The sequence below is a fragment of the Ochlerotatus camptorhynchus genome, unplaced genomic scaffold (genome assembly GCF_037179485.1).
Source record: "Ochlerotatus camptorhynchus isolate MF236.1 unplaced genomic scaffold, CSIRO-AGI_Acam_v1.1 ptg000349l, whole genome shotgun sequence".
Classification (NCBI taxonomy): Eukaryota; Metazoa; Arthropoda; class Insecta; order Diptera; family Culicidae; genus Ochlerotatus; species Ochlerotatus camptorhynchus.
The window spans coordinates 804,510-876,598 of NW_027040837.1; the positions used below are offsets into that span (position 1 = coordinate 804,510).

Here is a 72,089-nt window from a genome sequence, read left to right on the forward strand (position 1 = left end):
ATATCGTACATGAGCCCTGCAATCGGATCTGCATTCTACAATTCTCCTTACCCATACAATTGGCTCTCGGTCCGGATTATATGGCCATCTGGGGGTAACACGTATTCAAGCCTATCTTACGTGGCGTTGTGACTCTGATTAATTCGTTTGGACTTCCCCAAAAACAAAAATTCTTTCGAAACTATGAACATCTCTCAAAAGCCGTGTGGACTTTCTGTAGAGGCTCATTTCGCAAAAAGCATAAGGACATGGAGTGTCTCGTCAATTATACAATATCTTATTATTATTGAGGACCATTACGCTAGAAAATCAACAACAAAATAGCAATCCCACTGTTAAAAAAAACTTCCCAATCAAGTAAACAAAGTAGTAAACCTTAGCAACGGTTGGCAAAAGTCATTTTATATTATATTTTGTGTCATACTTGTCATGTTGTGCCATGACGTGCCGATCAGCGTGTCACGATGTGTTTCGGCACAGTGTACAGAGTTGATTATCCCTTGTCCGTCTCTGTAACTATCACAACAATCAACACAACGTAGGAATCCCACCCGTGCGCGATCAGTTGGTGATCGTAGAACTGTAAAATTGAATGGTCATGATTTTGTTCTCCCTAAAATAAGAGTATTCTGTCTTTTTTATGTTTTGGATTATGATAATTCAATTAGTCTGAGTGATCAGCGAATCCAAACACATAAAACAACCAACGATACAGATAAAACGGTTGCTACGACTACCATGACAAACTCGCTCTGTAACATAGCTAGATCCGAGTGGTAGAAGGATAATGATATATTGCTTGCCTGCTTTGTTGCAATATACACGGATGAGGACAAAGCTTGATATGAATCGAGAAAAGACATCAAAAAAAAAAATTCCCATTAACACACGTGTATCATCTTCGGGTTTACTTCGTGAAGCAGCTTGCCAACAATTTGCTCGTTTCCTTCTACCGCCCCGAGTGAGTTGTGCCGCACGGACTGCTTGTCATGAAAAAGAACGAAGAAGATTATATCATTATTGCTTTTCACTTCTGACATAGCGTTATTATTCGGTTCGTTGATCGCTTGTCATTTTGTCATTTGGAGATATTTTTGATTCCTTGTGAGTGATAAATGGATATAAGGAGGGGTATACTGTTCAAATGTCTTTTATTTCTTATATGTTTGGTGGCCTATCCTACTTAATTTTAGATTACAATTTTAAGTCCAGAAAAAAATGTACGGTTCATAAAATCATGAATACTGATTTTTTTAAGCTCATAAACGTGGGCTAATGTTTTTTTTTAACAATTGACTTTACTTTTCTTAGAGATTTCGTTTCACCCGCAAAAGAAAAGTTGCAATTCAGAGATTTGGACGATGCTTTTGGGAGTTACATTTGATAGTTCACAGTTCAGCTTAAGTCTAACTACCAACGGTTGCATGACCTAAACAAGCTTGTAAGGGGTGATTCAAATATGAAATCCACTCTTGGGGCGGAGGGGGTGCTTTAATTTGTGCCAGTACCTGTAATTGGTATGGGTAAAAGCATGTCACAGGGTGCGAGAAAAAATCAATCGAAAAACTTGTGGATGTCATATTTGAACCGCCCCTAAGGTAGAAACAAAAATGCTTCAATTATAACACACCTGAACTGCTGCAATTTATTCCGAACATTATACAACAAGTGCACGGCACCATTCGCGTATCTATTAATATACAATAAATAATAAATTAAAATCAACGCTTGATGATTTCTACTTTTCTTTGGCATACATAGGCGCCGACATAGCTTACCAACACTAATCACGATTCAACCATTCTCAACCCCGCGGATCAAACACCGCCCCGTAGAAAAGCGGTAATCTCGTGGGATCGTGCCGAACGTAAACCAGGAACGGCTGATTTACATTAAAGTAAACTGATGAGGCAGACCGGTCGATGAGAGTCATCGTCACCGCAGCCCCCTCGGTTCCATTTTCGTCCACGCTAAGATTCACCTTATGGCTGATTTGACTCACAAATAAACGGGTTTTCCCCCGAGCATTCTGGTTCAGCATCATACCGAGATCACTGCTCTGAACGTTAAAGATCGACTTTACGCCAAGTTTGCGGAATGACTTCTCCAGATTGGTGCTGCTCTCAAGTTGCGTCCGCGGGAAGGTGAGGGTTGTCGTGCGAAGTTTCATCTTGGTGATCATCGAATCAATCTGGCCGGCAGTCAGCCGGTTCTGCAGCTCACGTATCTTGACTCGCGAAGAGTTTACGGGCATCATGACATACATGGTGGTTGCGTTGTCACTATAGGGAAGTCCAATCATTTTGAAACCCAGAGACTTTTCGTAGAGATAGGGCAAACATTGAATCATAGACATCATGTCCACCTTGATAGTGGGCCGGTCCTGTCCATCAGGGTAGAAATCTTTTGGCCTGGTGATTTTCGGAATGAATTCATTTTGCCAGGTAGCTTTGAAGTACAGCGAGCTAGCGATGACCATCGAGGTGTCTGTGGAGAAGGATCCACTCAAAATTTCTCGGATCTTGCCGAAGGTCGCTTGGTTAGCCCAATTGTTGATGGTAGATATAGCGACTGGTGCATTTCGGAAGTCAATCTTCTGGGTCGTTGCACCGTAGATTTCCATAGCTGCGGATTCATATTTTGGATTTATTGGCAGATTGTTCTGCACAAAAATTGCGTTGGCGATGTTGAGGATGTTTACTCTGCAAATAGGAAACGAAATTAATGAGAAATAAGTGATTTGTTTGACTTTTTTTTTTGTGTGACTTACTTTGGAGTGGCCGGTGGTTGAGGCTCGTTATCCTCATAATCGTAATCGTAGGTATTGCAAGTATTCGTTTTCCAACCGAGCAGATCGAGTTGCTTCGGAGTTTTGGACAGGAGGTTTCTCATCATAGCACCCGCTCTTCGGTGGTATTGTTTGTAGTCAGTTTTTTCATTGAGGTTGAGGGCACCAAACAACTCTGCCCGAGTTAGTCCGTTGGAACCCATTAGGAGCATGTTCAGCACTCCCATGATGCTGACTGGTGAGAAAACCTCTGCTGGGCTGTTAGAGTCGGCAGATATCCGACCTATTTGAAGGGCCAACTCAACCACTGCACGTGACAGCTGTTCATCGTTTGCGGTGTCAATGTTTCTCACGGACGAATCAAGATCCACACTTAGCTGAGATCTTCGATTCGAAAAATTGATGGTTGTTGGAACTCTAGCTCTGGCAACTGGAGACGGTGTTGTACGGTACAGCGGTGCGAAACTCCCTGATTGCAGCCATGATTGTGCCGTAGCTTGGTTTACTACGCAGTAGCATAGCAATGCGGCGAAGGGTATGACAATTGTTTTCCTCATGACTCTAGAACGAGATGCGAGCAAATTGTCTATGGTTAATAATTCATTATTTTTGTTAACGTGGAGAACAACGTATCGATGTAGTGAAATGTGGTGGAAACCGGTTTGGTAGCTTTGATTATATTGATCGCACATGGCAAGTGATAGGATTGATTTCTGATGATAGTGGAAGTTTCCAAGGCATCTCAATCCAACAAGCGGATAGCAATTAGCAGCTTACACATCGAGGTTACGTGTGATTTGTTGAATCTGCATTTTAAACAGCAATCAAGATAGTCGTCCACTTCGATATACATTGCAGAGTTTTTGTTTAGTAATAAGCCATTCCATAGCAAAACAATATAGTGGTTCTAAAAATTTTGTAAAAATAGGTAGTTTTGTTCCTTATCTCAAAATATTAGACCCGTATTTTTTATGTCGTCAGTAGGGTGACCAGTTTCATGTTAGATTGATTCAAAAACTCGTTTGTTATCAAAAATTACATTTTTCAAAAATTTTAAAGATCAAAATATCAAATAAAAAGTTATTAAAATACTTTTTAGAAAAAAAATATAATGGTATAAAAACAATGGAATTTTGAATTGAAAAACATAGATTGTATTTGTTTTTATGGTGTTCATGGTTTGTAGACATAGGGTGCAATATGTTTTATAATTTTCCTAGAAAATTTAGGCTTTTTTACACAACATATAAAAATATCAACGATGTTCGTTTTTTAGTTAAATTTGTTTGAAGTTATCATGTTTTGGGCATTCACTCTATACTCCTATGCAACTAGACTACCATGCGTCTCCATTGATTTATAGCGACTGCTTCAAAAACCACGGTGGACTTCATAGGCCTCCCAGTGCTGAAAAACCGGACCGACACGGCGATATTGACAAAGCAGCTTGACAAGAAAATGATCTTCTGCTGTGATCAAGCATTAGTTTTTATTAGTTAGGTAGGTTCCGATTCAACACATTGTAGTTTCATTTTTATACCTGTGATCTTGACTTTTTTACCTAGGAGATGAGTACTTAAGGGGGTTAGATTTTGATAAGTTCTTTAGTGGGAATGACACTGATGAAGACTGCACATTGTAGTCGAAATACGTATCTATCATGGATACCAAAATTAATTAAGTGGAATTAAATGGAAGATAACCTTTTTTGCTGTTTTATTTAAGCATTCCGCTAACAACCCATTTTCATAACTTCACAAGATCGATGTGGGTTATAGCTCAATCTCAAGGCTGTTGTAGGAAAAAGAAAGCGACAGCCGTTGGAATACTGTCATGAGGCGAATAGATCATGTTTTTCAATGGAGGCGACCCCGGCGTAGTGGTTAGAATCCATACCTCTCACGCCAAAGTCACGAGTTCAAATCTCAACCCGGACAAGTCACGAATGACCCAAAAGCGTTAAAATGACTATAATTTAAAAAATCAAATCAATGTTTTTCACTGAGATTCAGCAACATAAAATGCTGAGCTACTCGGTGGTACCCATTTCGGCAAAAAATCTAAGTGTGTAGACCTCAGGAACAGCAAAGTGGCCCTCGGGAAGACCTGGAACATCTGTAAAAGAGGTCAATCGTAAAAAAGAATCTAGAGCTCTACGATTTTTTGAAACAACTTGTTGTTATGTTGCATGAATTTGGATTTGAGGCCAGATTGTGCACTCTGGTGGCCACCGGACTGTCCTCTGGCAGATCCAGAACATCCGTAAAGGTTGTCAATTCATAGGAAAGATCCTAACGCTCAGCGGTTGTTTCAAATCACTTATTTTGACGTTACATCAATGAATTTTGATCTGGGACCAGCATGCGCACTCTGCTAGCCACGGACTTGTCTTCTGGGAGATCTGGACCATCCGTAAAAGTAGTCAATTCGTACAAAAAGATTCTAGGAACCATCCATAAATGAAGTAACATATGTATGATCAATATTAGACCCCCTCCCCCTCGTAGAGTATTTTTCAATACATAATACATGACCGGTCCCAACTTCTGCAGAACCCCCTCCCAGAGTTGCGACCTATCACAATCACGATCGTCAAACAGCTGATGGTAGTAACGCTTAGTACATTCCTATCAATGTGCTTATCGAAGCACTCTCCATTGACGAAAGAAGTAAAAAGCAACTGGTGAATGTCGTCTTCGGTGTTGATCCATCACCGATATGGTCATTCCCGACAATCACGACACTCATTTGTGCTCGTTTTGAAACAGTTGCTGCTTTGCCTGCTTATGTGAGTGTGTTGGTGACTGAGCCCAACAGCTTCCGCTTAATTTTGCTAGCTTTGTTTGAAACTCACACAGTCACGCGTGCCGAGTCGAACGTGGAATGCGTACACTGTACACAAACATCATCCTCTGATCGAATGAAACCTCAGACCATTCAAAACAAAATACCGAAATCGCTTTTTCGAATGATAGCTGCAACCGGATGGCGGTTGTTTTGAAATCAGATGATTTTCCTCTCGAATACTGGATGAAACTTGTTACGAGAAGGGATAGGGTCTTCAGTTGAAATGCGTAATGCTCTCTGCAGAATGACTGTCATACTAAATGGAAATGCATATGGTATTGGTTCAGCCCCATAACGCAAATCATTCAAAACGATGATGTTAATAATTCTATCGAACGTCATTTGCTGATCTTAGCTGACAAACGAGGTGGAAGCATATGCATCGCTATCAGAGCTGTTACGAACAAAGGTAAAGGATGAAAACCAATGTTTGGTTAATTCGTGGTGGAGGAGGTTTTCTCCACCACGAAATTTTTTTGTATCCATGATGGAATGGCTTATTATGGCTATTCAGTATGGAATTGTACATAATCAAATTATAAATCTAATTAAAAGCACTTGCATGTCACACTATTCTTAAATGTTTGTCCTCTGAGTGCAGTATGTTTTATTGCTAATTTTCAAACGAAAATCATCCTGTATTTGGATGACAGTCATATGGATGTTCATCATCTGACGACGAATTCAACCATAAGAAAATCATCCGAAATTCGAATGCTTATTGTTAAAGGGCTAGAGCAAAGCAATAATCATTCGAAGTATTGCGGATTGTTCAGTTTAGGCAGTGTTTTCATTTTCTTCTGTCGTTTCCCTTTTTCTCATCATTGTACTGTAGAAGTCTTCACTGTATTCGTTATGCTTTTCATCATCAGCAGCGAGTGTTACGTTTTGCCTGAGAGCAGCGATTATTACTCGTGATTGTTGTTTGCCATGGCTCTACCTCTCACTGCTTGACAAAATGTTCAATCAGCGATAGTCGGTAGATGCTTTGACGAGTGTAGAGTGAGTGTCATGGTATTATGCATCTCTGCCCCCTCCCCCTTAAAATTGATCGTTTCCTTGAGCTTTTTCCAGTTTCTTCTACATGTATTCTTGAGCCGGAAAGGTTCATCTGTTTTCCAATAGAAGTTTATACCGACTTCTTTCGGAAGCTACTTTGACTTCATACGAAAGCTTCTTCCAACACCCCTCAAAAGTCTCATCAAACTTCACTTGGAAGTTTCTTCTGGCTCCTCCCTCTGGGGGCAATTTAAAAGTCAACCAATAAAGATCAATTTGCCCACGGATTCAGGTAACCACCATCCCAAGTAACAATTTGGGTTTTATAAGGGTTCTGTAGACCATGATTTAGACTTGTAGAGTGCTTTAAAACCTCAATAAATCTTGCAATGTTACCTGGGATGACAGGCCAGCACAGATCTAGAAATTTTTGCATTAAATTATCACTTTTACTGATGTTCAGGATCTTACGGAGAGCCTCCTTAACGCTAAGGCACACATTTTGGCCTTCAATCCAACAATAATATTAATGTAGGATCACAATAAAGAATCACCAGGAATTCATGGAGCTCTTGGATTTTTTTTAAAACCACTATTACGAATATTCTTAATCTTCTGGGGGAACACGTTGTGGCCAGCAAAGTGCGCACGCTGGTCCCAGATCCAAATTAATTCATGCAGCATCACAACAAGAGCATTAAAAGCAGCGGAGCCTTAGAATCTTTTTAAAGAATTGACCACTTTTACGGATATTCTGGATCTTCTGGAGGACCGTTCCTTGGCCAGCCGTTCCAAATTAATTCATAAAGCTTCACAACAAGTGATTTTAAAAAATGGCGGAGGTCTAGAACAATTTTTGCAAATTGACCACTTTTATGGATGTTACAGATCTCCCAGAGGACTGCTCTGTGGCCACTAGCATGCTGGTTTCAGATTCAAATTCATTAATGTAGCATAATAGAAAAATCGCTGAGCTATAGGATCTTTTTTTACGAATTGACAACCTGTCCGAATGTTTCGGATCTTCCGGAGGGACGTTTCTTGAACCCTTCTTCTCCTTCACATTTCTTGTTGCGTGCTCTCAATTTAGTGTTCTAGATGCACTTCCACAGTTATTAATTGAGCGCTTTCGATGCCTGTACCATTTCTGCATTAGTATAATTGTGTTGCAAGAACAATCATACTCTAGGTATGCCCAGGGAAGTCGAAATACTTTACAACCCGAAAAAAAAACCGACTGGGGCCCCATTTCTTGAACCCCTGGGTCTATTTTTTCCCTCTGTTTGGGACATAAAACCACTGCGACCAGTAATTTGATCTATTGTAGTATCTGGGTCTATAGTTTTATCTCATCCTTCAATCTTCAATCTTCACGGTTAGGAATATCAATATCATCATCGTCAATATCATCAGTTTCAGCTCAAATTTCGATAACAGGTTTAGCAACTACACTGAAAATATTTATTCGTTAATTTTTCCACGCTTATTTCGTAGAAATGGGTGTCGTACATAAAACAACTTTTTCGTTAATTGCATGTTGTTAGTTACAACGCCAACATTACGCATAATTCGTAAAATACAAGAACTGAATTTCGTATTGACGTAAACCTCGCCTACAAAAATCATTCGTGTATTCGTATACACTACGAAAAACATTCGTGCATACTATCTGTCATAGCTACGTTATTCGTAAATATTACGAAACCATTCGTTGTTGTGTTGCATGAATTTGCATTTGGTATTAATGTTTATATACAACGATAGCCTGGGCAAACAAATTTATTTGTGAGATTGTGATATTTGTGGAGAAAAGTTTTCGTGATTCATTCGGCACTATTATGTCGGACGGTAACGGTGGACTTTGATGGCTCGATCTCCGGCGTTGACGAGAATCTGCAGTTTCTGACGACTAAAAAAAAAGCGCGTCTCCAACAATGAGGATCATGAAAAAGTACAAGTGGAATTTCTCAAACGGAGAATCCCGTCACAAGAGCTGGCCGTTACCCGGCATCAGTAATCTAGATGGCGTGAGTGATTTGTCATAGTTTTAACATTTATATTGCAACTAATCGCCTCTTCATACCTTATCTCATCCACAGCCTGAAGATCTGTCCTTGACGGAAAAGCGGTCGTGTGTTTTGGCCTGTATACTGCGCTGGTGCAGTTTGTAAAGGTCAGCCAATACTACCTGGATCGCAACCTGGACTGCATCCTTTTCGTGGGCGCTGTAGACTACATGATTCCCCTAAGCCACACCATCGATTTATATTCATTATTCATTATTATTTATTTATTATTCAGGTTGGGATATTTTTTAAAGATCCTGGAACATACCACATGCTGCCGCAGCACATAGGGGTTTGGACTCCGTTGTCGTTATCAAAACTTCATGAACATGCTACGATCGCACTATAAGCCAGAGATGTGGCCTGACATGCGACTGAATTCAACTTCTTGGTTCAAGAGAAAGATGATGATTTCGACTTTTTTGCGAGTGCTCCTGTGCTAATTAATGTTATTAACGTTTTTACTTTGACTTCTGAACATTATTTATTTTTATTTTTTAAAATATTTTCATTTCCTTTTGCCTTTATTTTCGTACAATGAACGATATTGATTTGATAGTATACGAATGAAGAGCTTTGAGTGGGTTGGTTTATTTCTTTTAAATTCCGCTATAATTGCTTATCTTTTGACAGATACGCGTATTTCGTCTACTACTTGCAGACTTCATCAGTGCCAAGTACTCAACACCACTGAAGAATCCATCTTTTATCTACGAGTTATATACTAATCAATAGGTACTAAAAATCTGCCATGTCAAAATTTACCTAAACTGGTACCTAAATTCAGTCTCCAACAGGTAGAGGCATGCTACGATGTGTTGTTTTAGGTAGCATGCTAAAGAGTCTCGAGTATCCGTTTCCTTGATCTCTGTTAAGCAATGTTGATGGATTATGTTTAAATATTTCTAGACTTTCGGCTACGTCTAGTTTCCAATGTGAAAATACAGTCCGCAGGATATTAATGTTTTCCTTAGTCAAATTGTGCCCCTTTTTAATGATATGTTCTGCAACCTTGGATTTAAATTTATAATGAAGTCCTTTATCCATCTCTTTGTTAGCCTTTTTTACCTCTGCGATGTGTTCCTTAAACCTTGTTTCCAAAGTCCTTTTCGTCTGACCAATGTAGATTTTATTGCAATCTGGACAAGAGATTTTGTAGACTCCGGCTTTCCCTAAGACATTTATTGAATCTTTAGTTGATCCTAACAGTGACTTCAGCTGATTTATCCTACTGCTGAATACTAAATCTAGGCCAAAACTAGATTCTTCTGAGAACTGCTGCGTCTAGGCCGACGCAGCAGTTCTCAGAAGAACAATTGACACTTCTCAACAAGGGATTAGGATATGCGATCTCCTCAAAACCTGACGTGGAAGAGACCATCGTTGACATGGAGACTGCAATCACTCACACACTTCCTATTCTATTACACGAGACTGCCAGGAATATTATTTCAGAGACAATACAAAACGGAAAGGGACATTCACTTAGTAAAACCGAAAAAAGAGGAAATTCGAATTCTCAAAGAACTAAAAACAAAGCCGGTATTCTATACAAAAGCGGACAAAGGTAATGCAGTAGTGATTTTGGACAAAGAGGACTATGATGACGGAAAAAATACTAATGGCCCATACAGACAGTTGAGGATTGACCCCCTCCCATCTATAGTTAAACATGTGGATAAAACGTTGAAAGAGTGCAAGGCGTTTATTGGCAACAGTACGAATCAATTGAAAGTTTCAAACCCTATTCTACCTAGGATCAAAGGTTTACCAAAGATTCACAAACCAGGAAACGAAATGAGGGAGATTATCTCGGCTGAAGGATCCCCCACTCATAAGCTTGCCAAATGGCTAGTAAAGGAATTTCAAAATATGCCTAAACCCTTTTCCACTTGCTCAGTTAACAGCACACAGGAATTCGCAAGTCAACTTCAGGCATCAGGAGAGATTCGGGAAGATGAAGTCATGGTTTCATTTGATGTCACAGCACTTTTTCCGAGTGTACCAGTAAAGGAAGCCATCAGTCTTTTAGAGGACTGGCTTCTGAAGCAACGTGAGAATTCTACCTGGAAAACAAAGTTCAATCAAGAAAAAACAATTCAAGCAGTAATCGATAAAAGAACAAGGGATCATTTTAGGCGTATTTCGACAACTCTTACACCAGTAACTGAGGGTTTAAAACAAGTAGCGGTGAATTTCGACAAAAACATTACCAAACCATTGATTTCAAAGTTTAGAAGTTTTGGCCTAGATTTAGTATTCAGCAGTAGGATAAATCAGCTGAAGTCACTGTTAGCATCAACTAAAGATTCAATAAATGTCTTAGGGAAAGCCGGAGTCTACAAAATCTCTTGTCCAAATTGCAATAAAATCTACATTGGTCAGACGAAAAGGACTTTGGAAACAAGGTTTAAGGAACACATCGCAGAGGTAAAAAAGGCTAACAAAGATGGATAAAGGACTTCATTATGAATTTAAATCCAAGGTTGCAGAACATATCGTTAAAAAGGGGCACAATTTGACTAAGGAAAACATTAATATCCTGCGGACTGTATCTTCACCTTGGAAACTAGACGTAGCCGAAAGTCTAGAAATATTTAAACATAATCCATCAACATTGCTTAATAGAGATCAAGGAATCGGATAATCGAGACTCTTTAGCATGCTACCTAAAACAACACATCGTAGCATGCCGCTACCTGTTGGAGACTGAATTTAGGTACCTGTTTAGGTAAATTTTGACATGGCAGATTTTTAGTACCTATTGATTAGTATATAACTCGTAGATAAAAGATGGATTCTTCAGTGGTGTTGAGTACTTGGCACTGATGAAGTCTGCAAGTAGTAGACGAAATACGCGTATCTGTCAAAAGATAAGCAATTATAACGGAATTTAAAGGAAATAAACCAACCCACTCAAAGCTCTTCATAAGGGATTCCGTTAAGAGGTTCGACAAATTTAAAGGAGTATACGAATGCTTCGTATTATTTACAATCCATGCATTTTTTGCACGAGTAGTTCGTACCTATCTTATGAATCAATCGTAATGAGCATGACGACGCTTCGTAAAACACTCGAATATTACGAAGCAAACGATTTTGGGAATCTAAACGAAACTAGATTCTTACAAAGTACGAATCTATTTCGTTGCAGATAACAACGAATAGATTCGTAGCACAAACGAGCGCGTTCGTTATATGAACTCAATTTTATTTTCAGTGTACCGGTGCGAAAGCAAAAACATAAATTAATTATCGTAATTGTACTTGTACCCTACAAAAAATAAGACCAAAAAATGGGTAACAATTTTTCTTCTTCTTCTTCATTCCTTTATTTAACGTCGGTTTCCGTTCCGCAATCTAGTGCCATTCACCGACGGACAGCGAGTACGGCAATTGAATGTGATGGAAGGAAGGCAGCTTCCACACCTGCGTAGTATATCGCACCCATTCAACACACATGGGCCGGAACCAACTTACCCTCCGAAGGAAGCCGTGACGAAAGATTTTTATGCCACAGAAAAATCCCACCAACCTCGGCTGGGATTGAACCCAGACCCATTGGGGTGAGAATGTAGTCACCACCGGCGCCGGCTGTAAATAATTTTTCCGAAGGGTAGGCAAAATTTGACAGTTGTGATAATTTTTGCTTTGCCGATCTCACGGTAACTGAATGTTTTACCGAAATGTTTGCCGAAAGCTCGGCTGTTGGATTATCAGCACAAAGGAAAAAGTACCTAATTTGGAGTTCATTTTACCCAGGTTGGCAGTTTCGTGCGCCAACTCAATTCGAGTTCTAGTTTTTATTTGAATTTATTTGAATTATATTTGAAATGACGTTTCACATTCATCTAGTGATGTCCGATTTTCATTCGAATAATCGTTTAATCGATTAACGAACCGAAAAGTAAACTATTTATAATCGGTTAGATCATGCCGATATAAGCATTAACATCTCCACAGGATCATCACCGATCGTTTCAAACATGTGCTGCACTCTCATTGGTGGAAAAATAGCAGCACAGCGAACAAAAAATAATCGATTAGTTGTTAATCGAGTAATTAAAAAATGGGACATCTCTGATTTTGGTGTGATTGTTTTGATAAAAATGAGCGCAAAATTTCATCTCTTCCGAGGGGGCAGCAAAACCACAAAATTACCTTGAATACGGGGGGTTCTCATTGGATGAAAGGGACCGTGAAAGAAGACACTCAAATAGAAAGTTTTTCTTCCGACAGTTTCATCTTAGTATTTATCTTTGGTTATACGGTCGAAAATCTTCAAGAGGCTGTTATTTTAGTAAAAAATAAATCACTTACCGCGTATCAGGCACAGAAAAGGTACAATATTCCGAAAATGACACTTCACGCAAAAATTAAGGGAAGCCACGGCAAGAAATATGGGAGGGAAATAGTGTTGAGTGTTGTATTGGAGAACCAGTTAGGGGATTGGGTTTGTATGTGTGCTGCTTCTGGCAGTCCCAAGACAACCAAAAAGATCTTGGAAGCTGCTAAAGACCTTGCGTCACTAGTTGGGCGTAAATTTAAAGGAGGAATTCCATCGTCAGGTTGGCTGAAAGGGTAACCACCGATTTTCGAACTACCACGAAAGCGCCGAAAGAGTCTGTTAATATGAATTTACATTAAGCACTTCTCATACACCTTCTGTGTGTGAATTAACTTGAAATAAAATGTTAACAAACTAAAAATTGCTAACTGAAACTTATTTCCGGAAAAAAACTCCTAGGAGAAAAAAAAACATAAAACCGGAATTAAGTTCTGATATTCTGCTCCTAAATTCCCCGGGGGCACCCAGAACATGCCCGGAAGTGGCCAATGTGGTCCAAGGCACTCAATTTTGCTATTGATATTTTTATCGAATTTGGAAGTAATATGAAGTGTCGCATGATAGGTTTTATTCCTTCCATGTCAAAATTAGCTCCATGTTCCATATACCCTGGAAATTGTTCCGGCCATATCTCCGGAACCAGTTGACCGATTCCAAAAATATTCGATAGCTTTCAATGAGACCACAATACCTATAGTTTGACGTTAAAAAATTTCCAAATCAGATCAATGATTTCCCAGAAAATGAGCCATGATGAATAGCTAATGCGTGGAAAGTGATTTTTTTTTAAAACGAAGTTAAGCTCAAATTTCTTGATTTTTTTAAATAGCAAATTCATAAAAACTGTATAAAAAGGGTTTTTTCATGATACCAATAAGCATTAAACAAAGAATGTTATAACAGTCCACATCGTGCTCTCTTGCCGTGCGGATCTATTTGCTTTTTGCTGAAGGAAGTGTTACTATTACCTAAAGCTACAACAAATTTAAACAGCACTTTTCAGTGCTCAACCTGTAAAAAAAAAATTCTACCTTGTTCAACTCTTATTCCTCTTCGATCCTTGTTTGGACCCTACCCGAGGTAATCCTTCTTGGATATCGATTTGGAAAATTCCTCTTCGATCCTTCAGATTCTTATAGTAATCTGCTTGGAAGCCGATTTGGATAAAAATTTACTGCCGCCATGGCGCCTAAACGCAAAAGAAAGGGGCAAACTCTTGACCCCCCTTCTGATGAAATTAATTTGAGTAATCAATTTGATTTGCTCACGGATGATGAGAATGATCCATCATCCAAGAAAAATTCTAGTAAACTTTCCCGGCTTAATGCCAAGAAGGAAAAGATTCCCCCTATTGTGATAACCACTTCCGATTTCCATGCTCTTCGCATGGAACTTTTGAATTTCGTGAAAGTTAAGTTTTCACTACAAATTGCCCAAGTAACCAAAAGTTCCGCATTCAACACTTCCAAGTTCCATAAAGTTCAAATAAAGTTCCGACAGAACTTTCAAGATCCATAAAGTTCAAATAAAGTTCCGACAGAACTTTCAAGATCCATAAAGTTCAAATAAAGTTCCGACAGAACTTTCAAGTTCCATAAAGTTCAAATAAAGTTCCGACAGAACTTTCAAGCCACATGAAGCAATCCGCACAAATCTTTTTTGTAACAAAATTTAATGTACGTAAATATGAAATAATCAGTGGCCCGAATAAATCATAATTCTTATATTTATGCAACATTCTATCCAAAAATAAAAAAAAAATTAAAAAGTAATTTACTGGATTCGAACCCGTGTATACGTCATGTGATCTACGATTGCTAACCACTGCGCCACAAGTGTGATGGAATACCATGTGGGCAAACACCAATTTAAATTCATCAAGGTGTTGTGTTTCGTACTCAAGTCAGTCAGCAGGCTCAGAAAACTCCAACAATAGGCGGGACAACAGCTCACTTTAATATATTTCAGATGACGTAGTGGTTCGTGCTGAGACTCTCACGCAGAAGGACTGGGTTTAATTCTTCAAACAGCTCCATTACTAATACTTATGCTGATAAATCAATACGCCTTTAGAAATAACTTTCATAAAAGTGCGAACTAAATATAGAATTGGTGTAGAGGGCAAAAACCTTTTTTTTTAATTTATTTTCTAAAAGTTCCGTCCAAGATCCGCCAGAGGCTGCTTGGAATGCTCTTCAATTATGGTACCGGAACTTTCAAGTTCTTATAACGACTTAAAAATGAGGCTGCTTAGAATTCTATAGACCACCTTCAACTAAGGTGCTTAAGCCATAAATAGCCTTTTATCAGAACTTTTGGTTACTTGGGTGGACGTCGGGGTGAATGCCGTGTATTGGCTGAAACCTTGGACGGATTTAAATGTCTTCTCAAGTATCTTACTGAGAAGAAGCACACATTTTTTACTTACGACACCAAAACTGAACGTGTGTTCAAGGTTGTCATGAAAGGACTGCCCAGTGGTGAATCCCTGGATCAGATCAAAGATGAACTGGCAAAATTACTTGGAGTTGTGCCACTCCAAGTAATCAAAATGAAAATGAAATCCCGTCCTGGCGATTCGCGCAACGGGATTTCTAATGATTTTTATTTAGTTCACTTCAAGTCTAGTGAACTAAACAACCTTAAGGCCTTAAAAAAAGCTAGCCTTATGCTCCATGTCCGAGTGAAGTGGGAACACTTCAGGAAGACTGGAGGAAATTTCCAAAACCTCACCCAGTGCCGTAAGTGCCAGGGATGGGGTCACGGAACTGAAAATTGCTACATGCCAGCTAAATGCATGAATTGTGATGATTCCTCTCACGCAAAGGACGACTGTCCTGTGAAGGAAGATCCTAAGAAATTTAAATGTTCAAATTGTGGTGAAAACCACAAATCCAATTTTTGGGAATGTAAGACTCGCAAAGCGATCCTACAATCTCGTTCTAACCGTCAGGTAGGAAACGCTCCACGTTTCCGACCAGGTACAAATTCCTCTGCTGTTAACAACGGTCAGCGAGGAACAAATTCTACATTCGTACCCGTAGGTACAAATATCTCCCCTGCTTCAAATGTTTCATCTGTACCTACTCCCCTCGCTGCTAACAATGTTCAGCGAGTTAATGGAGCTACCTATGCTGCTATTGCAGCGGGTAGAAATCAAAATACTAACCAACGTTCTAACGGAAATTTTGACAATTTTACTGCCCCCAAAATGGAATTTTTACAGAATTCATTAATTGACATGATTTCTGATATGCTTAAATCTAACTCTTTGATGCTATTCAAACTGGAGTAAAATTTGCAAATAATATTGTCATGACTTTAAAATTCAGTAATGGATTTTAAAGCATTAAATATTGTAAATTGGAATGCTCGATCTCTTAAAGATAATGAAGACGAGCTATTTAACTTTTTGAGAGTTCATAACGTGCATATTGCCGTTATAACTGAAACGTTCCTTAAACCTGCCCATAAGGTTAAGAAGTACGCAAATTACTTGATTTATAGAAATGATCGTCTTGATGGACCCTGTGGTGGCGTTGCCATCATTATTCATAGACGAATCAAACATAAAATTCTTTCTTCATTTGAAACCAAAGTTTTTGAAACTTTGGGAGTTTCTGTTGAAACAAAATTTGGACAACTTACGTTTATAGCTGCCTATTTGCCATTCCAATGCGTAGGCCAGCAAAAGAATTTTCTCAAGGGTGACCTCCAGAAACTTACCCGTCATAGGTCTAAATTCTTCATTATTGGTGATTTTAATGCAAAACACCGCTCCTGGAATAATGCTCAAAGCAATTCCAATGGTAATATTCTGTTTGATGATTGTTCTGCAGGTTATTACACTATTCAATATCCAAACAGCCCAACATGCTTTTCTTCTGCAAGAAATCCCTCCACTATTGATTTGGTCTTAACTGATTCATGTCAACTTTGTAGCCAATTGGTTACCCATGCTGATTTCGGTTCTGATCACCTTCCAGTAACTTTTGAAATATCCCAAGAAATAATTTGTAATCCCAACAGCTCTACTTTCAATTACCATAGAGCTGATTGGGAGCAGTATCGAACATTTATGGAATATAACTTCGATCCAAACATTCCTTTGCAAACCAAAGATGAAATTAATTATGCTCTTGAATCTCTGACTACTTCTATAGTTGAAGCAAGAGCTGCCTCAGTACCAAAATGCGAGGTTAAATTCGATTCAATTATAATAGACGATGATCTTCAGCTCTTGATCCGTCTTAAAAATGTCCGTAGGAGACAATTTCAAAGAACACGCGATCCTGCCATGAAAGTTATCTGGCGGGATTTGCAAAAACAAATTAAAAAGCGATTCTCTGCCCTGAGGAACAAAACTTTTGAAAATAATATTTCTAAATTAGACCCGAGTTCCAAACCCTTTTGGAAACTCACAAAAATTTTGAAAAAACCTCAAAAGCCAATTCCAGCGCTTAAAGAAGGTGGTAAAATTTTGATCACAAATTTGGAAAAAGCTAAGAAACTTGCTAAGCAATTCGAGAGTTCCTATAATTTCAGTTTGGGTCTTACTAGTCCTATTGAGAATCAGGTTGTTCGGGATTTTCTGAATATTTTCTCTCGGGAAAATATTTTTGATGATTCCTGGGGGACTGATTTGGACGAAGTAAGGTCTATAACTAAAAATTTTCAAAATATGAAAGCTCCAGGTGATGATGGAATTTTCTATATCCTCATCAAAAAACTCCCAGAGAGTACCTTGTCTTTCTTGGTAAAATTATTTAACAGATGTTTCCATTTGGCATACTTTCCTGATAAATGGAAAAATGCAAAAGTTGTTCCAATTTTGAAGCCGGATAAAAATCCAGCTGAAGCTTCTAGCTACCGTCCAATAAGTTTGCTCTCTTCAATAAGTAAACTTTTTGAAAAGATAATTTTGAATAGATATACGAATAGGAACTCAATTTTTGCAGATGAGCAGTTTGGATTTCGCCATGGGCATTCAACTACTCATCAACTCTTAAGAGTTAACAATTTAATTCGTTCAAACAAATCTGAAGGCCACTCAACTGGAGTTGCTCTTCTAGACATAGAAAAAGCATTCGACAGTGTTTGGCATGAAGGTTTGATTGCTAAATTGAAAAAGTTTAATTTTCCACTTTATATTATGAAATTAGTTCAAAATTATTTAACTGACAGAACTCTTAAAGTAAATTATCAAAATTCCAAATCTAATCGACTACCTGTTAGAGCAGGAGTTCCTCAGGGTAGCATTCTTGGGTCTATATTGTATAACATTTTCACTTCGGACCTCCCTGAATTGCCTCAGGGTTGCCACAAATCTTTGTTCGCTGATGACACAGGCATTTCCGCTAAAGGAAGAAGTCTTCGTGTTATTTGCAGCAGACTGCAGAAAAGTTTAGATATTTTCTCTTCTTATTTACAAAAATGGAAGATTTCTCCCAACGCTTCCAAAACTCAACTTATAATATTTCCACATAAGCCTAGAGCTTCGTTTTTGAAACCATAGTCACTATGAACGGAGTTCCAATTTCCTGGTCAAACCAAGTGAAATATCTTGGATTAATACTTGACCAAAAATTAACTTTTAAAGATCACATTGAGGGCATCCAAGCCAAATGTAACAAATATATAAAATGTTGGTATCCTCTTATAAACAGGAAATCCAAACTTTGCCTGACGAATAAACTTCTAATATTTAAACAAGTTTTTAGACCGGCCATGCTTTACGCTGTGCCAATATGGTCTAGTTGCTGCACTACCAGGAAAAAAGCACTTCAAAGGATTCAGAACAAAATTCTGAAAATGATTTTGAAGTTGCCTCCCTGGTACAGTACAACCGAAGTACATAGAATTTCGAATGTTGAGACTTTAGCATAAATGTCCAACAAAATAATTAATAATTTCAGGCAAAAATCGTTGCAATCCTCAATTGCAACGATTAATTCCCTTTATACTTAGATAAGATTTAGTTTTAGTTTTTAGTTTTAAGATATCAATTGTTATACTGACATGCAGGTTAAAAAACCTGTTTAAAATACTGAATTGCCAAGACATGAACAATGTAAAAACACTTAGATATATATCATAACAATTGAGGCTGGTACGTTACTGCAGTAACTGGAGCACCTAGGTTTAAATAAAATGTAATTTATTTTGAATTTGGAACAAATAAAGAGTTAAAAAAAAAGAATGTTATAACAAATATGGGCTAAACTAGCATTTGCAAAAATAGGTTCAACCATCATTTTTTAGGTCCAACCAAGATCAGTGTAGGTCCAACCAACATCATAATTTTTTGCTGAATAAAAACGTTTTATAAAATCATTTGTTCATAATATTTAACTTTTTACGTTATTATTAGAAGCAAGAGGGGTCTAATCACGCATTTTTCATAATTATATGTTGAATTCATAAAAAAAATACGACATGAATGTTGCCGTCGTGTGAAACCGGCCTAAATAGGTCCAACCATCATCAGTTACCCTACTCAATTTTGAGTTATTGTCATTCACTCGCATGTAAACAGGATTACTTACTTTTAAGTTGTTTTCACTCAAAATTGAGTTTTACACAACATACTCAATTTTAACTTGGCGCACGGAACTGTCGAGTTGGGAGAATAGAACTCAATTTTGGGTTGCTTTGCTCTTTTCGTTTTTGTTGTTGTTAACAAGAGAGCAAGTGAGAGGCATCAACTCAAAAGTAAGTTTACTTAACTCAACCGTTGGGTAGTTTTTGTTCTCCGTGTATGACGGAAAGCTGTTGGAAAATCGATTAAAAGCAACTTTTTAATATTTTTAAAACTAATGTATAATGAAAAGCTCATCAAAATATTCGTCGTCTCATACTTGTAAAAGGACATAAAGATAGTTTTTAAAATAAAATCAATTTTTTTTTCACTTCCACCCTAACTAAATTTTGAAAGATGTCCATAGAATGCAGATGGTAGAATTTTAATTTCGAGGTATCGATTTTTATCGTGAAATTATGCGTTTTCGGTCAAGTTTACAGAACTTTACAAAATGGTTTGCAACCAACGATAGGTATTTTAGGAGAAATCCACTAGACTTGTACGACCACACAGTACCAAAAAGTCATGTAAATTTCCGTGCCCTGAGACCGACACATGCAAGCGGCCTGAATCACATAAGAATCAGTTGAAAGAAACGAGACAATAAATTCAATCAATCGTACTTTTCGTCGAGTTGCGTATGTTTCGGTTTGGGAACACTAAACTTTACATGACATGTTTGTTTAAGTTCCATAATTTACGTCAAAGATGAATTACGTCTCGGGTAAAAATAGTTATTTTTAAGTGTACAGTGCATGTGATGCATGTGGTCTCGGATATGGACAACATGACAACCATTTCGATCATAGGACAAACCTTGAAACGGATCCGATAGAACCGACTGAACGATAGCGACAACTACAGATTTTGCCGACGATGTTTTCGGTTCAGGCATTATCGATAACATCAAAACGGGTTTTGCTTCTTCATGTTTTCGTTTGTTTTTTTTTTAATCTTGAAAATTAACAAAAAAAAAAAAAACAGCCGAACCCGTCGGATCGATGTTGAAGCAAAAGCAGAATTGGAAGGCGTATTTTAATTTATTTTGCATCACCGTTTCGGTGGAGAATCGGTCTTTGGTGAATAGCTTTTCTTTTCTTTTGTAAATTAATTTATTTGTACAGGCTCAATTAAATAAGCTTTTCAGAGCCATATTATCATATGCGTTATACATAATTAATATCTTAAATCTAGAGTTGAAATGAATAGCTTTCATGGACTGCTAGCTTAAGCTGGTATCGTATGAACTAAAAGCGCCAATTTTTTTAGAATCAACTATGTCTCGAGGAGGGCGACACATCTAAATCTCAATTGATGCTCAACAAATCTCACACTAGCCAATGAATCTTCAAAAAATCTTCATTCATTTCTCGCATCTACTTGCATCGCGCATCATAATTGTGCAGGAAATCTTCAGAATTGGCATCAATCTTCTCTCTATCTACTCAGCGTGCGTGCAGCTAACCACAGCAAAACACATTTTTTCCTGCATGGTAGATAAAGTCGCTCCCCTCGCTATGTCCACTGTTACCGCCAACCGTTTTAGGGCATCAATCTTAATGACTACACGCGCCAATTCATGAAACTCAATCTCATGAACTACACCGTTCGAAAAATTCATGTAAATTTATGCGAGATATAGGGCACATAAAATTAACACTAGATTTGGCATACATTTTTCGCGGTATTTCGTGTAAATTTAAGCGCAATATCGCATAAATTAGCAATATTGTATGCAAGCTTGTAAACGATCTCGCTGTTTATGCCAAGTAGAGCTCAAAATTAAACGAAGGGAGATTTTACGCGATAGTTAAAATTCAGAATTTTTCTGTGTTTCGATCGATTTCTTGAAGTTTTAAACTGTTTCAAACCAGATCATTGAAATTGAATGCGCCATTCTTTCTCTTCTGCTTTTCGTATAAGTAGGGGAAACGGCTCTAATGTTGGCCTATGGATCTAAAGTTGGGCCCATCGCTAAAAATCTGCTATTTATCAATTTTATTTCGATGAACGCGTCATCGCGACGGTACTAATGGATATTTTTGGTCGCTATTGAAAATTTAGTCGATTGCTGAATTTATGAATGGGCCCAAATTAGGGGCATTCAGGCCGACATTACATCCATTTCCCCTATATTGGATTTTTGATTTTGATGAAGACCTAAGCAGGCGTTGGCTACCCAAAATAACGATACCGGATCGTCGATAAACATAATTCATCGATTAACAAACCTGTTTGAATGCTGTTCTTTTGGCGGAATCTCGAAGGCGGCAGTGTTTTGAAGTATTTAAGGTTAGTTTTCAGATAAAAGCTGGTGGTGAAATACGTTAACGTTATAGTTCTTCACTACTTTAACTGTGTGAAAGCTTCGCAGTAAATTCTATGTGATTTTTTTTATGTGTCTGGGTAAACTTCACATTTGAGTCTCACGATCGTCCAATATTATTGTTTGCATTCAATCTAGTTATTCCGTTCGCGGAAGCAGCCTCAGACTACCTTTATTTGACTGGAAAATACCCTCGTACACAGCCCGAGGTAGTACAAAACTATGTACTTCTGAAATTTGTTCGTCTGTGACGTACTTATTGACGTTTTTTTGTTTGACGCGTAGCTTAATATTTACTTGTTCAAAATACGAACTAATAGTCAATAGAATCCCACTCCTTGAGCACTGTTCTCATTTATCGTCAGCACTACACCGTCGTAGAATGCTTCTCCAACGACCAATTAGCATCAATTAAGTTCACATCTGTTTATTTTTTCGATACGCCACAGCTTTGCAATTAGCGAAACTTGACGACAGCTTCCACCATTTATCATTTCACCAATTTCCATCACCGTCACCATTCGCATCTGCAATGCACTTTGTCCTATGTAAGGGAATGTCTACGTCCTTTCTAATTACACTCATCATCTACTCACTTTATCGGCACGATTAGCAAATTTCCCACGCAGCAAGTCTTCAAAATGTTTTCAACACTCACTAACTGCGGAGTCGGATAAAATCGGAACCGATCACGTGTTCTTCTAGATTCTGCTTGAAAGCGAAACAAATACAGCACCCGCTTCAAGTTGCGCCGTAAAGCTGACTGAACCAGTCCGAGCCGTGTATAGTTTTATATACGAAGGCGCTGTTTATGCGATGACTCATGCAACAGTTGCTGCTATATTTCAAAGTTCAAACATGGGACATGCACAACCCCACGGGAGTTTAGTACCCTAGTAGACGTCGTAGTAGACAGTATTTACATTCTTTGGAGTGACGCTTAGAATTTTGGTGAGATATGAAACCGCAAATAATGGATAATGGCACCACGCATGCTGCTGGGGAAACCGTGTGTGGTCATTTGATCGGCTAAGTTCGTGTGATGAGCAGATCCACGCCATTTGACGAATCGACTTTGCCATTTTGTGTGCTATGATTTATTGTAAAATATCGAATACGCCTTGAAAAGTTTCTCAAGTAGCGAACAAGTCCGCTAATCGCCCTTTTTTTTTAATATAATGCTGATATAAAGTTGTAACCCTATTTTGCAAAAAAGGGCGATTTGAGTCCTGTAACCCTTCGTCTGTGCTAAAAAACATGCGTTGTCGGTGCCTTGGGGTCACCCCTCTCCCCCCTTAGAGCGTGACATAATATGTGCATCACCCCAGGATGTTGCTTCCTTCTGCAGAGATATTCAGGAATACGAGGTCTTCAAAACTATGGATAGTGTATGACAGAATATACTTACTAGATGGCGCTAAAATGAAAATGATCACTATACATAGGTTTGAAGACCTTGTAGCCTTGAATATCTTTGCAGAAGGAAGCAACATCCCAAGTAACCAAAAGTTCTAATAAAAGGCTATTTGAGGCTTAAGCAGCTTGGTTGAAGGTGGTCTATATAATTCTAAGCAGCCTCATTTTCAAGTCGTTACAAGAACTATTTCCATAATCGAATAGAATCCTAAGCAGCTTCTTGCGGAACTTTAGCGGCACTTTTAGGAAATAAGTAAAAAATGGTTTTTGTCCTCTACACCAATTTTATATTTAGTTCGCACTTTTATGAAAGTTAATTCTAAAGTCAGGTGTTTATGAATGTTATTTTGAAAGCCAGGTATGAGCGTATATTTATTGATCAGCATTAGTAGGAGTATTAGAGCAGTTTGAAGAATTAAACGCAGTCCTTCTGCGTGAGAGCCCCAGCACAAACCGCTACGTCATCTGAGATATATTACAGTGAGCTGTTGTCCCGCCTACTGTTGGAGTTTTTACGTACATGAAATTTTACTACCAATAAAGACTTGTGCGCATTGTTTCATGCGGGCGTTGACGGACCTTTTAAGAAACATTCAAGTAGCTAAGAAGTTCCACTGGGAACATGTTCCTAATTTTGTTGCGGTCATGTTTTTAGCGTAACTTGAAGTTCCTAAGAAGTGGTTATGGATGCTTTTGACGTAGGATACGCCTTTTGGCAACATATTGGGGGTGCAATTAAAAAAAAACACAAAATCGACCGCGTAACGAAAAGTGGTCAGGTTTTGACCACTTATAACTCTGTCAATAGCAGATGAATTTTAATTCTAAACAAGCCAAGCGATTGGTAATTTTTCCACAAAGCTGTTAAAATGAATCTTTTATCAATTTTTAATAGGTCACTATAGAAAATTACACAAAAATGTTCAACGGTTGCAATGGTGATCAAAATTATTACCGATTGCCTGCAAATAGTGGTTTCCCTAACATAGTCGCCAAATATTGATACCGAGCACGAGTATCTACGGTCGACTCTTGGATATAACCTCTTACTTTTTTGCAACTTTTTTTGAACTTCAAGTTGCTAAGAGTACGCATCGGAACTTTTTGGAGCCTGAAGTTCCTCGTGTGCTTTCTATAGCTTCTAAAGTAGCCAGAAAGTTCTGTTGGAACTTTATATGCACTCCATGGAACTTGAAAGTGGGTTTTATCGTGGAATGCGGAACTTTTGGCTACTTTTGAAAAAAGTTCTGTCGGAACTTTATGGAAAATGAAGGTTCTGTTGGATTTTTATTTGAAGTATGTGGAACTTAAAATTGAATTTTATCGTTGAATGCGGAACTTTTGGTTGCTTGGGATCCTATAAAGTTGGGATCTCATGGTATAAACATCTCTAACAGCAAAATATGCCACTTCATGGGTATATTTTTACAATGGTCCCTTCCTCCGAGAGATCCACCCATCCAAAAAACGTCTGATAATTTAAACAGAAATTTCACTTACTTTACTTTAGAAATTATTTGAAATTTCAGAAATCCAATGAAATTTCTTTAAGATACGGCAATTTGATTATGGGGCCAAATTGACCTCAGGGTACAGGCAATGTAAGTATTTCAATAACATGTTTCCAAGAAATAAGTTTTAAAGGTTTTTGGAGCAGCTTTCATCTTATTTTACAGAGCTCTGGTAGAAGCACTAAGCCATGAAAGAATTAGTAAAATCCATCGACAAGTTAAAAGTTACATCCTTTCAAAGTGGCCTGGGGTCAAATTGACCCCAAGGTACAGATAAAGGGTTAACGGGTTTGACGGTTACTGGGGTAATTTTTCAAGGCGTATTCGATATTCTGCAATAAATAAATAAAAAATATTCGATATTCTGTAATAAATAATCGATAATATATAAAGTTTTAGGAAACTGAAATGCCTTTTCAGAAACAAATACACACCAAAATATATTAAATTTTCGTCAAAAACGAAAAGTCGCCTAAGCGTATCTAACAGTAAAGAATCTCCTTCCAACAACATGATCGCACATGTGGTTAAAAAGACGAGCTCTCAACCAGGAAGATGCCCCAATGAGTGGGGAGAAGAGCCCGCCCTTTATCCACGAAATGCATTCCCACTCCAAATCGCTTCAATCGGGTGATTTGATGGTCCCTCTAAATCCCAGCATTGTTTGTTATTTGGTGCACAATGAAATTTGAATGTTTTATGAGCAATGAACAATACAATAAAGGAGTTATGTTTCATCTAAAAATTGAGACTACAATGTTGCTTCGTCATATTATGCTTCTAAAAAATAAAAAATTACTTTTCCCATACATGATTAGTTTAATCTGTGAATACTGCGGCCAGAGGCAAAAATATAACAGTTAATTGAGGGAGATGCAGAAGACACTACGATCCGACCTCCTATTAGTGTTACAACAATTTGTGGTAGTAAGGGGTTAAGGAACTTGCCCCGTAACGTGGGTAGATCACCTTTTCATGGTACGTTACGGGATGTAAGATCTACCACCGATTCCTAGTATTGCCTACTTCAAAGTAGGGGAACAGGTTTTTTCAGTAATCAAAGAAACACATCTCAGTCCTTGTTACTTTTGATGCCTTGTTGATAGTGATAAATCCTTGGGTTGCCTGGACCGAGGATGATCTTGAAGCAAGGAAAAAATGGATACACATACACGGTGTTGCCGATAACAATTAAGTTTTGGTGCCCTGCTTGTTTGGCCGTGTTTGCTGAAATTAAACAATGTGTGATGGTCGTGACCTCTGAGAAATATTTTAACCCTCAGTTGTCATCATGTCGCTGTATGAATGACCGAAAACGGATTAATTGGATTAAAAAGTGGGACGTCCCAATAAATGGAAAGAAGATCCCACCCTTTATGATTAGTAAAAACATGTACATTAATATAGGAAAATAAAAAAAATAACCATTTCAGACGTTCATGCTCAGGATGTAATGCTTCTGAAACGTAAAATTAATTATATCTAGATCAAATTATCAACTGATATAAGGTTATATTTTAATATTCTAGGTGTAGGATGGAAATCTGAATAAATCAATTCCTTATGCATCAGTCTTTATACCATCAACCATGTATATATAACAGTAAGTAGCTAAATTTAATGGTTTTTATAAACTTATTTGGTTAGGTTTGGTAAACTTTGTTATGATACTTTAAGCTTTCGGATCGAGGATAGAAAATAATTTTACGAAGAATACTTTTGGTGATACTCAAAATTCAGTGTTCCTTAGTACTAATGATCCTATTCTCACTTTCAACACTCCTATCTTTGGTTTCTAGGTCGGTAAGTAGCACTTTTTCGTTACTTTTTAATATAGAATACTTACGTCAAATCCAATTGAATTTTTAGTTAAACCATCGTTAAATAGATAGTTTAGTACTATTAATCGTTCTATCAAAGTGCAAAATTTCCGCACCGTAGAGCCACACTATGTGTTTTCACTGGAGATACACTTGAGAGCGCTCTCGAGTGCACCTTCAGTGAAAACACAGAGTGTGGCTCTGCTGTGCGGAAATTTTGCATTTTGATAGAGAGATTAATAGCACTGAACAATCTATTTTAAGATGGATTAACTGAAAATCCAATTTGATTTAACGTAATGCATTCTATATTAAAAAGTAATGAAAAAGTCCCAAAAGAGCGAACCATCACTGCACACATCTAATAAATGGAAATATGTAACATTTGTCATATTTATCCTAATAATCATCATATATTATCATATGGTTAATTTGCTTAATGACGTGTTCGGGGTATCATCCAAACCATTTGTGGAATAGTTCAACCATTTGGTTTATCGTCCGTTTATGATAATTTTTTATTAGGGTAATTAAAGGAGGACCACTTCCTTCACTTGAATGGACAAAATCTATCACATAATGCAAAAAAACACCATTTCTTTTAACTGATTCAAGTCAACTGTATGCGCATGTATGCGTGCCTTTTATTTGGCTCATCTTTATCTGCCGTCTAGAACTGTCAGTGGACGGGCGCATTCACGGTAGTCATCTTTTCACAACTGGGTGCTCATTTTCACCAACGGCAACCCTTTCGCAACTGGGTGCTCGCTTTTACGACGGCAACATTCTCCCGCTCGTAAACCCCGTCGCTGGTTCATTTGTGAACAGTATGGGGATAACTCTTTTCTACCTCGATCTCATAAACGGCTAGCTTCGATACTGGTCGCAGCTTTTCACCTCGGCTGGTCTGCACGGACGTGGAGCGGATTCTACCATTGCTTCCAGCAAACACTTGCGTCTCCGAGGTGTTCCGCCTTTCACCGTCAAACACAAACACAAGATCTCCGACCGACATTTTCCGATGGTCCAAGTACCTCTTGGACCCACCTCCGTAACGTATCAGCCAAATCCACCGGAAACCTCGACGGTAGACATTCGGCTGACGATCGACCACGCAGGAAGTGATTCGGTGTCAGCGCTTCTTTGTCTTTCTTCACGTTGGTTGATACGTACGTGAGTGGACGCGAGTTGACCAGGTTCTCCGCCTCTATCAGAGCAGTCTGCAGGATCTCATCCGTCACCTTCCGACTACTTGGAACTAAAAATCACGGCCAGCTATCCAGAACAAAATTTTCTCAAATATACACCGTGAACTATGGTTCACGGCTGTAGTTCACGAATATGGGAACTCTTTTTTTCCCGTGTATCCGTGAATACATGCAGTGCCTCTTTCACCGAGCGCACCATTCTCTCCCCTGCGCCTCCCATGTGTGGCGCCGAAGGTGGGTTGAACGTCCAACGAGTCCTCGCACCAGTGTGTCAGCACATGCGACGTTGATCTCCTTCAGCAGATCTCGATTGGCACCGACAATTTTCGTGTCGTTGTCCGAGAAGATCTCATTCGGACTGCCGCGCTGCTTCACAAACCTCCTAATCGCCATTTTGCACGACTCCATCGTCAGGCTGTACGCCCACTCCAAGTGCACCGCTCTGACAGTTAAGCACGTGAACACTTATTATTTGTGACATATTACCACAGACATAACATAACACTTAGAAGAAAATTCTTCAAAAAATATCGTCAAGCGTATTTTGCATGCACACTAGCACCATCTATCATCTACATTCCCAAGCAATGTTTTGCAACCGGAGCATCCCTCGTTCATGCAATTTTTTCACGAGTTACTTTTCCCTTGTTATGTCAACGCGTCAGCTGTGTTGTATGAAAACAAAACAGATGGAAGTCAGTGATGTCGGTTCTACGAAATTTTCCGTAGATCTATAGAATTGATTGTATTCTGCAGAAATACGGATCCGTAGGAAAAAATCAGAGAAGCTAAGGGATTTGTTTTTTTTTGTTTATTGTGCTTTTTCTTTTGCTGGAAACAAGTTTTTAAACAAGGTAATGCATCACTTATTAGTGCCCTTTCTAAATGTATATGTATCAATGTAATATGTATCAGTCAATAATATTAAATAATAATAATAATAATAATATTATTGAACATCAATAACTGCTAAAAATTGATAGAATATTACAGTCATCAACATGATTTGTTCTCGAATTCTGTGTACATCGTTCAATGTAATATTAGAAACGGAATGACTAATGTGCAGTAGTTTTGATGTTATATTCAACAACTTTTTTTTTTTGTATTCCGCAGATGTGGTATGTGTCTCCAGTGGGATGCCTTGACCACTTATCATTTTCAAGAGCTGACATCTACTAACTAGACGTGAAAAAGAACTGGCATCACTGATAAGTTCGAAATGTGGTGGCTTGCTCAATGCTTCAGTGGCGCCACCATGACAAATGCAAGCACATTCCCTACTAAAACATTATTTGCGATGAATGTGATTGTGAGTTTTATGTCTGTTTGTCTGTGATATTACTTTCAAAAAACGATACTTTAAAATAACCTATAAATACATATAATTTAAAACGTAAGGAAACTCCTTGCTTAGTTGGATCCTGAAATAAATATTTGGTTCAATCCACATTATCTCGATTAGGAGTAGACATGTGTTTTTCAATTATCAACTCGGTATATTCGAGATTAGTCTGGTCTGCTTCAGAATTATTAGTTTGAACTTGACCATAAAGCATATCCGCTGATTCAAGCTATTCCTAGAATAATCCAGTAGTCAACTGAAAGTGAAATTATAAAAGTAATCGTATGCTGAGATTGCATCACCTTTGCGCTATAATATTTTAGAAGGCATAAATAATTGATTTCGGCTGATGCAATATTGATTTTGCGGTGTTTTTTTTTTCAAATTACTATTATAAGTTGTATACATTTATTTTCAAGTCTTCTTTTGTGCCACGGTAGCTCCAAGCTGCAATCCTATATTAAACAGGATTATCGTTGTTATCTCTACTAGCATTAATACTAAATAAATGTCGGGGCCTTCTAATTCAAAGTAAAAGAGAAAAAGAAAAAAATATACGAAATTGACCATAAATATTATGGTTTGAAAGATACTTAAAATCAAAGTAATTTATTAGTTATGTCAATCGTGAAGTAATAATTAAAAAAAAAATCACCTATCTTAGCAAAATTAAACTTAAGACAAATAATTGTAGATGCTCCATTTTAGAATAAACTGTAATATCCTGTTTCACGATTTCCATGACGCTCGTTCTCAAGGGGAACAGTTAATCTTAACACTTACTTTACACCGACTACGAAGCCTCCGAAAAACGTGTAACAGCAAGTTTGCAATGATATAAATTAGCCATTTATTGATGAATTTCCTAAATTGTGGTACCTCTAGAATTCCTAGGCTCTGTAGATTATTTTAATTGCAGAAAGATTGAATTTTTGTCGTCTACTTTTTTCAAAAGCGAAAAGAGTAGTTACACATTTTTTTTCTAAAGGTGTGTTTGGGGTTTGCAAGTGGTTTAAGATCCATAATTTAGATTAATGGGCACAAATGGTCATAACTAGCCAGAATACAGTCATGGTTCCTATATATGGAATCTGGAGATAACGGAACGGTTATCGAACGATCCGGAACATCCGTAAAAGTGGTCTATCCATAAACCTGATCCTAGAGCTCCGTGGTTTTTTTCGAAAACATTAGGAACTGTGATATAAGAAAGAATTTGGGTTCATGACATAAACATGACCTCGGATGGCCATCGGGCCGTCCTCCGGAAGATCCGGAACATCAGTAAAAGTGTTCAATCTATGAAACTGATCCTAGAGCTCCACGGTTTTTTTTTTCGAAAATACTTGGGACTGTCATATATAAATTAATTAGGGGTCATGACATAAACATGTACCTAAAACGCCATGGAAGCCTCTGGAAGATCTGGAACATTCTTAAAAATGGTTAATCCATGAAGCTGATCCTAGAACTCCGCGGTTTTTTTGAAAGCATTAGGAACTGTGTTATAAGAAATAATTTGGGGTCATGACATATACATGAACCTGTATGTCCATAAGACCGTCCTCTGGAATATCCGAAACATCCGTAAAAGTGGTCAATTCATGAAACTGATCCTAGAGCTCCGCAGTTTTAGAAAAAAACACTAGGAACTGTGATGATAGAATGAATTTGGGGTCGTGACAAACATGAACCCTGATAGCCATGAGACTGTCCTGCGAAAGATCCGAAACATCCGTGAACATAAAACATCATCAGCTGGTCCTATAAGATTTAAGTTGACAGTAGCAGTAATAAAAATATTAAGTCCTTATCAGTAGCTCAAAAAGTGAAAAACTAAAATTAATTTGTAATTATTTCAAAGTGAGTGGAAGCAATAAAGTGGAGTTCAAACTGTGGTGTGATAAGTGAAATTTGATCTATCGATGACCAATTGACTAGTGCATGGTGAGTTCTCTCCTGAAGAGTCGGGTCCAGATCGGCCACATCCTGCCACTCCGTGAACCGTTTCCCCAACAGTGGTCAATCCACGAAATTGATCCTAGAGTTCTACGGGTTTATTTTTTCCGGAAGTGTTTGAAACTGTGATATAATAAAGAATTTGGGTTCATGACATAAACATAGACCAAGATGGCCATGGGGCCGTCCTCTGTTTTATGGATTGACCGCTTTTACAAATGTTTCGAATCATCCTGAACATGCTCCCATGGCCATCCGGGTCCGTGTTTATGTCATGAAACCAAAATCTTTCGTAAATCATAGTTCCTAATGTTTTCAAAAAAACCGCGGAGCTCTAGGATCAGTTCCGTGGATTGACCAATTATACGGATGTTCCGAATCTTCGGGAGGACCGTTCCGTTCTCTCCAGGATCCGTATATAGGAACCATGACTGTATTTTGGCTATTTATGAACATTTGTACCCATTAATCTAATTTATGGATCTTAGGCAACTTGCAAAACCCATAAACACTCTTTAAAAAAACGTGTAACGACTCTTTTCGCTTTTGAATAAAGTATACGACCCCATTTAAATATTTTTACAATCAAAATAATCTACAGAGCCTAGGAATTCTAGAAGTACCACAATTTTTAAAGTACACCAAGAAATGGCTATGTTATGCTATTGCAAACTTGCTGTTATACGTTTTTCGGAGGCATCGTATTCGGAGTGGTTACCTTGTTTCTATTTTCCCAAAATTCATCTGAAAAATAGCAAACGGCTTGGGCTTCATCTGTCTAATTAGGACTGCTTGTGAAATGAGGATTGCGTGAATATAAGCAAATGTTTATATTTTCTTTTATTTATTGAAGAAGGAAAAAGCTTCTTTGAGTAGAATTTCTCACAAATCAAACGAATAACGATAACGAATACAATCATTAAAAAAATACATTTTAAAGATTTTTGAAAGCTTATCAAAAATTCTAGTACAAATTTTGAACTATTTGTTCACACTGTGGTAGATAAGGTTGATGCGGAATAATAATAATAATAAAATAAATAAATAAAATACTTGAGAGTTGTGTCAAGTACTGAAACACTCCATTTGAGTTGAGCTAAATTAGCGTGAAGCATGACAGATGTGAAAGGAGATTTTGACACAGCAAGCAAGCAGTGCTGGATAAATGAGGAAAAAACGGATGGTATAAATATGAGCTACCTAAACTTGTAAAGGGCATTCGCTGCCAGACTGTTGAGCAGTTCAGTCGATTTGAATTCTCTCTAGTTTCGTTCGTTCGTTCGCAAGTCGAATTAGCTCCGCGTTGTGTAGTGACGCTCTCGCTGACCCAGCCATGGGTAAGAAATCGCGCGGTAACGCGAGTGCCGGTTTACCGGGAAAACAGACTCTCCCAGGAGACGGCGCAACCACCGAGCCAGCCCAGAAGAATCAGAAGAAAACCCCATTGCCCATCCCGACAGGCGTTGCGGACCCGCAGCCGGGGCCTCCCGGAACTAAACGACCCAGACCTGAAGACAGCAGCGCCACCGTATCAGCAGCAAAAAAGCTGCTGAGCAACAATCCGTTCTCCGCCCTGCAGAACGGAGCCCAGCCGCAGTCGGACCCTGAGACGGTGCCGAAAAAAGTTAAGTTGCCACCCTTCTATGTGAAGGGCTTCCCTCCCGGGCTATGGGAGCAGCTGGATTTTTACATTAAGCAGGGCCTTCGCTGCACCATTCAACGGTGCACGGAAGGCTACAAACTGATGGTCCCGGCCGAAACACACTTCAACGCAGTTCAGGCCCTCTTGGACAGAATGAAGCTGGAGTACTTCTCCCACGACATCGAGGCCACCAAGCCGCTGAAAGTGGTGCTGCGCGGGCTCCACGACATGGACACCACCACCTTAATGGACGAGATTAAGGCGAACGGCCTCAAGCCGGTCGAAGTCCACAAGATGACCCGCAGCAAGGCCATCAAGTATCGTGACCAGCTCTACCTGGTCCATCTGGAGAAGAACTCCACAACCGTGAAGGATCTCCAGACGACACGCACACTGTTCCACATCGTAGTGAAGTGGGAGCGGTATAAACCCACCCACCATGGCGTCACTCAGTGCTCGAACTGCCTATTGTTCGGGCACGGCACCAGGAATTGCCGCATGGCCAGCCGCTGCATCAAATGCGGCAAAAACCACAAGATCGACAACTGCGACAGCATCGAGGAAGCCACTCCCACATGCGCCAACTGCGGTGCCGCCCACAAGGCCACGAGTAAGGCCTGTCCGAAGCGGGCCGAATACGCCGAGATCCGGAAGAAGGCCTCGTCCAACAGCCAGCCCGGTCGCAAGAAGGTTCCAAAAAACAACGCGCAGAACTTTCCTCCGTTATCACCGGTCCAATCACGGCCAATTCCAGTGTTGCCGCCGCTCCCGCTCAACCAACAGTTGGCTGCCGCTGCAGTACCCGGTCAAGCCTCCGGGCCATCGACGGATCCCCCTGCTCTGGGATTGGCCGGTACAACCGGTGAAGCTACAGACGATTCTCCGCTGTCAACGGATGAGATCGTCACACTGTTGGCCCAGGCCATCATCATCAAGCGCACCTACGCAACAAGAACACAACAGCTCCAAGCTATCATCTCCTTCGTCGCTAATTATGGACCGTGAACCCATAAAGATCGCCAACTGGAACGCTCGCTCCGTAGGGGCGAAAAACATTGAGCTTGCAGACTTCCTCCGCAAGCACGACATCGACGTGGGCCTTCTCACCGAGACCCACCTCAAGACCGGTGACAGCTTCTGGCTGCCCGACCACAGCATTGTCCGGCTTGATCGCACCAGCTCCAGGGGGGGGGGGGCGGTGTCGCGGTCATCATCAAGAAAGGCATCAAGTACTGCACCCTACCCCACTACCGCACTTCCATCATCGAGGCCGTCGGCGTTGAGGTGGAAACATCGACCGGAAACGTCCGGTTCATCGTTGTCTACTGCCCCCGGCAATGTACCGTTAGCAATGGTACAGCACAGCAGTTCAAGAACGACCTTGCCATCATAACCCACACCAATGCCCGCTTTGTAATCGGAGGGGACCTGAACGCCCGGCACGAGGCCTGGCGGAACTACCAGCAGAACCAGAACGGCCGCCTGCTATTCGACCATTCCCAGCATGGTCTCTATTCCGTCTGGTTTCCGGATGAACCAACCTTCACATCACCGACGGGCAACCCATCGACGCTGGACCTGTTCTTGGCAAACACCAGATTAGCCAAGCTGGTTGCCGTCAACGACCTGAGTTCGGACCACCAACCGGTGCTGACCGAGCTGGGCTACAACGTGGCCCCTGCACCGTGCCAGCGGAAGGACTACCATCGAGTCAACTGGGTCCAGTTTCGACGCGTGGTCGACCGCCACATCGACGACAACCCACCGCTCGACACAGTGGATGACATCGACCGGGCCCTGGAGGGTCTCCATCAAGCCATATCCGTGGCTGACGAAGAGTGCGTTCGGCGAGTTCCTGTGAGGGGTAAGTTTCAAGCAATTGATTCCCACACCAAACTCTTGATTCGGCTCAGAAATGTTCGTAGACGCCAGTTTCAGCGGACTGGGGATCTGCAGCGTAAATACGAAATGGTCGATCTGAATCGGCAGATCGCTTCCAGAATGGTCTCAATCCGGAACGAGAGTTTCGGGCGGCTCGTTCAGAACCTGGACGACCGTTCCAGACCATTCTGGAAGGTTGCCAAGGTGCTAAAGTCTCACCCCAAGCCCATTCCACCACTTAGAGTCAATGACGAACGGCTTATCACCAACGAAGAGAAGGCCAATGCAATTGGGGAGCACATTGCCCAGTCGCATTTGCTGGGCTCTACAATCCCAAGTCCACTCGAGAACCAGGTTGTGCAGTGCGTCCAGACGTTAGATGCCTCCCCTTGTGCCGTCCCTCCAGAAGAACGGATTACAGAGGAACAAATTTGCTCAGCGCTGAAACACAGTACGAACATGAAGGCTCCCGGGTTTGACGGAATATTCAACCTAGAGTTGAAAAATCTCAGCGCGAGGGTGCACTCGCTGCTGGCTGCCATCCTCAACAGATGCTTGGAGCTGCACTACTTTCCAAGCATCTGGAAGGTGGCAAAAATCATCCCGATCCGCAAACCTGGGAAAGACCCTTCACTACCGTCAAGCTACAGACCGATTAGCCTGCTCTCAGCGCTGAGCAAGCTGTTCGAAAAATTGATCCTCAGCCGACTAAACAAGTTTGTGGAGGAACATGACATTCTTCTTCCGGAACAGTTCGGGTTCCGCAAGGGGCACTCCACCAATCATCAGCTAGTGTGGGTGATGAATAACATCCAAAGTAACAAAGCTGTATCCAAGTCCACAGCCATGGCCTTGTTAGACGTCGAAAAGGCGTTTGACAATGTCTGGCACGACGGACTTATATACAAGCTTTGTAACTCCAACTTTCCACCATACCTTGTGAAAATCACCCGTAACTATCTCCAGCAAAGGTCGTTCAGGGTGTCGTTGAATAGTTCCCTTTCGGTACAATTTCCGATCCCAGCAGGTGTTCCGCAAGGGAGTCTGCTGGGACCACTGCTTTACAGCATCTACACGTCGGACATCCCTCCTCTAGGAGACGATTGCGTGTTCTTTCTGTTTGCAGATGACACCGCGATAGCCGTCAAGGGTAGGATGCCTCGTGAAATTACGAACAAGCTCCAACGATGCCTAGACACCTTTACTGATTATGCCACCACGTGGAAAATCAAAATCAACGCCTCGAAAACCCAAGCGATCATGTTCCTTCACAGACAATCACCAAAACTTAAACCGTCTCCCTCCTGTACCGTAATAATGGATGGTACAAGGGTCGAGTGGTCCACTGATGTTACTTATCTCGGGATGTTGTTGGATGAGAAGCTCCTGTTCCGCTCGCACATAGAGAAAACCCTAGTTAAGTGCTCCGCCTTGGTTAGGTGTTTTTATCCGCTCATTTTCCGCAGATCCCGCCTCTCAAGGCAAAACAAACTGGCTGTTTACAAACAGATCATAGCCCCCGCGATCTTCTATGCCGCCCCGGTGTGGGAATCGTGCGCTCAGACCCACAGGAACAAAATCCAGGTTGCACAGAATAGAGTGTTGAGGATGATCCTAGATCGTCCATTCGACACAAGAATAGCAGACCTCCATCAAGAGGCAGAAATTCCCAAAGTAGATTCCAAAATTGATGATATGACAACTAAATTTATTCAAAAATGCAATCTTTCTGAACATGCTTTAATAAGCAATTTGTACATAGTAGGTTAAGTGTATATAGTAGAGTAGGTTAGTTTTAAGCTGTCAATAGTAGTATTAAGTAGTTTCTCTTCAAATTCTAAAAACAAAACAAACCAAACCCACCAAGGTGGTCGACCGTGTACTAAGTCTAGGACTAATTCTGTAAAACAAATTTTGAATTTTGCCCATACCTAAAGATGAAGAAAGCAATTAAATCACTTAGTAAAAATCTATATGGTAATCGTCCAAGTTAAACTAAAATAAAGATCTTGTAAAGGGCATTCTTGTAACGAACTTTGGAAGCGACGGATAGCAGCAGCAGCAGCAGCAGTAACAACAACAGCAGCAGCAGCAGTAACTACAATAGTAGCAGCAGCAGTAATGGAAGCGGAGCGGCCGTAGCAGACGAGATTCGTGTAGCCTTGACCGAGGCTGGAAACCTCGGTCCGGTCACGACACACACATGGCCGAATTTTGCCCCAAGCGAAAAATTATGCAAAGTTTCATGGAATTCTTTAAGGTAAAATAAAAAAAAATGTTATTTTTTCACTATTTGGCCTGGAACTGCTCCGATCCGTTGCTTGCAAGAGGTGGTTTTCAACTTGGAAGCGATAAATTGATACTGTCGTGTTTGCATTCAAAGCCGACAAGGAAAAGAGAGAATTCTGACTTCGGAAATTGGACACATTTTTTCACCGGAGCGATTCAAATTTCAACGTGTGCGGATTAACAATGATGTGCAATGATGTTCTGAGGCTATTGGCGTTGACGGCACCGTCGAAAAATTTGCTCTTTCAGCAAATATAGACAGTTTCTTATAGGAATTTTCGGTGGAGTGAAAGGATAGTACAAAGTCCGCCATGTTTCACGCACAGTCTGACGTTTGCTTATGGATTTTCTCATAGGAGTAAAGAGCTACAGAGTCGCCGTCAACGCCAATTCTCCACAACTCGGATCAAAATTACTTATTATGTTTTACACTTAACATTGTTCATGACGCAAATGAAAATGCGTATACGGTTTCTAATTAACCTCGCCTCAACGTCATATGAGTATTGTAGCGAAAGAAATCTCTTTTTTCATCGTAGTAGTTTTATCTTCATCTTTATGGAGACAACACTTACTCCATCCAGTGCAGCGGAGAGCGTTTGGTGCTGATAAAATATCTGTTTTTCGTAGTCATCTTTGACAGAAATATTCTTTTATTTTTGTTCAAACCCGTTTAAAAAAGAGAGGGAAAGTGCGGGTTGTGCTTAGTAGGACGGAAATTAGATCAAAAATCCTAATTACAGGATTTTTATGGAAACTCGTTTATTCGACTATATAAACCTCAGTTCAAGATTCCTGTAGGTGCAGATTTGGTCATGTCTGTTTTCTGACATCCAGAACATCCGTAAAAGTGGTCAGTTCTTAAAACTCATCCTAGAACGCCACGATTTTTTGAAAACATTTTGTATTTGTGTTGATGATGATGATGATGATGATGATGATGATGATGATGATGATGATGATGATCCCACCTACAAAGATTTGAGCTGGACGAGTTATCTTTATGATAATTGAATATAAACATTTTAACCAGGTTTGCAAACAAAATCGAGCTGGTTACAATTACAAATATAAATTCCCTGTTAAATATGCTATAGGCATCAAACAAAAACATTCGCAGGTGTAACCAGTTATCAAGATTCCAAGTATAATCATCGACAATACTTCCATTCACATGTGACCTGGGATTTACACGTATAAACTTCCGCAGTGCCAGGACTATATTCAGGGAAACGACTTCCAGCCATTTATACATGTATTCCGCGTGCGAGGCTCAAACCATTGTAGACTACTCAAAATTATTTTTTTACTATTACTACTACAAAAAATTATTTTTTTACTATTACTACTACAAAAAATTAAAAATCTTTTCAAACCTCTCAACCAATAGTTTATAACATGACCGACGAATAACGCAATCATCTCAAATGTCAGAAGAGTATGTTTTTATTTTACCAGATTTTTCACACCAAGAAAAACAGACAGAATTGCTTGCAATATCCTAAAATAAAAAAAAAAGCATAACTGGAAAAACAGGGTGTCTACTCAATCCAAGGAATCAAATTCCCTGAGCTTTCCAGGTTTTTCCAGGTCGGATGAAAAAAATTCCAGGTGCAAACAAATTATACATATTATTATTTTATCTATTTATCCATCAGGAATCCCTTTTATTTACTTATTGATTTCTGTTATTTTCGATAGTTCAAACTTGGGCGTTGGTACTTATAAGTCGGCACAGCAAAAAAGTTAATGAAAATTACAGCAGAACAGATGCACATAGGTTGTTTAATATTAATTTGTACAATTTATGTTTAGTAAATGCAGCAATGGAGGTACGTTAGGAACCACCATAGGAACACATTGCACTAAAGTACCTTCACTATTGCTGCATTTATCCTGCACATAATTTGCGAAAAGAAATTATATCCATGGGTGTAATATTGTATTTGGTTTTTGCAATCACATTAGTTATTCATACAGAAGCATGCATTACGTCAATCAATATTACAATACAGAATAAATCATGGTTTCACATGGCTAAAATCTCTTAAGGTCCGTTTAGACTATCTGATTTCTTGGTCTGATTTTGACCGCCACCATAATGAAAAATCTGCTCGAATTTACTTCCGACACACTTTGTCGAACCCCCCTGTTTGCTGGTGTTCACACTGCTAGCACATGTCGAAAGAACTGTCAATTTAGATTTCAAAACAAAACTGTATCAGGAATCAAAAGTAAATACTTCCATCTTAAATTACCGGAAAATTGGTCTAGTTTCGGCAGACGTATTTGCTTTTATTATTTTAAATAAAATGAGAAAGAGAAGGTGAACTTTGTGGAGTAGGAAATGGTTGCTCAGGAGGAACACCGGCAGGGATCTGGCTCATCTTGTCCATCAAGAGTTGCGATATGAAGATGAAAATGGATTTCAAAACTTCGCCAGGATGTCGATACCAACTTTGGACAAGCTAGTGGGAAAAGTTCTCACTAGATATACATGATTCCTTGAGTTCTGAAAATTTCTGTTAACAATTCAATTCTGCAAGGTCTTCAAACCTTCTGACGTCCCTGAAGTTTTGTTTCTGTTCTCCGGTAAAATTTCTTTAAAGATCAACAATTTTTCCTGACAATCTGCAAATGTCTCGGTAGTTCTACAGATTTCTTTGAAGTTCTGTGTGTTCTTCAGAAGTTCTGCAACTTTTCCTAAAAATCTACAAAGTTCCTGAATCCCTGAAGATTTAAGATCCTTGAAGTTCAACAATTATCTCTGATGTTCACAAAATTTCTAATAATCTACAAACTTCTCGAAAGTTCTGCAACTTTCATGATTCAATGAATATCTGAAAATATCTCTGAACATCTATACAATTTTCTAAAGAATTAAAAGATTATCTAGAATTTTTTGGAAGTTTTAGGAAGTATTTTGAAGTTTTTCTAATTTTTCTGAAGCTGTGTGAATATCTCTAAAGATCAGCGAACTTACCTGAAGTTCTGTAAATGTCTTTCAAAATCCAAGAGCCACAGTAAAATTCTGAAAATTTATTTAAACATCTGCTAATTTTTTAGTGGATTTACGATCTACCCTCTGAATTTTTCTGAAGTTCCTAAAATTTATTACAAATTCTGTAAAGTTTTCTGAAGTACTGTATTTCTGCTCTAAAGATCTACGAACTGCCCTGAAGTTTGATAAATTTCACAGTAGATCTCCGAACTTTTCTAAAGGTCTTTAAATTTCTTTGTGGATTCTTGATCTAAAGATCGGCGAACTTTCCCGAAGATCTGTGAGTTTTGCTGAAGTTTTGCAAATTTTTCTTAAAACGTACGAACTTTCTGACGTTCTACAGACTTCTCTTAAGGTCTACGGACTTCTCTGAAGTTCTTTAGATCTATCTATTTCCAACTTCCATGGAGTTCTGCAAAAATATTGTACTTTTGTACTTCCCTGCGATTTGTTTTTGAATTGAGGTGCTTTTCTGACATTTAACGAATTTTTCTGAAGATCTCACATTTGTGTGAAACTGTGAAACTTTCTGTCAAATTCCTGCAAATATCTTTAAAGTTCTGTAAAGTTGTCTTAAGCTCCGTAGCTCTATTCCCAAAAACTACAAAAAAAAAACTTGAGGCTCAATAAATTTCTCAGTAGATCTGCAAACTTCTCTGATGTTTTGTAAATTCCTCTCGGGTTACCCTGAAGATTTGAAAATTTCCTTGAAGCTTAACTAAAGTTGTCAAAATTTATCTGAAAATATTTGAGCTTCTTTGAAGTTTTAAATGTCTCTCTTAAAATCTACAAATTTTCCTGAAATCGTGTAAACATTTTTTTTAAATCGCCGAACTTCCCTGAAGTTCTGCAATTTTTACTGAAGATCCATTAACATTTCTGAGATTCTTGTGGTGATTTTTTCAGAAGTCCTGTATTTTTTTTCAAAGTTCTGTAGCTTTGTTCTAAAGATCTACGAACTTTTCTGATGTTGAATAATGTTTCGAGGATCTCCAAACTGCTGTGAAATACTTTATATTTCACTGTAGATTCTTGGACTTGTCTGAAGTTATGCGGATTTCTCTGAAGATTTGCAAAATTTCGCTTATAGTTTTACAAATTGATTTGAAATTATTTTTGCTTGCTTGAAGTTTTGAAAATTTCTTTGAACATTTATCTGAAGATCTACGACCTCTCTTGTAATTTTGTTTTTTCCCGTTAATTACTTTTAATTTGTTTGTAGTTCTGTTCTCAAGATCTACGAACTACCCTAAAGCTCAACAAATTTCTCATTAGATCTCCGACCCTCTCTGAAGCTCAAACAATTCTATGTAGGCTCTCAGACCTGCTGTCTGGCATGCTTATTCTTATACAATACATGCTTCGTATGCTTTCTTTTGACGGTTGCCAGTCTCTCTTTTTCGGCTGTTTCCTTTTTACGACGATTTTGATCCTCCACATACAAATCAGCGAAGAGCGAGCGTGACAAGACTCTCTGAATGAACTTGTCTCGTTCGCACATGTTGTCTTATCTGTCAGATGCTTGTCAAGTTCAGTGTCCTTAAGAAACGTTTCGAAAAACTGAACGAAAAACTTCTTTTGAATTACGAATGAAGTGATAATTGGAAAATTCCCTGAGTGGAACCAAAATTCCCTGAATATTCCAGGTTTTCCAGGTTTTTTCAGGTAGTAGACACCCTGAAAAACGCCGCGTGGCCGTCCGAATGTGTCCAGGTGGAACATTTTCGTCACCTCCAGTTCCTGTCCTAAATATCAGCGGCATTCTAAAGGGGTACCGGACTGCAGCTATCAGATTTGCAACGGCGAACGCATATATGGCAGGTCCCCCGTTAGCAGCATTCCAACCAGTGGAAAAGTTGAACGGTGGAGGTGACGTTGCAGTGGCTCCGAAATTTTTTCCACCAACAGCGTCTGACGTGGCCGTAGTCGATTGAGATGGCCCAAAATAACGGTGAAAAGCCTGAGGTGATGTTGTCACCAAATAGAGGGAGGACTTCAAGAACTAGTGGCTCCTTATGCCGAAACCAGATGCCTGCTGACGGAGGAGCTGCACCTATGTCACTACCACTCGATGCCACATTATTACTGACAAGTGACGTTCAAAGCAAGCACATATGTACACAACTAATTCTATGATTGATGAAACTACGCATTTGTTACTTATTTTCAACATAACTGGAACATGGATACTATCGGTAATACGAAATGGTGCAGCTATGTTGACAAATCGTTTCGGTCAGTCCGCATCGTGCTCTCTTGCCGTGCGGATCTATTTGATTTTTGTTGAAGGAAGTGTTACTGCTACCTAAAGCTACAACAAATTTAAACAGCACTTTTCAGTGCTCAATACATCTGCAAATTTTCTACCATGTTCGACTCTTATTCCTCTTCGATCCCTGTTTGGACCCTACCCGAGGTAATCCTGCTTGGATATCCGTTCTAACCTTCGCCATGACACCAAAGATGAATACTAAGATGAAACTGTCGGAAGAAAAACTTTCTATTTTAGTGTCCTCTTTCACGGTCCCTTTCATCCAGTGAATACCCTCCGTATTCAAGGTAATTTTGTGGTTTTGTTGCCCCCTCGGTAGAGATGAAATTTGCGCTCATTTTTATCAAAACAATCACACCAAAATCAGAGATGTCCCATTTTTTAATTACTCGATTAACAACTAATCGATTATTTTTTGTTCGCTGTGCTGCCATTTTTCCACCAATGAGAGTGCAGCACATGTTTGAACGATCGGTGATGATCCTCTGGAGACGTTAATGCTTATATCGGCATCATATAACCGATTACAAATATTTTACTTTTCGGTTTGTTAATCGATTATTCGAATGAAAATCGGCCATCACTAGATGAATGTGAAACGTCATTTCAAATAAAAGGACCGTACATAAATAATGATACAATTTGAAAGGTCCCCACGGTAACTGAAATAAACACGAGTGTTCACCGGTTGATGACACTTAAGCGCAAAAGAAAAGGGCAATCTCTTGATCTTATTTCTGATGAAATTAATTTGAGCAATCAATTTGATTTGTTCACGGATGATGAGAATGATCCATCATACAGGAAAAATTCTAGTTAACTTTCCCGGCTTAATGCCAAGAAGGAAAAGATTTTCCCTATTGTGATAACCACTTCCGATTTCCATGCTCTTCACACGGAACTATTGAACTTCGTGAAATTCGTCGGGATGAATGCCGTGTATTGGCTAAAACCTTGGACGGATTCAAACGTCTTCTCGAGTATCTTATTGAGAAGCAGCATCAATTTTTTACTTACGACACCAAAACTGAAAGTGTGTTCAAGGTTATCATGAATCCCTAGATCAGATCAAAAATGAACTGGCAAAATTACTTGGAGTTGTGCCACTCCAAGTAATCAAAATGAAAGTGAAATTCCATCCTGGCGATTCGCGCAACGGGATTTCTAATGATTTTTATTTAATTCACTTCAAGTCTAGTAAACTAAACAACCTTAAGGCCTTGGAAAAGCTAGCCTTATGCTTCATGTCCGAGTGAAGTGGGAAAACTTCAGGAAGACCGGAGGAAATGTTCAAAACCTCACCCAGTGCCGTAAGTGCCAGTGATGGGGTCACGGAACCAAAAATTGCTACATGCCAGCTAAATGCATGAATTGTGGTGATTTCTCTAACGCAAAGGACGACTGTCCTGTCAATGAAGATCCTAAGAAATTTTGATGTTCAAATTGTGGTGAAAACCACAAATCCAATAGTTGGGAATGTAAGATTCGCAAAGCGATCATATCTAAGCGACAGGTAGGAAACGCTCCACGTTCCCAAACAGGTATAAATTGCTTTGATGTTAACAACGGTCAGCGAGTAAATGGGAGTAAATCAAAATACTAGCCAACATAATTCTAATGGAAATGTTGATAATTTTGACTTAGGAAGCATTACTGCTCCTTACATAGATTTTTTTTTACAGAAATCATTAATTTACATGATTACAGATATGCTTAAAACTAACTCCATGTTTGATGCTATGCAAACTGGAGGTAAATTTGCGAACAATATCGTCATGACTTTGAAATTCAGTAATGAATTAAATATTTTATATTGGAATGCTCAATCTCTTAAAGATAATGAAGATGAGCTGTTTAACTTTTTGAGAGTTCATAACGTGCATATTGCCGTTATAACTGAAACATTCCTTATACCTGACCATACACGCAAACCAAAAATCTATTACAATGAATGTTAGTTCCGTTTCCTATCATCCTTTGTTCATGAACATCGCAGCGAATGTTAGAAGTTGACCTTACAGGCGATGTAATGGTTTTTTGTCTTTTTCATTTCGTGTTCTATCTACGCTTTCGACTATACCAGTAAGCTTGTAGAACGACGCACATTGTAGAACATTGTAGAACGACGCACACACTTGCCTCGAATCTCGAGCGCTTCATGTTTGCTTTTAGGCTATCCAAATTCAGGAGCATAGAAAGAGCAGTGGAGAAATCACAGGTCTGATAATCGAAGCGTTCTGGGTTCGAGTCCAGTCGGCAATCGGATTCCTATTTTTTTCGACATAACAAATTTACCTCACTAATACACTCTACATTTTTCGGTCTCCAGTTGCCTTGCATTGGACCGCAGCTAGGTATATCGCACCCTCGGTTCATGCGGTCTCCACTAACATCCTCTGATGATGAATCCCACATAATTGTAAGCGAATCTTACATCCCTCGGTTGGGTGTAAAGTTAAAAAGGACGCAATTTTTTTTTTCTGTTCGGGACATAACACCACTGCGACCAGTAATTTGATTTATTGTTGTATATCGCGTGTCTTTAGTTTAGTGCATGTCGTATTACTCCATCACTTTTGAGAAATGATGAAGCATTCGGTTATGACACACCCAACCGGTGGATGTAAGATTCGCTTACAATTATGTGGGATTCATCATCAGAGGATGTAAGTGGAGACCGCATGAACCGAGGATGCGATATACCTAGCTGCGGTCCAATGCAAGAAAATTGGAGACCGAAAAATGTAGAGTGTATTAGTGAGGTAAATTAATTATGTCGAAAAGAAAAAAAGAAAAAGGTTGCCGACTGGACTCGAACATCGAACGTTGCGATTATCAGACCTGTGCTTTCTCCACTGCTCTCTCCATGCTTCTGAATAAGGATAGCTTAAAAGCAAACAAGAAGCGCTCATTTCCTCTCACACTCGACTTCGTATGCTTTTTCTGCTGGAGAGATTCGAGGCAAGGGTGTGCGTCGTTCTACCATGTTATACATAAAAATCAAGGCAAATGCTTGCTTGTATAGGTGAAAGCACAGACAGAACACGAAATAAAAAAGGCAAAAAAGCATTACATCGCCTGCAAGGTCAACTTCTAACATTCGCTGCGATGTTCATGAACAGAGGATGATAGGAAATGGAACTAACATTCATTGTAATAGATTTTTAGTTTGCGTGAAGGCATAAAAAGAAACAGGAAATAAGATGTGTTCCTTTGATTACTGAAAAATCCTGTTCTCCTAGTTTGAAGTAGTCAAGACTAGGAATCGGTGGTAGATCTATCTCGTGACGTACCAATGATCGTCTTGACTCTTGATGGACCTTGTGGTGGCGTTTCTTTTGAGAGGACTTCGTGATCAGGAACTCAAGAAGGTGGCACGCACATTCGAGTGTGAAAGTGTTGAGCAGGTAAGACGTGTATCCGAGTGTTCTATTGTTACCCGTGCAATGGGCGATTTTCCGGTGGAGCTTAACTCTTTACAGAGGGGTATTTAATAATCGCTCATAATTACATAATTTGTAGATGGTCTTTTTTTAAAAAAAATGTGCCGAATACCAAGTCAAAATATTTTCAAAATCAATACTTTTTTTTAAATCCTCCAATGCTCATCATTGAGGGGTTTGCAGTTCTGTTTCAATGGATGGATAAACAACCCGAATAAAAAAATGCCATACAAAAACAATAGAACCTATTGTTACAATACAATAAAACCTATTGTAGCAACAATAAACGTTATTGTCCAAACAATAAAAATACAGTTAACTTACTGTTATGTACTTTATAATCTATTGTTAATAAGACATTTAAAATAGAAAAGGGGGTTGTTAGTTACCGTAACGATAAAAATCATTTTTTTCTCGAACAAATTCAATCTCATTACAATAAATGTTATTGTTTGATTTCATAGAATTTGTTTGAATTTGTTGTGGTGGCTATTAGATTATATGACCAATACAATAGAATTACAATAAGATTAAATGTCAAAATTAGAATCTACTGTATTTTATTATAAGTTTATGGTTATTTTTATCCGGGAAATAGGTTCAAAACTGATAATACAATTTATTGACTGCTCAACCTCCAAGAATATGAGTATAGTACTTTCAAAATTAATTAATTTTATTAATTTTTTTATTTATTCATCTGACTTTTTGTCTTCTGAATGAATGTGATGGGGAAAAGCCAATTTAAATGGCGTAAAAACCCCATATCTTTTCACAATACAGTACAAACATTACAAAACAAGCACATACGTGAACATAACATAAAGTGAACATGGCTTCAAGTATCAACTGTAGTCAAAAAGATTAAAAAAATATAATTCTATCAGCTCCATTGGACATCCATCATCCGAAGCAATCCTCGTCGGCAGTGGTGAATCGAGAAAAAAAAAAAGAAAAAAAAAGTACAGGTAGCATAATCGTTACAATTTAGGAGCAATGGAATATTACTCACCTTTCACAATTACGAATCTCGCTCGATCCATTAATGGAATTCAGTCAGTCTACGCTTAAATGTTGCCACAGTAGAGTTGAAGTCGAAGAGGATGTAGACTTCGTTGAACCTAGTCGACATAAAGCGGACAGGATCATGAAGGCCGTGCAAGAAGTTGCGGGGCTCAAGCAGCAAAAAGTTCCATTTGCGAAGAAATCGTTCAGGAACGTAAAGGTTAAGTTGACCTAGTAACTCCGGTGCGTCAGTTTCTTCTGTTAGAAGTTTAGCTACAAACACCGCTTGGGCATCATTCCGTCTCTGCTCAAGCGTCTGCAGTCCCAATAATCTGCATCGATCTCCATATTGTGGTAGGTTTGACGGATCTCGCCACGGAAGGCGTCGTAGGGCATATCTCACAATTTTTTCTGAATTGCTTCGATCCTACCAGTCCAGGTTGACTGATACGGGCACCATACTACAGAGTTGGACTCCAGAATCGATCGCACCAGTGCGCAGTATAGAGACCGGAGGCAGAGAGGATCGGTGAATTCGCAGGATATTTTGAACATAAATCCCAGCTGTCGGTTGGCTCTACAGATAATATCGTTGTAGTGCGATCGGAAGGTCAGCGCTGAATCCAGGATGACACCAAGATCACGAACTTGAAGACAACGCTTAAGGGACTGACCATTCATTGAATAATCATACGTAATCGGGTTGAGCTTGCGATGAAACGATATAACGTTACATTTGTGGATGCTCAACGTCAGCATGTTCCGGGTGCACCAATCAGCAAAACTATTCAGCAGCAGTTTGTAGAGCATATCAGTCCTCGATACCTTTAATGATCATGTATATTTTGACGTCATCAGCGTAACACACACGGCAGCCAGATGGTAGTACGAGAGAAAGCTTGTTGATGAAGAGTGAGAATAACAAAGGACCCAGCTTGCTACCCTGTGGCACGCCAGATAAGTTTGAAAATTGTTCCGAATATTCAAATCCGATATTAACGGTGAGGCTACGATCCGTAAGGTATGATCCAAACCAGCTAACCAGATCCGCAGAGACACCAATTCTTCCTAGACGTTTCAGTAATATTCCGTGGTCAACTCTATCGAAAGCTGAATTCAAATCAGTGTATGCGGTGTCGATCTGAGCACCAGCATCAATGTTGCGTATGCAAAACGGAGTAAACTGGACGAGATTGGTAGATGTTGATCTTTTGGGGTAGAAAGCGTGCTGATCTGTAAAAATATATTTCTTGCAGGAGTCGAAAAGTACATCATTTATTTTGATTTCGAAAACCTTCGAACAAGCACACAACGAAGTTATTCTTCTGTAATTCTCGATGTTCTGTCGATCCCCATTTTTAAACACGGGAAACATGACCGATGTTTTCCAGCTTGTGGGAAAACTACACTTCCGTAATGATATGTTGAAAAGTGTAAGATGGAAAATCAACTCTTCGCCGTATTTTTTTCAGGATGCATGACGGTATGCCATCTGGACTGGACACAGAGCATTTAAATTTGTTTATTGCGGAGTCCACTTGATTCAACGTGATCGCAAAGCTTCTCAGAGAACAGACCCAACTAGGTGTATCTCTACAAGCTTCTGTGATTTGACGTGCAGACGACATAGAATCATTAAATGCCCTTCTAAAGTGAGTGGCAAACAAATTGCACTTTTCCAAAGCGGAGGTGGCGACTTCATCGCCCAGATGTCGTGGATTTTCTTGAGTTCGTTTGCAGTAGCGTTTGTACAGATAACGGTTATACGTGCGATAATTGTTACTAGCACGTGCGAAATGTTGCTTGGAAAAAGGACAACGAGACTGGCAGTAGGTTCGGAGTGCTTTGGATCTTAGACGTTTGAGTCGTCGTAAATGTATATTTCCCCAAGGTGGTTTCGAAGATGGCCTGCGCAGTGGAACAAAATCAACCAAGCAACTCTTCAACACACTCGTGAAGTTCTCTATAGCATTGTCAATATCTTCAGCGGATTCAAGGATGTGCCAGTCAGTTTGACGAAGCGCTTCAAGTAATCCTCCAAAATCAGCGCGGTGAAAGTCAAGTCCAGGTTCGTCCGGGAAACTCTCAAATTCAGTAGGCTGTGCGAGACTGATAGTTACTTCAAAAGCGGGATGATCGGCATCAAGAAAAGAGAGTGGTTCTACAGCAGCTTCAATCTGGCATCGAAAGAGCGTTGCTTCATTCACCAAAGCGAAATCCGAGATTCGCATGTTCTGATTAGTAATATAGTTAACTTGATACAGACCATGCAGATTGAAGCCATCGAGTAACGAGGCGCAAGCAACAGAGATGTGAGACTTGTTAATGGCTAGCCAGATGGGCTAGTTTAAAAAGATTCCCCTAACCTCTGGTCTAGCCACGGAGATTGTCTGCGGTGGGCTACACTCGCCTCTTTTGTTGGCTAGCTCGAGCTTGAAACCCTGGAGCTTCAAGGTCGGCTCCTGGCTTGTCGACACTGACCCAAAGTATAAAACACCTCTTTATCACTTTTCACTCGTTTATTACTTACGATTTCGGTGTCTGTAGTGTGTATGTGTGTGTAGTGCTGGCCAGCGATGATGGGATTCTGCAGCGGGTGGGGTTTTTCGGCGGCGGATGAACGGACTGTTCACAGTATATGCCGGTGCTCGACGGTTGTCACCGTGTGGCACGACGGATGTGGCACTGGGGCTTGATCGGGTGATCGACGGTGGTCTCTCAGTGGTTGTCGGTGTCTTACCGATGGACGCTTGCTACACGGGTGTTGGTTGGCGTGTTAACGGACGCCCTCGTGGTTTTAGACCGTAATTAATAGGTCCTGAGGGGAATATGAGAGGTGGTCTTAGGGCTGGGAATTCCGCTACCGGGTTATTGATTGGGTCCTACCTGACTCCGTATTCAGTGGTATTAGCCGGTATTTGTTGGTAACTTTTCACTAATTTTTTCAAAACTTATAGCAAACTTGGCAGACTGAACTATCTCGCGCAATGGCTGAAGTGAAAGAGAACCTTTTCTTCAGTTTAACCCAGTAGCTTCCCCCTTGACCTAAGCCCATTTCCACCTCCCTCCCACTTTTCCACCACCCCTTGTCCATATCCTTCTCCTGTTTCCAACGCCCACCTTCATCCTTACTCCTTCCCGTTATGTATTATGTGTTATGTGTTGTTGGTGTGACTGGGTTACAATTTTTAATTGCACCGTTGGTTTGGGAGTACATATTTACTTACATTCAAAACAAAACAATATTGCATACAAGAAACTGACATACATATTGAATTCACAATGAATACACATATACCCTATTCCTCGCTCTCGCTATCTCCTGATTTTTCTCGCTCGAAGTGAACCAATAGGGTACAGGAACCAAAACGGTAACAGACTACAATGCATCTACGGAAGGGCGATCGTTGCTTGGTGTGTTCCAGACAAGTCCCGATTGACTATAATCGCCAAGAAGAATGGCATGATCGTTATTCCCAAGGTATGAATGTATCGCTTCGATAGACTCGATATGGTTATTCACGCTAAGTAAATAATTCTTGCGATCAGGTGGAAGGTAAATTACACCAATACTAACTGAACATTGATGCAGTTTCAATTTAACCCACAGCTGTTATAGAGATACATTTACCGGAGTGGGATCAATGTACCCGTTGAAATTAGTTGAAATAGCGATCAACACTCCACCGCCACGTGATTTATGACTGTTAATATTGCTGCGATCTGTTCTTTAAACGGTGTAGGAATCTCCGAAAAGCTGTGGTGAAAATATTTTTTCATCACGCCGTGTTTCCTTAAGCACTATAACGTCATAATGACATGATGAAACAGCCAAGAAAACGTCGTCAATTTTCGTACGCACTCCTCGAACATTCTAGTAGTACACCCTTCCCAAGTAACAATTAGGGTTTTATAAGGGTTCTGTAGACCATGATTTAGACTTGTACAATGCTATAAAACCACGATAAAACTTGCAATGTTGCTTGGGTTAGTTTGTTATTAGCATCTGAGACCGGTTCGTTGCAAGCAAGTGTAACGGGAGTAGGCACAGAAGAATCGTTCTGGAAATTTGATCTACTTGATTGTCGTGCAGTACCATTCACAGCTTCGGCTGGACATATACTATTTCTAGCGTTACCTGAACGGAATGCCATCAAAATCAGTAGCGGAGTAAGAAGTCAGGAAGGATGCGCAAGCAGTGGCATTGGGTCCACTGGCTGGAAGGAATGCTGATGCTGTTTGCTCTGGTTCGATGACCGGTAACGGCTGAGCATCTGAGCGTGGTACAGTATCAACCACTCCATTCATAAAAGCGGCGCTAAACCGCACCTAAACCTTGATGCGTTTCAAAAATCGGACTAGTTATCAGCTTTTTAAACTTACTTTTTCTACTTCTTCTGTACTGTATTAAATATGACAGAAAAAAATTACAGTTAAGTCAGTCAAAATCTCATTTTCAACTTGTGTCATCAACATACAGACATTTATCATGTAACATACAACTGATTTGCAAACACCTTTTGCAACATAAGTTGCAGAGAGAATCCACCTTCTGCGCTTTTTAAGGTACAATGAAGTTTTATATGCTATGCATTGTCCATCGTTTAGACTTTCATTTAGTCACACTAAGGTTGTTGTTACTCGCTGCGAAACAAATGGTGTTGTTTGGGTGGTCTTCGACTGTCCGTCGATGCCCGTCCTTAACGTGAAGAATGTCGTCGATGAAATATTTCGAGAGGAAAGCCCTTGGAATGCCGTCCACAGAGCAGTCACGCAGATTATGTCGGAGCTGCAGCGTAAATGGAGAGTAGATCAGTGATCTAGCGCTAGCGCTGAGAGTTTGAGAAGTGCATGAGCAAAGCCTCCCCCCACAATCAATACATAATCAAATGAGCCAAAGCTGTACTTTATAGAGCAACATGAATAATTTTAACCATCCATCAAATCTATTGGTCTATTTAAAAATAACTTTTCTTAAGCATTTAGCTATTCATTTTCATGGCTCTGAATATTATAGCTGGATAATCGACTCACCGCAAATTAAATGTGCATTCTCCCGCGTGCTTCAAGTCGTGCTGTGCTTCGGTCGTGAATCAATTTGTAATCTTTTGGATTTCCCCATTCTAACTTGCAATGTTATTTAGTATGACGATGAATTTACCGATGGTATTATATTTCGATCCAATAATCACGTTGAAAGCAGATCACTCATTATGAGGCGTGACTTGTCAGCTAATTGATGGAATTCCATTTTTGACGACATCATCACATCTTATAAAATGTAAAGAGTGCAGTCAAGCAAAAACAAACTAATATTTGTAGCAAGTTCATTTAAACCGGTCTGATGAACTGTGAAATCCAGATACCCAAAATCCAAACCTGTCAAGATAATTTGTATTGAGTAGGTATATCACTTAATACTGTAATTACTCAATTATTCATCCTCTACAAAGTAAGCCATCTACATGGCTCACTGCATTTCTTATTAACTCTATCGCAATCTTCGGACTCCTGATCCCGGTTGACGGTAAATGTATAGGTCGTATCGATATCCGCCAGAAAAACCGAACCCCTCTGTCGCAAATCACGCCTCACGCGTAACCATCAATTGTCGTGATTGTGCAAACTTCAACTACAAATCCCATAATAAGAAGCAAATGTTTTAATTTTTTATCCATTTAGCACGCTTTTCAAACACTTCGATGAAGTGTACAAACAGTTTGCCGCTTCTGCGGCTGCAACTTTAACGCGAAGCGACCCGTAAGTGTATGCAATAGGGTGGGTCATACTATCCCGTTCACTAACTACTACGTATAGTTATTTCTCTAATATGCTTGCAGTTTCCGGCAACATACTTCTAGATCATCTGGATATAATTTAGAATCAAAATGAACAATTTGAATCACCCAAGTATACGAGATGCATGATGAGCTAATTGAAACACAGGGGTGGGTGTCGGGAACAATAAACGCCATTCAACATAATTCATGGTCATAAAACTGCCATGTCTGTTATGACTGTAACACTCGTTTTGACCAACCGATGACGCTAGCTGACTCATGCCGACGATGATTACGATGCGGTGGTGGAAAACCCCAAGCAATAGCCTCTTTATAAGTAGATATGTTTTGACTTACTGGTGACGCGATTATGGTGATGACGAGCCCCCAAACCGCTAGCAGCGTATCGAAAACCGTTGAACTTTGTACTTGCGAGCAGCTCCAGGCATAATAACGAAAAAATAATTGAATTTTTGAATCGACCTATTCCGACTTGTATGAAATTTTACGTAATTGTTTGTTATGGGCAATGTTTCACATTTTTGCTAAAATTCAGACATTCAAAGAGGTGATTTTGAAAGTTTTATAAGCTCCAAAATGGGGAAATTTTAGCAAAAATGTGAATTATTGCCCATAACAAACAATTACGCTAAGTTTCATGCAAATCGGAAAATGTCGAGTTTTCCGATGCATCATTTGGTGTGTTATTTAATCTCGCTTAAGAAAAATTCTATACAGAGCTGGAAAAAGGGCTTATCTGTTTGATCGATTCTCTGTATCGACTTTCTCGTTCGTTAATAGCTCAGGTGCAACAAAGTTCCCTGCTGTATTTGACGATTTGGACGATAGATAAAAACCTCCTTTACCATGCTATGTGGCAAAAATAGCACGAAAACTGTTTGCATAGCCGTGGTTATCAAAAGAGAAAGTCGTTGCGTTGATCTTGATTGACTTAGACAGGGGTTATCTGTTGGAAGATGCAAGTGATAATGATAAAAAGGAACTACCACTCACTGTAGCAAGACAACTGTCGGTAGAATGTGGACTATCCTCGCTGTTCAATTTTATTGGGAACTAGCTGAGTGTTACTGGCCTTGCTCGGGATTCAATATTAGCTTGAGTTTAAGTGCCAATTTAAAAAAGCATGCTAAATTGTACACACTTAGTTTTTTCTACCGAGCTCGGCTGTGCAAATCTCGGCAGAAGATTTTTTACTGAGATCTCAGCAAACATTTCATTTGTTTGCTGAGATTCAGCTAAACATTATCGGAGACTCAGCAATCAAATGTCACTTTTGCTGAGCTCTCAGTGAAACTTATTTTGCCGAGATTTGCACAGCCGAGCTCGGTAGAAAAAACTAAGTGTGTACGTAGCCCCCCCGCTTCTCTTATCTAAGGGGCTACTCCTCCACGTGTTAAATTTGGTTCCATTTGCTTGATTAGTTCTCGAGTTATGCAGAAATTTCTTTTTCATTTGTATGGGAGCCTTTCCACCCTTACAGAGGGGGGAGGGGTCTCGAACCATCATAAGAACCTTTCCCGGGCACAAAAAACCCTGCATACAAATTTTCACGCTCATCGGTACAGTAGTTTCCGAGTCAGACAGACAGACAGACAGACAGACAGACAGACAGACAGACAGACAGACAGACAGACAGACAGACAGACAGACAGACAGACAGACAGACAGACAGACAGACAGACAGACAGACAGACAGACAGACAGACAGACAGACAGACAGACAGACAGACAGACAGACAGACAGACAGACAGACAGACAGACAGACAGACAGACAGACAGACAGACAGACAGACAGACAGACAGACAGACAGACAGACAGACAGACAGACAGACAGACAGACAGACAGACAGACAGACAGACAGACAGACAGACAGACAGACAGACAGACAGACAGACAGACAGACAGACAGACAGACAGACAGACAGACAGACAGACAGACAGACAGACAGACAGACAGACAGACAGACAGACAGACAGACAGACAGACAGACAGACAGACAGACAGACAGACAGACAGACAGACAGACAGACAGACAGACAGACAGACAGACAGACAGACAGACAGACAGACAGACAGACAGACAGACAGACAGACAGACAGACAGACAGACAGACAGACAGACAGACAGACAGACAGACAGACAGACAGACAGACAGACAGACAGACAGACAGACAGACAGACAGACAGACAGACAGACAGACAGACAGACAGACAGACAGACAGACAGACAGACAGACAGACAGACAGACAGACAGACAGACAGACAGACAGACAGACAGACAGACAGACAGACAGACAGACAGACAGACAGACAGACAGACAGACAGACAGACAGACAGACAGACAGACAGACAGACAGACAGACAGACAGACAGACAGACAGACAGACAGACAGACAGACAGACAGACAGACAGACAGACAGACAGACAGACAGACAGACAGACAGACAGACAGACAGACAGACAGACAGACAGACAGACAGACAGACAGACAGACAGACAGACAGACAGACAGACAGACAGACAGACAGACAGACAGACAGACAGACAGACAGACAGACAGACAGACAGACAGACAGACAGACAGACAGACAGACAGACAGACAGACAGACAGACAGACAGACGGGCTACAAATGGTGAGTTGACAACCTAGCTCTGGTTCTCACAAGTTCCTACCTCACGCCTCCCCGTGGTGTAGCCTGGGCAATGTTGTCCTTCTGACAATAGCAAAGTGAGGGGGTGCGACGCGAACACTGGCGCGGTAACCATAACACGGCGATAGAGGAAATGCTTCGTCAACCCGCAGGAGTGCCAACCGGCACATTAGGATCGACGCCAGTAAGATCCTTATTACGGCATACTGGATACGGCATGGAACTATGGACACGACACGGCACAATGGATTGGATACCACGCTACAGGGCTGACAGTCGTGCTATTCTGCTCCCTAAGTAAAGAAGGGTGACACCTTCTTGGAATGGCGAGTGGGCTAATAGTGCGGCTGCCCCCGTACCGGTAAAACCTTGGCAGGCCTCCGGATACGTTCAAAACTCGTCACCAATTGGTGATTGGTGAGTAGTAGGCTCAGATGTAACATTCCTGACTTACGCCGATCTGGCTCTGAACACGGCCCCCATGAAGGACCGTGTCAACCCTAGCATGGCCTCCCTGCTTGCATAGATAACCATGGGATCACGATAGGAGACTACATACAACGAGTGGAGATAGCGGCCCGAAGGGGGGACCCATCAGAATGGATAAAATTGGAGAAAAAAATAAAAATGAAGAAAAAGAAAAAACCAAAAAAAATATGAAGAACGACGGCAATACGCCAGACAGTGAAAACGGAGGAGCAAACGTGTTCGCAAGGAGTGGGATATTGCAGAGATCACCAGTGTCGAACCTGGGGGTCACTGCGAGTTCCAGCAGCAGCAGTAAGTTTCAAGAAGAGCAGCCAGGCGTTGGGCTAAGCCAGATATTCACACCAATATCCAGTAGTAGCAAATCCCAAGAACTGCAGCTCGGGAGAACCAAAATGACGGAGGTCAGGAGGAAGATCGATGATCTCTATGTGTTCGTGAAGGATAAAAACAACGTACACAAAGAGATCAAGCAACTTGTGACCGGTATCAAATCCGGCATAACAGTGGCAGATCGGGAATGTCAAGAGTGGAGAAAAAGGGCCGAAAATGCCGAAAAGGCTCTGCTGGAGGCCAAGGAGAGCATAAGACTGGCTCAAGCACATGAGACTCCGAAGGGACCCACAAATCCACGTCCTGAAAAGAGAGATAGGGACACGCCAGGAGATGAGGAGGAGCCCAAAAAACGCAGGGACGACGAGGAAGGCATCAAGGAGATGGGAGAAAATGGTGCGTGGCGTAAAGTCGAGAACCAGAAGGAGAGGAAGAAAAAACAGAAGGAAGATGAAGTGAGGAAGAAGGAAGAGGAAGCGAGGAGGAAGGAAGAAGAAGCGAGGAAGAAGGAAGAGAAGAAGAAGGAAGACAGGAAGAATAAGGAGAAGCCTAGGCCTCGTAGGGATGACGCTCTGGTTGTTGAGGCGAAGGACAAAACGTCCTACGCAGCACTCCTCCGGAAAGTGAGAGACGATCCGGAGTTGAAACAACTAGGCGAGAATGTGGTGAAAACCAGGCGAACCCAGAAAGGCGAGATGCTATTCGAGCTGAAAAGGGACCCTACGGTTAAGAGCTCAGCTTTTAAGGAGCTCGTCGAAAAATCTCTTGGCGAGACGGCGAACGTAAGAGCCTTATCCCAGGAGTCAGTGGTCGAGTGCAGGGATCTGGACGAGATCACAACAGAAGACGAGTTAAAAAGTGCGCTGAAGGTGCAATGCAACCTGGGAGACGTACCGATGGCAATTCGGTTGAGAAAGGCGTATGGTGGCACGCAGACGGCGTTGATACGACTTTCTTCGGACGCAGCTAACGAGCTGCTGAAGACTGGCCGAATCAAGGTTGGGTGGTCAGTGTGCCCGTTGAAAGCTATTCCTCGGGTATCTAAGAAAATGGAGAGATGCTACAAATGCATGGGCTTCGGTCACCAGGCGAGACACTGCAAAGGCCCTGACAGATCTGATCTGTGCAGGAAATGCGGAGAGAAGGGGCACGTTGCAAAAGACTGTACAAAGCAACCGAGGTGCATGCTCTGCAAAAAGGAGGACGGAAATGGCCATGTGACGGGAAGTTTCAGGTGCCCTGAGTTCAAGAAGGCGATGGTGGGCCAGCAATAATGAAGGTAACCCAAATAAATCTCAATCATTGTAACACAGCACAGCAACTGTTGTGGCAGTCAACAACGGAAACAAAGTGCGACGTTGCAATCATTGCAGAGCCATACCGAGTCCCTCTCGATAATGGTAACTGGGTGGCGGATAGAGCAGGAATGGCGGCCATACAAGTCATGGGCAGGTATCCCATACAACAAGTGGTGGCAAGCTCATATGAAGGTTTCGTGATCGCCAAAATCAATGGAATCTTTGTATGTAGTTGCTACGCACCCCCGAGATGGACAATTGAGCAGTTCCACCAGATGCTAGATGGGCTCACCGAAGAGCTCATTGGACGGAGACCAGTCGTCATCGCAGGAGACTTCAATGCTTGGGCAGTGGATTGGGGGAGCAGATGTACCAACGCAAGAGGGTATAGCCTGCTGGAAGCTCTGGCAAAGTTGAACGTCAGTCTGGCCAACGAAGGAACCATCAGCACCTTCCGCAAAGATGGTAGGGAATCCATTATCGACGTTACTTTCTGCAGTACGTCGCTAATGGCAAATATGAACTGGACAGTGTGCGAGGAGTACACCCATAGTGACCATCAGGCGATCCGGTACAGTATCGGCGAACGAACACCGGTGGAAATGCGGAGGACGAAAGTAAGCGAGCGGAAGTGGAAGACGAAGGCATTCAATAAGGATCTCTTCATCGAAGCTCTAAGGGTAGACAACAGCGTCCCGGGCCTAAGTGCGAATGAGTTGACCGAATTATTAGCAAGGGCATGTGACACAACTATGCCGAGAAAACTGGAGCCAACGAACAGGCGGCGTCCAGCCTACTGGTGGAACGAGGAAATTAGCACCCTCCGTGCTACTTGTCTTCTAGCCAGAAGGCGTGCTCAGAGAGCAAGAACAGAAGCAGACAGAGAGGAGCGCAGGGTGGTGTTCCGAGAGGCCAGGGCTGCACTGAAACGAAAGATAAAGCTGAGCAAGTCAAATAGTTTCAAGGAGTTGTGCCGCGATGCCGATGCCAACCCCTGGGGCAACGCATACCGAGTTGCGATGGCGAAGATCAGAGGCCCAACGATGCCGGTTGAAATGTGTCACAACAAACTGAAAGTCATCGTGGAGGGACTTTTCCCACAGCATGACCCAACGAACTGGCCACCTACACCATATGGCGAGGTAGATGAAGACAACGTTGAACAAGTCTCCAACGAGGAACTCATAGCAGCAGCGAAAGGGTTGAAAGCGAATAAAGCTCCCGGCCCGGATGGAATTCCCAACGTGGCGTTGAAGGCGGCGATCCAGACGTTCCCGGACATGTTCAGGATGGTGCTGCAGAAATGTCTGGACGATGGTCAGTTCCCTGATAGGTGGAAGGTACAAAAGCTTGTGCTGTTGCAGAAGCCCGGAAAACCGCCGGGGGATCCTGCATCGTATAGGCCAATATGCTTGCTGGATACTGTAGGAAAGCTCTTAGAGAGGATCATCCTCAACAGGCTGACGAAATGCACGGAGAGTGAACACGGACTGTCGGAGAGACAGTTTGGATTCCGGAAAGGGAGATCGACGGTGGATGCAATTCGGACAGTGATTGACAGAGCCGAGAAAGCTTCCAAACAGAAGCGGAGAGGAAATCGATACTGCGCCGTGATTACGATCGATGTCAAGAATGCATTCAATAGCGCCAGCTGGGAGGCCATCGCCAAGGCGCTCCATAGAATGAGGGTTCCAGGCTACCTCTGCAGGATTCTAAGTAGTTATTTCCAGAACCGGGTCCTTGTCTACGTGACAGACACGGGGCAGAAATCGCTTAGAATCACGGCGGGGGTTCCCCAAGGCTCCATTCTAGGTCCTACGCTGTGGAACGGAATGTACAATGGCGTGCTGACGCTCAAGCTGCCCAAAGGAGTTGAGATCGTTGGCTTTGCGGACGATGTCGTCTTGACGGTAACCGGTGAGACGCTGGAAGAAGTGGAAATGTTGGCGGCTGAGGCGATAGATACGATTGGTAACTGGATGCAAGGAGCGAAGCTGCAGATAGCCCACCACAAAACAGAAGTGATGTTGGTCAGTAACTGCAAAGCAGTGCAGCGGGCAGAGATTACCGTTGGAAAGCACACCATTGCTTCGAAGCGCATGCTTAAGTATCTGGGAGTGATGATCGACGACCGGCTAAACTTTAATAGCCACATCGAATATGCTTGCGAGAAGGCGACGAAGGTCATCAACGCAATAGCCAGAATCATGCCGAACAATTCTGGTCCAAGCAGCAGCAAGAGACGTCTTCTGGCTAGTGTTTCCTCATCAATACTAAGGTACGGAGGTCCAGCCTGGATTGAAGCGCTGAAAACGAAGCAGAACCAAAGGAAATTGAGCAGTACGTTCCGGCTCATGGCCATGCGAGTCGTGAGTGCGTACAGAACCATTTCGACGGAGGCAGTATGCGTTATCGCCGGTATGATCCCAATCGGCATCACCTTGGCGGAGGACTACGAGTGCTATATGACGAGAGAAACCAGAGGAGTACGAAAAATGGTGAGAACGGAGTCGATGGCTAAGTGGCAGCAGGAGTGGGATGCAGCAGAGAACGGTAGATGGACACACAGGCTAATACCGACTCTTTCGACCTGGGTGAACAGGAAGCATGGAGAAGTCAACTTCCACTTGACGCAGTTCCTGTCTGGTCATGGCTGCTTCAGGAAGTACCTGCATCGGTTCGGACACACAACGTCACCCTTCTGTCCGGAGTGTGGGAATGTGGAAGAATCACCAGAGCACGTGGTCTTCGAATGTCCTAGATTTGATGATGTGCGAGAGGATATGCTCGCCCTTAGCACGGAGAATGTCGTCGAAGAAATGTGTCGAGAGGAGGGCACCTTTAACGCCGTCAGCAGAGCAGTAACGCAGATCATGTCAGCGCTGCAGCGAAAATGGCGGGAAGACCAACTAGAAAGTAGTAATGTGCTCACACAAGTGCGAACTGAAAGCCGAAGCCGGGAGAACTCTCCGTCAGAGTAGGCTGTATCCACCACCAGGGATAACCGAGTAGAACGTGACGCTGGGAGATAAATGGCTCACAAATTGGAGAGACGATCAGCGAACTGGAAGCGCCAATTAGCTGAGGTAAAGTGAGGTGCGTAATGCACGGCCCCCTCCGAAGTAATACGACAAGTGGTTCCGGGGGAAAAGGGCAAGGCGTCTAAGGAGGTTTTAGTGCGGTAAGAATCCCACACACCGTGTCAACGCGACTGTGCGCCCAGTCGTCAAGCGGTGGCACGATGGCCTTTTTGAAGGTTTCCTCCTTGCCAAAAAAAAAAAAAAAAAAAAAAAAAAAAAAGACAGACAGACAGACAGACAGACAGACAGACAGACAGACAGACAGACAGACAGACAGACAGACAGACAGACAGACAGACAGACAGACAGACAGACAGACAGACAGACAGACAGACAGACAGACAGACAGACAGACAGACAGACAGACAGACAGACAGACAGACAGACAGACAGACAGCGAGAATTCCTTCGAAACCGTGACGAATAATTTTATCCGTATTTTTTCTTAAAAGTATGAAGAAAACGCTACATTTGCATAAAAAAAGATCTTGAATTCAACAATTGTTTTTGTTCCAATTCTATCTGAAGCAAGCTTTACAATATCTTATTATGATTGGCGACAATTTCGTGGAAAATCAATAAAAATGGCACAGACAGACAGACAGACAGACAGACAGACAGACAGACAGACAGACAGACAGACAGACAGACAGACAGACAGACAGACAGACAGACAGACAGACAGACAGACAGACAGACAGACAGACAGACAGACAGACAGACAGACAGACAGACAGACAGACAGACAGACAGACAGACAGACAGACAGACAGACAGACAGACAGACAGACAGACAGACAGACAGACAGACAGACAGACAGACAGACAGACAGACAGACAGACAGACAGACAGACAGACAGACAGACAGACAGACAGACAGACAGACAGACAGACAGACAGACAGACAGACAGACAGACAGACAGACAGACAGACAGACAGACAGACAGACAGACAGACAGACAGACAGACAGACAGACAGACAGACAGACAGACAGACAGACAGACAGACAGACAGACAGACAGACAGACAGACAGACAGACAGACAGACAGACAGACAGACAGACAGACAGACAGACAGACAGACAGACAGACAGACAGACAGACAGACAGACAGACAGACAGACAGACAGACAGACAGACAGACAGACAGACAGACAGACAGACAGACAGACAGACAGACAGACAGACAGACAGACAGACAGACAGACAGACAGACAGACAGACAGACAGACAGACAGACAGACAGACAGACAGACAGACAGACAGACAGACAGACAGACAGACAGACAGACAGACAGACAGACAGACAGACAGACAGACAGACAGACAGACAGACAGACAGACAGACAGACAGACAGACAGACAGACAGACAGACAGACAGACAGACAGACAGACAGACAGACAGACAGACAGACAGACAGACAGACAGACAGACAGACAGACAGACAGACAGACAGACAGACAGACAGACAGACAGACAGACAGACAGACAGACAGACAGACAGACAGACAGACAGACAGACAGACAGACAGACAGACAGACAGACAGACAGACAGACAGACAGACAGACAGACAGACAGACAGACAGACAGACAGACAGACAGACAGACAGACAGACAGACAGACAGACAGACAGACAGACAGACAGACAGACAGACAGACAGACAGACAGACAGACAGACAGACAGACAGACAGACAGACAGACAGACAGACAGACAGACAGACAGACAGACAGACAGACAGACAGACAGACAGACAGACAGACAGACAGACAGACAGACAGACAGACAGACAGACAGACAGACAGACAGACAGACAGACAGACAGACAGACAGACAGACAGACAGACAGACAGACAGACAGACAGACAGACAGACAGACAGACAGACAGACAGACAGACAGACAGACAGACAGACAGACAGACAGACAGACAGACAGACAGACAGACAGACAGACAGACAGACAGACAGACAGACAGACAGACAGACAGACAGACAGACAGACAGACAGACAGACAGACAGACAGACAGACAGACAGACAGACAGACAGACAGACAGACAGACAGACAGACAGACAGACAGACAGACAGACAGACAGACAGACAGACAGACAGACAGACAGACAGACAGACAGACAGACAGACAGACAGACAGACAGACAGACAGACAGACAGACAGACAGACAGACAGACAGACAGACAGACAGACAGACAGACAGACAGACAGACAGACAGACAGACAGACAGACAGACAGACAGACAGACAGACAGACAGACAGACAGACAGACAGACAGACAGACAGACAGACAGACAGACAGACAGACAGACAGACAGACAGACAGACAGACAGACAGACAGACAGACAGACAGACAGACAGACAGACAGACAGACAGACAGACAGACAGACAGACAGACAGACAGACAGACAGACAGACAGACAGACAGACAGACAGACAGACAGACAGACAGACAGACAGACAGACAGACAGACAGACAGACAGACAGACAGACAGACAGACAGACAGACAGACAGACAGACAGACAGACAGACAGACAGACAGACAGACAGACTTGCAGGCGGTGTAATGGTTTTTTGTTTTTTTTTTTTTATTTCATGTTCTATCTACGCTTTTAACAATACCAGTAAGCTTTTTATTTATAACATTGTAGAACGACACACACACTTGCCTCGAATCTCTCCAGTAGAAAAAAAGGAAATCGAGTATGAAAGGAAATGAGTGCTTCGTGTTTGCTTTTAAGCTAGCATGGAAAGAGCAGTTGAGAAAGCACAGGTCTGATCAATCGCAACGTTCGTGGTTCGAGTCCAGTCGGCAACCTTTTTCCTATTTTTTTCGACATAATTAATTTCACTCACTTATACAGTCCACATTTTTCGGTCTCCAATTTACTTGCATTGAACCGCAGCTAGATATATTGCATCCTCACTAACATCCTCGATGATGAATCCCACACAATTGTAAGCGAGATATTGTCAAAAGTCTAACACTACTTCTTGACTTCAAACTTGGCCTACGGATTCTAAACTCGGCCCAACGCATTGAAACGCCATTGAAACGCCAATGAATTCACTTCGGCCTATCGGATGAAGATAAAAATTGATTCGGTCGGAGCGCTTCTTTTGTTTTTGGGAATAATGGGTGCAAACCTGCATATCACGCGTTCTCATTGACTTCGTTCGGTTACTTTTGAACTAAAGTATTTTACCAAACGCATAATTGGCATGTTAACTCTGAAATCATGGATTGAAGTTTTCTGATCGATAGGCCCAAAATGGGCGATTAGGCTGAAGTAGTTCTCTACCCTAGTTCAGTATCATATATAAAATCTCAACCGTCAGTAAATCAGAAATGAACTGTTTGGTATGATTTTCGGAGAATATCGGAAAGTAGTGAAGAGTAGAGTCGGTGTATAATGAGTCACGCCAAGAGAAAAACAGTTGAACTCGCATCACGGTTTTCCCTTTCTTTTCACTTGGCATCAGAGAACTTCTGCATCAACTTCAAATGACTTCTAGCGAGAAAAAATAGCGGCTGTAGTAACTCATTATATCAGTGATTTTGTAAAATTTTGTAATAAAAAAATAATAGAAATTCTCATTACGGATCATTAACAAATGTATCCCATGACAATGATAATGATCATTTCTTCATTATACACCGACTCTAGTGTAGAGGATGCAGAAGAAACAGTTATCGCAGTATGATAGATTTATACCTTGAAAAAATCATTCCAACTGCCTTGTCGATCTTTCTCTGTGTGCTGACTTACAATGGTTTCTTGTGGAACGAGCACAGGTCCTATAACGTTCACATTGATTGATCTATTATCTCGATGTTGAGTACGCTGGGAGGAAAGATCTTCGGCAACTTCATCACAGCCTAGTACTTCCACGTCATTTGATATGTTCTGGTTCTGGTGCTGGACGATTATTTTAAACTAATAGTATCAAAAACTATATCTTTAGCGAGTATTTTTCTGTATCACGTATGTATTTACCTTTTTTTTCGTACTTATATCCTTAATAATAGAGTGAAAGGTAATGATTTCGCTTTCCCATGGCTGTATTATGTACAATAATCGTACGCATACATTTAATATTGATAAAACAGATTGACTTTATAATAATGACATCTCCAACAATCAACAAGCATCTCTGATACAATGAAGTACAAGAGCTGTTCGTGTGCAACACTGAGTATGACGTCGCATTCCATGTTGCATAAGAACAGCGGAAAAACTCGCGGGAGAATGAAATGAAGACATCGGAGGAATACTGATCGCTTATGCCCACTATTTTCAATCTTGGCACCGAAGTGGCACCGCAAAACTCGCATTTTCTTGAAAACACATCATCATTATTATCATTATTACCAATTACAAATTTACGTTTTTTGCGTCCGGAATTTTGGTCCGATTCCTACTGAAGCATCCTAGATACACTGCGCTGGTCATTTTTTTTATAACTTATGAGTTTTTCATATTCAGGCATAACATTTGATAACGGCATAAAAGCATTTGTAAACAAACTTTCTAAGGCCCTTTACACGCGAACCAAAGTACGCCCACGCACCCTTAACATCATCGGATAGGGGCAACTATCACCTTTCCGAAAGTGGTATTGGTTTGCGTGGGCGTACTTTGGTTCGCGTGTAAAGGGCCTTAGAAAGTTTGTTTACAAATGCTTTTGTGCCGTTATCAAATGTTATGCCTGTATTGTTCAATTTCTCACAAATTAATTTTTCAATACCATTTACATTTCGGCTAATGTCTACCATCCCGCTCTTTAACACGATGTCTATCTGAGCAGCAATGTGATCTCGCATGCCAGTGATCGAGTCCGAGAGTTGAAATACATTCTTCATCTCTTCCTCTATCCTTTTGACGCGCGAGATCAGATCATTCTGCTCGTCGCAACTCTGATCTGATAGACAATTATGACACTTGAACAGAACATTTGCATTGTCCGTGATAAGCCTGAGTCCGCATAAGTGTAGTGTATTTGCAATGAAATACACGAGCACACTTACCCACCTTGATAACCGGCAGATCACTTTCTAAAATTCCCAAATAACATATTGCACACTCTACCATATCTATCCACCTATACGCATAAACTTTACATGCAACACTACAGAGACACAAGTAAAAACGAACGAAAGCACTAAATGATCACTACGGGGCACGCGTACGATCAATTCTACCGCGGCACAAGTACAATTTCACACTTAATTAACGGAATATTTATCACAGCACTGCGAAATAAACTATAACGCCATTACAAATACCAATGACAAAATTCGCGATATATCCCACATAAAGTTGACCGATAGTAAAAAATATACATTGACTCAAGTGACTATCATAGCCATTACTATTATAGTTCTCAAACCATACATACAAAGGTAATATACATACCGCGACCGCCCCTAATTGTGCGCAGTTCCTAATTGTGCGCATTTCAAGCATTCTTTCTACATTTTTCGAACATTACTCATTGTTATCACCACAATATTATTTTTCTTTGAAGCACTGTTAAATAAAATATCTGAATTCACAATAATATTTGGATTTTACAAAAATTAAGTGAACAAAATAAAAAAAAAAACACAATCGACAAACACTGAAAATGTCAAAAAATCAGCTCCGTTAGCTTGAACGTTCGAACGCGTTCGAAGTGTTCTTTTAAATTTCGAAGTGAAACCAGTAAAAGAATTGAAATATTTACCGCAGTTGGCAAGATATATTTGCATTAATCGTATCCTTCTCAAAAACTAGCGGTTACATACATATTTTTTGTGCAAAATTACGATTTACTAATGCGCAGAATTAGGCACCATTGTTTTTATTTATGTTCCTAGTCATGCGCAGAGTGTTCCAAGATAAATCGTGGCCGGAAGAATGTGCAGCACAACCAAAATCACATGGTTCTGGCCATGGATATGGTCAGAAGAGGATTTTCGGTTCGTCGAGCCGCAAAAGTCCATGCAATCCCGGAAAGCACACTTCGTAAAAAAAAAATTGCCCTTGGCACTTCGGAAGTAATGCGTCCAGGAAGAACAACGTTTAAAATAAACAAGAGGAGGACCGCATCATCCAGTGAATAATCGAGATGGCTAGGGCTGGCTTCCCGGTGGACTCCCAACGTCTGAAAACATCGGTCGCATATTACCTTAAATCCACAGGAAAATCAAGTTTCCATAATACGCATGCTCCTGGTCGAACATGGTTAACACTATTTTTGAAACGGCATCCCAACATTTCCCGAAGAATCTCAAGTTCTCTTTCGAAACAGCGGACGTATGTCACTGAAGGTAACATTAGGAGCTGGTTTGAAGAAGTTGTCCGGCATATTAAACAAGCTAGCTTGAAAGATGCTATGAAGCATCCGACCCGAATTTTCAATATGGATGAAACATCAATTTGACTTGTGCCCACAAAGAATCTGTTTTTGCGGAAACCGGCGAAAAGTATGTGCATACATCGAATGCTAATTAGGAAAAAGAGTGCTACACAGTTCTATTTTCTGCTAGCGCGGTAGGTGTACTTGCTCCACCGATGATATTGTTTCCGTACAAACAACGTCTCCCAGTAGAAATTTCCCACAGCGCTCCGGATGGTTGGTCTATTGGGAAGAATGCCTCCGGGTGGATGACACAGACAGGAGACATTTTTTGAGTGCCTAAAAATTGTTTTTCACCCATGGTTACTACGATCAAAGGTTACATTGCCCGTTATAGTTTTCGTAGACGGTCATAAGTCTCACGTTTCTCTGCAGACCGCGGAGTTTTGCCGGGAAAATCAAATCGTATTAATATGTCTATACCCAAACTCAACGCACGTTCTGCAGCCTCTGGACGTCACATTTTTTAGAGGACGCTTATTCCAGTCTTATTGATTGGCGTACTTATCGTGCTGGCGAATCTTTAGCGCCCATTACACATGACAATATATTGACAATAAATTGATATACTGACAATATTATTGAAAAGGTGATATTGATGATGATGATTGATGACAAGTATTGACGAAAAGCTGATTTTCATTTCACTTTATCAATACTCAGAATATATTGACAGAAAACAGTAAATTTTACTATCAATATCATCAATATGCGAATATTGACAACATTAATGGCAATACGTTTGAAGCCTTTTAACCTCAATGTATTGAAGTCAATATTACTTGTCTCAATTTCCCCTCACAAGAAACACGGGTCAGCGAAATAAAGTGTGTTTAGCGTTTAATGTTTGCACTCAGGTCAAAACAGAAACGGCGTTACTGGACCTTTAGAAAATACTAACTACACACTTAATATCACCTAAGTTGGTAAAATTTTAAATTTTCATTACTCGTAAGAAATTAATAAAATCGACACATTATCATTTAACTGTTTTAACTAGGTCCGTACAATTTCGTAAAAAATTTCAAAATTGTTAAATTTTTAGCTGATTTTTAAACTTATACCGAAAAGTTCCGTAGTTCAAAATTACCGAACAGCGAAGGCCTGGTTTAGTGTGTACCATTGAAAACTAATTTTCACCCAACCTTTACTTATGCTTGTACATTTTAAATTATTTTTATGATTTTTAAAATAAGTAGTATTACATAATGATCTATTCCAGATCCATTCTTAAGTTTTCATATCAATTCAAAGGAATGTTGTTTACGGTATGACAAAAGAACTAGGTATACATTTTACCATCCAAATTGTTACATAGCTCACCTTTTCCTTCGAATCAATAATGTTTACCTAATGTTAACCATACATATAATGCTTAGTTTTATCATAATTCTACACTAGTTTTACCAGTTTTACCAAGATGAAATCGTCTTATAATTTTTAGCCAATTTATATTGTTGATTATTAATACTCAAAAGTTAACTTCAACCAGAAGACGATTAAAAAAGTTGATGTAGATAATATGCCATAAAACTGTATTAATGGTCACGCATATAGTTTATTAATTAACATAGGATGTACCGCTAACGTGGGTTATTGCTTTCATATACCTAATTGATATTGGCGTTGACGGCAAATCTGTAGCCCCTTACTCCTATGGTAAAATCCATTTTCAAACGTCAGATTGTGCGTGAAACATGACAACCATCGTACTATCCTTCCACTCTACTGAAAGATCCAATAAGACACTGTCAATATTTTTTAGAAGAGACGATGTAGGCATGTGAAACGCAGAAAGTATTTATTTATTTTTGAAGTAAAAAAAAATACATGATTATGCTTGTGATTTTGTAGAAAATGGACATCCATATAGATGAAGGCTGGGTAGTGATTGGCTACTGTAAGAGGATGCTTTTTTTTAGTTTGAATTCAATTTTATATCACACACGAAGATTTAAACAAAATGGCAACACTGCATGCGTGAATGTGCTTTGTGTGTCAGTCGATCTAAATGACGTACGTTCTCCCTTCACTTGGGTAGGAGAAGAATATTGACAAAGTGAAATGAAACTTAGTTTTCAACAATACTCGTCATCAATCCATCGTCATCAATATTACCTTTTCAATAATATTGTCAGTATGTCAATATATTGACCTGTGTAACGAATGCTTTAGCGTATTGTCATTAATGTTTTCAATATTTATATATTGATAATATTGTAAGGAAAATTGACAATACGATGTTTGTCAATATATTGACATGTGTAAATAATGGGCGCTTTTGAAAAGGCATGAATTTGCACCTTTATTGAAGCGAGCTTTTGATGGTATGGGCAATATATGTACAACGTTGGCCAACGGATTCCGGAAGTGTGGTCTTTATATATCCGTGGAATCCTAATGCAGTAAACTATGCTATGCTGTTAACAAAAGAGAATCAGGAAAAATCAACCTCAGCGGATATGAGAAGCAGTTCAATGGAACCGGCAACCAATTCAAATCGAAATATTGAAGCCGAAGAAGCCAATACTACATTGCCTGGATTAGAATCCTACCTTAAGGTTGCACAATTGAAAAGATTTGAGAATAATTACTCAAATGCTGTTTGGTCCGGACCCATAAGTGATACGAAATTTTTTTATGTGTGGCGCGAAATAAAACGAGATGCTTGTGCAAGCCAAATCGAGCATGAACCAGAAGAGACTCTTCACGGATTTGAAGAGGCGGATATGAATGGTAATGTATGATATCAAGAGCAAATTTTCATTATGTCGTAAGTAACATTCGCACCGATCCGAGAAAAATAAAGTTTTGTTTTGATTACCGAAAAGTTATTCCTATTTCCAATTAAACACATATAATCTCATAGTGATAGCAATGTTTAACATATTTAGCCGGGTTTTAATCATACAAAGGCAAATCGCTAGCTTTCATGCTAAGAAATACTGGTTTTTGAGTCAAAAGTTATTATACGTCGTTTGGTGGCCCCTATTGTTACTTAAGTCAAAGTGTATTTACCAGGATATTCGGGAGAATTATCAATTACGTCTCCTTACGTGCAGCCCATTCATCATTTTAGGACCACGGAAATCATCTTAGCAACAAACAGTTCGATTTATTCACTTTAATAATGAGAAAACGAAACGACGAAAGTACACTTTTCACGGGTTTCTCAGTGCTGTTACTTAAGGCAAACGGCATCTCCATAGAAATCGGGTGACTTAAGTAACATCGAAAACTATTTTGATCGGAAGGTGATTACGTCAAAAAGCAATTCGACTGGTAAATGAATTTAAAAATGGGATGTGATCCTATATTCGGACAGTATATAGTGTAATAGCAGGAGCATCGATTGACACTGATAGCTCGACTTTGTTTACCTTTGTTACATTCGACGTAATGAAAATTTGCTCTTGATATATGGACGGTAACAATGCGTAATCAATATTCAAATATCGATCATGTTCCAGATGATCGTCGTAATATTGATTCGAGATATGCATCAGTCGAGCAACAGTTTACCCCGGGTCCTGGAACATCAATGCAACAGCAGCAACAGCTGGAAACCATCATGCATGATGCGCCAAGTGATATCTTACAGCAATCCAAAGAGTCTACCGAAGATTCTTTTGAAAGGGCTTTTTTCAAACCGTCGGTGTCAGTTCTATCAACAAAACCAGTGAAAACTGTTGCTTCCGCCCAGAAAGTCTTTGGCAGATCCACTTCAAAAACCATGCACCACGCACGTCCGACGATGGTTCGGTTCACTCGCTCGGCCAGGCTATTATGTTTTGGTGTGATTTAGACAGAGCGGAATTAATGCTCATTAAAAAGGCTCAACATGATGCGTATTCAAAAGCAATTTTTTGCTTAAAATCCATTGGTGAAGTTGATAGACAAAGTAATCTTAGAAATCTAAATCCATTTATTGATGATGAAGGAATAATTCGATCAAATAAGAGACTATGCATTGTTTTGTCTTACATCTAATGTAAGGTTATTTAATAAAAATTACAGAATCATTTAAAAAGTCTTCCGGTGACCTCATTACATAATCTGTTCAAGTCGCTAAACATTGCAAATGCTGCATTCTTTTCATGCAAATCTGTAATAGAAACGTAATTTTTAACTGCTCGAATGCTTTTATCCATTTGTTTTCCTTTGCTCCGCATGTGGAAGTCCACCTCGCAGCTTATTCACAATTTTGATTTCTGTTGTTTGGTGACTGCGCAGACAACATTTCCACACCTGCCCACGCCGTCATCGGATTCATGTGTCACGCTGCTTTACATACAATACTTTATCCCTCCTGCGCCTAACTTAGGCTCCAGATCATCATCATCCCTCATACAATCGGCACGCATGAGAGGCAATCTGGAATCTACGTTATGGGCATTTGTGAAGTAGATGATCTAATCCCGCTTGAAATATCGATTCAGGAACTGAGTGATTCATCTTTCTACCATTAATCCTAATATCGGTTTATACCTTGCTAATTGGGTTCTTTAATTTTGGAAAATGTATTGGTTTTTATCTCAGGCGTAACATTTGATAACGACACAAAAGCATTTGTAAACAAACTTTCTAAAGCCCTTTACACGCGAACCAAAGTACGCCCACGCAAACCAACATCATCATCGGATAAGGGCATCTATCACCTGAAAGAGCTCCGTTTTCTGAGCACAGCACAGATATTTTTTTCAAACCCACACACTTTCATCTCGATTTTTTAAATCAAGATTTAAAGCAAAATAATAACTTCACTGTTTGACACTAAACTAACAAACTGACAGCTCGCTCCCATACAAAGTGACACCGAGGGGCGCTAATAAGGTGATTTTTGCTAATGTAATCGTACTTATTTGAAATAGTTCCAGTGTATGATGAAATTTTGAGTTTAGTTTCCATTTTTAATGCAGATTACGAATATGAATTTAAAGAACCCAATTAAGAGGTTGCTTTTTTTCCTCTGTTCGGGACATGAAACTATTGCGACCAGTAATTTGATCTATTGTAGTACATCCAGTGTCCTTATAGTACGTTCAGGCTATAGAGTTAGAACATGTTATAGCGCTATCTTGATGGTGGTTTCTGTGTTGCAATTATTTGACAACCGTTATAACATGTTATAACTCTCCAGTCTGGACAGCGTTTTAGTTTAGTGCATGTCGCATTACTTCATCACTATTGAGAAATGATGAAGTATTCGGTTTTGATACAGTTGTCATTCTTGCCTTCATCGCAAGGAATCGATTC

At 40.5% G+C, this 72,089-nt stretch overlaps 1 protein-coding gene across 1 annotated transcript; it reads right to left on the reverse strand.

The window, feature by feature from the left end:
* Positions 1-1,127: 1,127 nt before the first annotated feature.
* On the reverse strand, positions 1,128-22,699 carry LOC135709069 (serine protease inhibitor 28Dc-like). Its single transcript, XM_065231256.1, has 3 exons — positions 22,551-22,699; positions 2,771-3,349; positions 1,128-2,702 (listed from the first exon to the last, which is right to left on the reverse strand). The coding sequence occupies exons 2-3, from the start codon at positions 3,343-3,345 to the stop codon at positions 1,805-1,807; spliced, it is 1,473 nt and encodes a 490-aa protein (XP_065087328.1). The 5' UTR covers positions 3,346-3,349; positions 22,551-22,699; the 3' UTR covers positions 1,128-1,804.
* Positions 22,700-72,089: the final 49,390 nt, after the last annotated feature.

What these genes read in the sequence shown, in the direction of transcription:
- LOC135709069 (XM_065231256.1), bottom strand. Translation starts at nt 3,345, where the DNA reads ATGAGGAAAACAATTGTCATACCCTTCGCCGCATTGCTATGCTACTGC. An exon ending in CAACCACCGGCCACTCCAAA is followed by an intron (nt 2,703 to 2,770) that starts GTAAGTCACACA and finishes TCCTATTTGCAG; the next exon opens with AGTAAACATCCTCAACATCG.